The sequence below is a fragment of the Perca flavescens genome, chromosome 12 (genome assembly GCF_004354835.1).
Source record: "Perca flavescens isolate YP-PL-M2 chromosome 12, PFLA_1.0, whole genome shotgun sequence".
Taxonomy (NCBI): domain Eukaryota; kingdom Metazoa; phylum Chordata; class Actinopteri; order Perciformes; family Percidae; genus Perca; species Perca flavescens.
Window position 1 is genome coordinate 31,352,125 of NC_041342.1, and position 54,840 is coordinate 31,406,964.

A 54,840-nucleotide genomic window follows, 5' to 3' on the forward strand; every position below is an offset into this window, starting at 1 on the left:
TTTTTGTACATCCTGAATTTTAGCTCATCACTGATATCGCAATTGGATAGGGCTGCACGATAGGAGGAAAATATGCGATAACGTTGAATATCGCGATACTGATATTACTTGTGATAAATAGATATTAAAGTGTGCTCAGTTCTGCCTTTCTGCTGCTTTCAGTATTCTGCTAAATTTCAACGTATTGCTTGTTGAATGAAAGGAAATAATTTCCAACAACTTTTATTGAACATTAAATTGAACATAAAAGGCAACAAAAAAAAAAAAAAAAAAAAGTTACATTTTAAAGTAAGTTTTCTGCTGATATTTTCTTTCAACTAACACTAATCTCTGAGCATCTTTAGCGATGTGTTTATCACGCTGGTGATAAAAACAATATATTGTGCAACCCTTCTGTTGGACATATGGTAAAAGAAGTAGGCCTATTTAGATCTTTTGCTTAACTAAAAGTAGCAGTACTACAGAGTATAAATACTCAGTTACAAGGGAAATAAACGTATGTGTACAAAAGTAACCTCATCAAAATGAAAATAGTCATTATGCAGCAGAGTATGTATTGTCAGACTATAATTATTGATGCATTAATCCAGTGATTCCCAACCAGGGGTACATGTACCCCAGGAGTACTTCTGCTGTTGATAGGGGGTATGTGGAACGATCGTAAAGCTCAACTTTAAAAAAAATTATGATTTGATTGGAAGAATATATCCACATATTACCATTAAATCAACTTTTACACGTGAACACTATATGTTGCAGTTATGTAAGAGAAAACGAGTTAGCAAGCACAGTAGTTGCTACAAGTACTGAATAAATGGAAGAAATAACTAGCTCAAAGTAATGACTAAAGAGACATGGTTAAAATAGCTAAAAGTTAAAATAGGTTAAAATAGGGTTAGCTAAGAGTTGAAATAGTTGGCTAAAAGTAATGGCTTAAAGTAACAATAATGGATAAATGGTTCACTCCAAGTACTAGCAGCCTAGAAAGCTTGTAGTAGTATAATTGCTGACCAAACCAACCTTAATATTGACAATTCAATTGTATAAAATAGTTAATATCCACTTTTATACAGTGAATAGTGTTATATATATTTGGAACACATTGTGAATTGATGAAGAGGTACGTGAGTTCATCTGTGGGGGTTCCTCGGACCAAAAAAGTTGGGAACCACTGCATTGATGTACGTTTCGTGCAGCTGGTTAATGTGGAGCTCGTTTTAAATACTGCTGGGTAACTTAATCTCTAATCAATTTATAAGTTGATTCATATTTTTGTATTTATCCGTTTCTGCAAAGTAACTACAGTTGTCAAATTAATATAGTGGAGTAGAAAGAACAATATTCCCCCTCTGAGATGTAGTGGAGTAGAAGTATGAAATGGAAAAACTCCAGTAAATACTTTCTTACATTTCACCACTGGGCAGACTATGTACATGCATATCTAATTAAATAAATATTTGCTTCACAGAAATGCCAAATATGTTTTGGATTATCAACTGTGGGTGGTGATGGCGCAGTGGATAGGACAGATGCTTTTGGTGTTGGAGATCAGGGTTCAATTCCCACTGCGAAACATCAACCAATGTGTCCCTGAGCAAGGCACTTAACCTCTAGTTGCTCCAGAAGTTCAGCTAAATGACGTGTAACGCAACTGTCGCAATTACTTTAGTTTGTCCACCAGAGAACACGGATACGTTTATTTTTAACAAATGCACCAGTTAGTGCACAGCTTAGTGTGAATATGAGTTATGCATTTAATTTTCTCACATTACAGACAAATAAAATCAATCAAATCATTTGACCCTTTTGTTGTCTTCCCGTCAACCTTGAAAAAAACACAATATTTTTTCACAGTTTGTTTTTGCTTTTTTCAACATTTTAAATTGTTAAATTTTTCTTCTACACATTTTCAGCGCTTAAGGGTTAAATAAGGGTTAGTTAGGGCTTCAACTAAGTTGTCTGTTTGGTCAGTTGTTCAAAAGGGCCAGAAACTACATCAACAACTGGGTTTAAGGTGGACTTTTTCTTCCAGGCTTCATATGTGGGTTAGAGTGTTTTAAATAAAGAAAAAACACTTTGCAGGATTATCTTCGGACATGTCATTTAGGATTAAACTCCTTATCCAGCCTCCGCTGGTCAAAGAGTCAATACATTTATCCAAAACGCAGGACAAAACTGTTTGGAGGCAGACTTCAGCTCCATCATGCAGCATCCAGACAAGTGCCTTCATCATTTGTCACTTTTAATATAAATCTTTTCAGTCTCACACAAATTGCACTTATTTTTTTTTTTGATTTTTTTTTTCTCCTCCAAATGGACACAGTCAGCAGTCGACAACTTACTGGTTGACATCTTCCTTATACAGCGTGAACTGGCTAAAAGAAGGAGAAACAAAAAGAATAAAATAAGAGACATCTAACTTGATCTTACCACCACTTTACTATGGCATGCATAGGTTTCAGACCTTACTCAGAAAGAGACAACAGACACTTTGTCTAAGAAGTTTTCTAAAGGATGCCGTGACTGCTTGTGATCGGAAAAATAAATCAACAAAGAAAATAACCAACAAAAAAAAAATTAAAGTACAGAAAAGCTTGGTCCCACCTGGAAAAAAAACTAGAGGAAAAGATGGATGTCGTGTCTAGCGAAAGACTCGGCGGTCCCGTTTCTCTGCAAGTGGCGAGCACAAACACACAGGCTTCAAACACACAGCTGCGATGTCATCTTCCTAAAATATTTGGTTCTTTATTTTGTAAATGTTGTAGCCACAGTGTTGTTGACAATACTGAATTTTTTTTAAATGTTTTTTCTGGTTTTATTTTTTCTCCGTCAGTGCTTTGAGGACACTGAAACACAAGGGGCCTCGAGGAAAAACCTCGAGACAAAAAGAGGAAGAGGAGGCTCGCCTCTGAGGGATGATGGGTAGAGTGGGAAGGAGCAAATTAAGGGCCTTTCATACCTGAATGCTATTTCAACAGCAGCTTTAGAAAATACTAACGTTAAGACAGCAAAATTCTTCCAGGGAGTGACGCAAAGTCGAGGTTGACTGTGTCAAGTGAAAAACAAAACGAGCAACACATTTCATTTCTGCTAACCCAACATTAAAGTAAACTGAAATAAAAAAATATTTTTCACAAATAAATCACTTCATACATCCCAAGTGTTTGCCTTGAGTACGTATTTGTTCAGACTTTTAATTACCAAAAAGAAGAAATTCAAGTTTTTTTTACTTATTTTTCCTCAATGGCGCCCCCTACATTAGTACATTTTTGGTACCAATTGTTGATGTTGGTACTAGTAAATCGTCTTATACAATATCTGTGTGAGCTGGCCCTTGATGTATTTCATATCATTGCATCAATTCCAACAATAACCGGCAGTTAAAGAGGCCGGGGGTCGACTTTGTTAGCCGTTTTTTTGTCCAGTGGTTCCCGTAGCGGGGACAGAGACACGCTGAGGTACCGTAAGGACCGGCCAAGAGTGCCGCCACATTTATTTTCACTTTGTAAACTGTACTTTTTTTTTTTTTTTTTTTTTTTCATGAAAATGAATAGGTGATGTTTTAATGTTTGGTAACCACTGGCTCAGTTCCATCTGTGATTTGAACACTCCCTAGTCCCTACATAACTCTGTACATTAGTCGCTCTTCGTCGTTATTACAATCTTGCCGTAACGTATATAGCGCTGTGAACGTCATTTAGCATTTTACAGTTTCCACTTCTGGAACTATCATAAAGAGAGACAGCTAACGAGCAAGACGTCTTCCTTTGCCTAAACCCAGGAGCAGAGTGCGGAGGGGGCTGCAGGTGACACGCAAAACCCCCACTGATAATGAAAAGTAACCTTCTAGCGGGAATCAGTGCTAATGTTAGCAAGCTTGCTAGTTTCCACTTTCAGAGTAGACGCTATTTAGCCTAGCTTGCTAGCTTCCAATTTTTCAATTGGAATACAAAAGACTTCGAAAAAAGGAAGAAAAAAAAATAATTAACTTGTATCAACATTTAGGGACTTTAAAGCTACAGGGCTACGATATCTTGCAGTCAGTAGCGCACCACAGAAGTTGACGCTAGCGCGTCGGCTAGCAATGCCGGCGCTCAGTTGTCAGTCAAAAGATGGGAAACGTCACCGTTTCCACATATATATGCATGTCCAAGAATACTTTTATCCTCTTGAAAGAAAAAATAAGAAAAAATGATGCGAACATAGCTGCAGCTTACACGAAAAGTGAGAAAAACTCAAATTTCAGTTTGACTTTAAATCAAACTCGTTTAGAGGCTGCCTTTCTAGCAGCTATGTTTTGCTGTCGCTTGCGTTTCTGGTCCGAGCTGGAGTCTGAAAATCTGTTGCCGTGCCGCTAAAAATAAAATAAAAACACTTGTCCAACTGTAATCGAGGCCCGGGGGTCGGTCGGCTGCTTGGTTAGTTTGGACCTTCCTATTCTAAACAGAGGAGGAAAGGGACATTTTTTGCTCCTGAGTTCTTTGTGGGTTAAGGATTAGCATAGACATCAATACGAAAATAAAGATTAACGTTTGCATCAAACCTGCTGTGCAGCTGGGAGTTTGGGGGGGCGGGGGGGGGGGTCCACAAGTAAAAATAGGGTCATAGATCATCGCAGGGTTCCTACGCAGGGTTACCATTTTTAGAAACTCCAGATGTTGTCCAATAGTGTTTGACGATTCCTTTGCATTAATTGCAAAATTAAGCTGGGCTGTAGTAAAGATTACTTCACGGTAAGTACCACAATATGTGAAATTAAAATTCTAAAAGAAATTAACTCCGTTTCAGGACTTCAGAGCAGTTATGTTTATCGAAATCTTACAGACGTGGAAAAGGGTCAAAACGTATCAGCGTCCCACCTGCGTAGGAACCCCGCAGTCAACAAAACAGGAGGCATAAAATCTTGTACACACTCGGAACAACCAGCATGCTGCAGGAGTCACTGGTGTCGGTACAAAGCATTAAAGGATTTGTTGTCGGTTTTTTTTTTTCTCAATGATTTCCTTTCATTTGATAACTAAATATTTCACTCTATCGATATAATTCCATTTTGTTAAATTCATATATAAACGTTAACATGTACACACGCATCGTCACTGGGAATCCGTGGAATCGGGACCTTTATTATAGTAAGTGGAACTTGCTCTTGCTGGCGCTCAACAAATATACTGTGAATGCAGGTAACAATAATATAATGAGAATAATAATAATAATAATAATAATAATAATAATAATAATAATAATAATAGGCGGCGTCTGCACCATGCCTTGTAAACCTGGAAAAACTAAAAACAAAAGCCAGGTAACCACCTCTCCCCCCCAGTCCCTCCACTTCACCCATGAAAAACACAACACAAAAAAAGTTTTAAAAGAGGGAGCGTTGAGTCGAGACTGTAGTTTCTCTCTGGCTTCTTCTTCAAAAAGTCCAGAGTCCACGTGCGTCACGCAAATCTCCGCCAATGTCCTGACGTGAGTGGAGGGTGGAGGAGGGAGTCAGCGCAGGGGGTGAAGGAGGACGAGGAGGAGTAGGCTATCTCTAACGGAGCGCCGCTGTCGGCCGGAGTTCGAGCACTCGGCGAGCCTCGGTGGAGAGGAGACTTTTTCCCCCGATCCAGTTTTCGGCATCAGCCTGCCTCCGCGTTTGTTAGGAGTGCGCGTGCGCATGTTTTTTGCCCGACGAGCCAGGTTTACAGGGACCACGTTAAAGGGTGGTCGGCAATGGCGGTCACTCGTCTGTTTTCCTTTTTTTTTCTTCTTTTTGTATCTTCTTATTTTTCCATTTCTATTTGACCCAGGGTTGTGTTTTTTTTTTTTTTTTTTTCAGTCTGTCCGTCCCGGTTTGATGCCCCCCCCAGATATACGGGGAGGAGGGGGGCTTGGTATCTGCGGCGAGTCCACGCCAGTTTGAGTATTTTCAAGTCAGCTACTCTTGGTTGGCGCCCACCCATGATGCAGACGCAGCCTCGGACGGCCGGAGGTTAGGGCTTGCGAGGGCAACCAAGGTGGAGGCGTATTTTTCATATTTACGATGGAAAGGGAGGTGGTGCGTGTGTGTGTGTGTGGGTGTGTGAGCAGTCAAAAGATCTGTCCAGAGATGACCCCTGGTCCTCGGCGGTCGTCATGCCGATCAGCAAAAGCTGAACAAGAAGCAAGTGAGGTGGTTAACTACTGCTTGTTGTCGTGCAGAGGAGTCTCCTCAGCCAATAGGAATACACTGAAGGAGGAGGTGGAAGAAGCCATTTCTGGACAGGCCCTCAGTGTGTGTGTGTGTGTGTGTGTGTGTGTGTGTGTGTACAGGGCTAGTGCAGGTAATCGTCCACAGAGGCGAAGGCGCAGGATCCGCTGCCCGTTCGTGCCATGATGGAGAGGCACTGGGCGGCCTGACCCACGGCCTGGGCCAGGGGGGGCTGCTTGGGCAGGTTGTGAGTCTCTGGAGGGGAAAAAGGAAAGGGGGGGGGGGGGCAACAATGTCAGGACTGCAGGATTGATGAGGTGTCCATACAGAACTCACCATTGTTGTAATCACTTCATTGGCTACAGCCTACATCTAGAAGGCTATTTCACCGGGTTCAGTTCATTTAGAAATTAAAAAGAACGTTTATGTCAACTGTCCTGCCTAAAGTTTTCTGTACCATGTACGGTACCAAGTCAGAAGTTTAGAAGCTTTCCCATTCAGTCGAAAAAGTAAACATGTCCAAACTTTTGACTGGTACTGTAGCTCTTCATATCAACTCAGACATGCCCTTACATTTTCAGAGAAGTTAGATGCAGATGCATTCTAAAATAAAGCTCCTTCAGATTGGAATAATCTTCCCATTTCTGAGATCGGTCACACATTACCACTGGTTCAGTACATTTTCTCATGTTAAAACGACCCGCTTTTAATTTGTGTTTACTTACACTCTTTAAACTGCTTCCAATTGCTCTTTATTCTGATGTAATTATTGTATGTAATTATCTTGTGTAACAGCTGGGGGTGTGGGTGAGAGAGGTTGAGCAAGCTGTCTGTACTTGTGCATTTGAAGTGTGTGTTTGTTACGTAACGCTGCTCTGTTTGTATGGGTTGTATAATTTTGCATGTGTTTCTAGGACCCTCTGGAAAATTAAGATGCCACATCTCAAGGGGCTATCCCTATACGTATTCAAACTAAAAAGGTGACAGAGCTACCTTCTATGTGTCTTATGGGCTGATGTTTAAGCATATTTTAATACAGACAGCGTGGACAGCCGACCTACCTAATATTGCACTGTTGAGAGTGGAGCAGACTGGCTCCCTCTGAATGGCGTCCAGTTGGTAGCCGACTGGGCTGCTCCAGGGGTCCGAGTAGGCCAGCAGGCTGAACGCATCCTGCAGCCGGAGACACCAAACAACCACAGATCACAGCACGCCACTTCACTTCCTCTTCTACACTACAAGACCATGTGTACTCTTCTTACACCACTACGAGGCTATCAACCATGTTTGGTTCTGTCAGTTCCTTTAGATACTCTGTCCCCATAGGTTGTCAGGGTTCCAACACATTTCATGGAGGAAAAAAAATAAAAAATAAAATTCAAAACCCTATCATGACTTTAAAAAAAAAAAAAAAAAAAAAAAAAAAAAAAAAAGGGCCCATAATACAACATGGCATCATGACTTTGCGTAAACATACACGCCACTTTCCTAAAGCCAAATGGCGTGTTATCTGTACGCATTTTGAGCTTTCCATGTGCAGGTCTACGCTGTATACAGCGGATGTAAACGTATGTCACACGTAATGTAGGTCAATGGCGGCCGAACGGCGTTGATAGATACGCTAAAAAGCGATTATGCGTCTTCATAACACGCAAAAATGGCATAACAATTGACGTATCATACATACGCCACTTCATGAGATCAGTCTGCATAATATAACTCCCGCGACCATTCTTAAAAAAGGTCCAATGTGGAATTTGGAATTTCTCCCATCTAGCGTTGAGATCATATATCGCAATCAACTCTCTCACGCCACGCAGTTCAATTTACGTATTACAGCTACGGTAGCCTTCACGCTTCAAAAAAACGGTCTCTTGCTCTTTTCAAATCTTTTTCTTTTTCTGGGCGAAGAAGAAGACTCCTGTTCCTGAAATTTGGATTTTGAATACTTGTGGTCCTCCGTGTTTCCTTTTTCAAACTTGCCGGGGCCGGGAAGCTACGATACCCATTAGCAGCATTAGCAGCACCTGGGAGTTTATCATGTGACAGAGAAAACGCGAAAGGTGGAGCAGTATGTCCTGTATGTCCCTTACCGGCTAACGTATTTCAATATGGAGCATTAATATGGAGCGTCTACCCCAGTTCATGCAAACGCAAATGTAAAATTTCAAGCCAAAAGGAATACTTGGAATTGATGGTGGTGGTAAATATTCATGAAAAAGTACAAGTTTGGGAACGGGCAACACAGATTTTGATAACGAACAACTAAACACGTTACACACCGGACCTTTTAACGATAGTTACCTTGAGCATCTTCTTGTTGGCGGAGTTCTTGCCACACTCGCGCCGGAGGTGTTCGCTCATGCTCTGGAGCTCCCTGCCGAAGTGGATCATTCTCTCGATGGCCGCCTGGCTCCCGCCGCACAGCTGCCGCTTGGACTGAGCGGACTCCACCTCTGCAGAGCCACGGCGCGTTCGCCGTGCAAAACGGAGCATGTCTTAATGTAGTGACGGTACATTCACAGCACAGGTATTTTGCAGGAGTGTTTACCCAGCAATTTGCAAGGGCAGCGGGGGTTGAATAAGCCTTCAAGCCTCGATTACCACAAAGTGTTTAAAAAAAAAACAAAAAAAAAAAAAACAGGACATTTCATTCAGAAGGAATGATACCGTCTTCAGAGAAAAAGCAGGGCAGAAAACTTTCGGTAACACTTTAGTTGAAGGTATCTACATAAGAGACACATGAACCCAAACCATAACCATAACTTGTCATGACAAAAACCGAATGACAAACTAAAAGAAGCGTTCCGTCATAAACGTTTAGGACTTGTTTATAATGTTTACGACACGTTCATGACAGTGTTAGGTCACTCTTATGTAGATACCTTCAAGTAAAGTGTAACCAAACTTTCTCACGAGTGGTTCATCACAGAATTCGAGACGTAACTCCTACATACATTAACTTCAAAGTAGGGCTGCACGATGTGAGGAAAATATCTAATTGCGATTATTTTGAGGGAATGATCATTTTTGTCTCATTGAAAAATATTAAAATGAAAATGATTATAGAGTGATTTTTGCAAGGATCTGTACCAAAAGTTTTTGGGGGGGCTTTACCCTTTATTCGATAGTGACAGTGGATAGACAGGAAAGGAGGGTGTGAGAGAGAGATGGGGGATGACTCGCAGCAAAGGGCTGCAGGTCGGATTCGAACCTGGGTTGCGGCAAAGAACTCTGGCTACATGGGGCGCACGCTCTCACTGGGTGGGCTAGAGGCCTCACAAAGATTGTTGTCTGTAGTCTGTAGGGTAGGATTTGTAGGCCGGGGACGTCTCTGCAGCACCACAATACTTAAGTCAGAATGGTTTGACCCATGTTTTGCCTTTAACAAATATTGCGCTCCCCTGCGATTTGGATATTGCACTAGTCCATATTGTGATTTTGATAAAATTGCCATTAATTGTGCAGCCCTACTTCAAAAAAGGCAACCAGCGGTCTGTTGCCATGCTGATGAAGGATTAAATTGAGGGACTAATGCCTCGACACATGCACTATACTCACCCATGTCTGCGTCACAGTCTTCGGGCTCGGGGGCGTGTTTGGAGCTGCCGTTGAGGAAACCATTGGAGGACGACTCTGTCACCCCGTTGGTGAAGTGGTCCTCCTCCATATCCACATCGCTACGGAGGCAGGACACGAGGAGATAGTAAGATGATGCAAATTTCCTGGACAAGATATCTAATTAACTCACCTTGCAGCGAAATGATGCATTACGGTTGCAAGAGTTGGTTTGAGATTTTCACAGTATAACCGTCACAGTTTCACAATATTATTATTATCATCATCAGTTACAATGACCCTTAAAGGGAACAATAACGAAGGGTTTTTTGGTTGAACTAACACATAATTTAAACTTGTTTTTTTTGTAATAAATGGAAGTACATGTAGAAACTTTTTCTGAAAAAAACAAAAAATTTAAATGTTTTATTATTATTATATATATATATATATATATATATATATATATATATATATATATATATATATATATATATATATATATATATATATATATATATATATATATATATAGCCAATTTTACGCTAATCTTGATCGCTATAAATATGAGAGTACTTTCGATTGAAAAAACTCCAACCTGAATCGGTCCTAGCAAACTGGAGTTGCTGCAGCTACCTCTACCAAAAAAATTGGCCGGAATTGTCCTTTAAAGAGTGTTGTGTAGAAGTAGTTTAAGGTCAGCAGTGTGCTCCGTCGCACCTTTCACCACACCCAACAGTGATGTTGCAGTGTACCAACACACACTGGAGTACACTTCTACATCACTGTGGTAAGGTGGAGATGTTAAACCGCTGGAGGAGACTGCTTTATATGTTAAGCTTACACTTTGAAGGAAATGTATGCTATTAAATACAGTTAAGTATGCAGAATATAGTTTCATCATAGGAGTAAATACAACAATTATAATATCTGCAGAGAAATAAAGTAACAGGGAACTTTGGGGTTTGTTGAGTCATGTTTTTTCCCAGCTTTTGGAGTTCAGCTATTGAAGGTGGAGTTCCTACGAGGAGCGCCAATCACAGCCAGTTTGGAAGCATACATTTAGCTTTATGAGCAGATCAAATTAAAACGCTCGTGTGCCAGCGCGGCTCTGCTCAGTACCTGGTTATGGGCTGTTGGCTGCGGCTCCCGTTGAGGCTGACATCAGACGCTGGGGGGGTGGAGCCAGAGCCGGGGGGGCAGGGCTTGTGACTGTGAGGGGAGGAGCTGTGGCTCTTATTGGTCGTCACACCATTACAGCAGTTGCTGTCGGTCCCTAAAAAAAAAAAAAAAAAAAAAAAAAAAAACAACAGAGTGAAAGATGGACAAGTTCTTATCCATTAACACATGCCTTTACCTAATATACAGTAAAGAAGGCTCTGCTAAACACTGAGGAGTCCTCTTAAACTAACGATTTCCCATTTAAAAAAAGTGTGCTAGCTCGTTTTTTTGCAGCAAAGCCAGAACTGGTCAAAGCGATTACAAACTCAAACTCACTGGTAATCTGATGCCAAACCTTGAAACAGAGCAAAGATGTGGACTTTAAAATAAGAAGATTATATTTGTGGCTCAACGTGATTCTTAAAATGGTGCTTAAAAAAATAAATAAAAACATACTTGTATTTTGGTTGCAGCTTGCAATTAGGGATTGATGTGTGTCACTAACATTAACTCTTCAGGGCTCCCTGAAGATACATTTTTAAATAAATTCAGTGAAGTGCACAGTTGCGGTTTGTCTTTCTGACTAAATTAAAAAGGGGCGCTATGCAGTTTTGGCCATTTCTTCGCCGTTTTCTCGCTTTTTGCTTGCAGGTTTCTCTATAGAGCTCCTCCTACAGCTTCAGAATAGGTATTTGGCAACACTGTCGTAAAAACTCGTTGGCGACTCTCCCCCCTCCCATCTTCTCCCTCTGGTCATGCGCATTTGTTTTCAATGAAGCAGGCGTCCACTGTGGTTTTTCTCGAAACATTAGGCTCATCTTCTCTCCCGGGTCCGTAACATTATTCTTTTTTCCTACAACGGCCTTAGAGCTCTGTCAGAGCAGAAGCAACTGGCGTTTGCCAACATCAAGCGAACAGGAAAGTCTGTGGCAGATAAAGTCTCTGATCAAAAGATAATTACAAGTGCAACAGCAAGAATGCCAGGTCAGCATCGGATTTGCTGGCTTCGGTTTGTCTCAGTTCTCGGCATTCTGAAACCGCAGGTCTGATATTTTCTCGTGTCTGACTCCTCTGTCAGTCTGCAGTTTCCTCTCTCTGTCTGTGATCAGAACATTGATGTATAATATTAACTAGATACAGGATCCTAAAATGGCACCCATTTAGTTCTATGGCATTAATTGTCTGGTGTATACACCAAAAAAAAAAGTTTCTAAGCTTCTTGGTTCATTTTCGTGATATGCCGCCCACTGAATATGCGCAGTAGTGTTCCTCCTGCACGTGCCAGTTCCCGCCCTGCCTATGGACTTTATATTTTGGCGGTATATATTTTTGAAGTGCTTTTCTCAGCTCTAGGGAAGTTTTTCAAATATAAAACCGAAAGAATAATCAACCTTGTTTGCTGTCCGAGGTGTCAGCGGCATGACTTTTACAGACTTTTCTTGTTACAATGGAAGCCTATGGAAAATCTTTTTTCTGAACAGCAGGGGGATTTCTCGCTGCAATACCGTGAGAGGCCAAAATTAGCTGCAAGGCTGAGCGCACTTCTTGGGGGCCTGGATAACACTGAGCACATTTACGTGAACAGATACTGGGCTCTACAAAAAAGGTAACTGCGGTCACTGGGTGTAAAACCGTAAACTTATTTATAAATCCGTTTGTAATCTCCAGATGTGAATGCACCGAGCCCAGCTGGACTGTACCTGGGAGGTAGGGCTGGGAGCTGCTGGCTTTGTGGCTGGGGCTGCTGAAAGTCCGGGGGGAGCCGGTGTAACTGTCCTGAGACTTTGGGCTGCGACCTCCCAGACACCTCACCTCGCTGTCCGTCCCGTTCACCATCTCTATGAACTGTCTCACCCTGAGGACGCACGGGAAGGAAGGAGGAAGGGAAGAGCAAGAAGGGAATGAAAAGAGGGAAGAGATACAGACAAAATGAGGCAAAGGTGATATATAAGGTGGGGGAGCAACAGAAACTACACACTATAGCTTCAGTGTTTCCCACACAGACTAATGTGTGGCGGCGTGCCTCACTATCAACACCGGCCGCTGCACATTGCATTTCATTTTCCGCCACAAATTGCTTTCTAATCTGTGGGAAACACTGAGCTTTTAAGTATAATTTCGCATTCACGACATGATTATCAGCTTAAAAAGATTCAAAGATCGGATCAGCTTTTTGCACCGAAAGCAGCAGGATTTGCTTGAAATATTGTCTTTACTGTGGCACTTTTAAGTAACGGGAGGCTTTCAAATCGGCAAATAATGCAAATTCAAATGCAGCCTTGGGCTTACTTGAGCATGAAGAGAAGGTCTGGGTTCCTCTCCAGGAGGTTGGGGTAGAGCTGCTGGGTGGTCTCGATGGCCTCGCCCATTCTACCCGACAAGACCAGCTTCTGGATCTCTGCAAACCGACAGGGAACACGTTTACATGAGGTAATGCTCACACCATGTTTTGCCACGGTGATGTCGTCTTGAGCGCTGTCCTGGCACCGAAATAAGTTTGAGATTTTGAGTAATATTTCCACAGAGGTGAACACTTTCACTCGGCAATATATGATAAAAAAAATAAAAACATTGCATGTTTGCATTCCTAGTGTTTAAAGAAATTAAATATTAAGCTTCTTAGGAGATTAGTCGCACCTCATAATAAAGTAAGATTTGTTCAGTTAGTGCATTTGTAAGCCTGGCGCCAGCATTATTTAGGAACACGCAAACACAGAAGGGCTCTTACTCTGTCGGTTTTTGATGGAGGCCAGCTCCTCGTGCACAGCCTGGTCTGTGGATTTGGCGAAGGCTTCGGCCGTGGCACAATAGCTGTGGTGCACCAGGTAGGAAGCCACCATCCTGACGAGACAAAAACGCAAATCAGTGGTTAGAAGCAGCGGGAGAAATCAAACTTAGGGCCCTACCTTGCACAGCACAAAGCCTGACGCAAGTCTCTTTGCTAGTTTAAGACAGAGACACACACCCCTTTAGAACCATGCTCCCGGCGCATGGACCCTTTCAAGGGACACCCATCATCAAACTAGCAAAAGTGAATTTGGACACGCCCTAAACACACCTTTGCCAGGCGCTTCACAGCATGCGCTTAGATCGTTAAAATAGGGCCCTTTATCTCCACACACACACACACACACACACACACACACACACACACACACACACACACACACACACACACACACACACACACACACACACACACACACACACACACACACACACACACACACACACACACACACACACACACACACACACACACACACACACACACACACACACAGAACTGTGGTCTTTCATTTAATCTTATGAACAGGAACATGGTTAATAATAATGTATGTGCATTTCTTGAATGGGGAGGTCTTTGGGTCAATATAAACTAGCAGACTTCCAGATTATCTAAACCCTTTGATACAGAGATAAAAACCCAAAGTGAGCACACCTGAAAGGTCACCAATAATTCACTCACTGTACAGGTAAAGTCTGCACACAACTAGGTCAGAGTTGGACCAGGAAGTTGGCTTGTAAACTGTTTTACAATGGGCAGTTTGGGTAATAATTGTACAGGATGCTTTTGTTTTAATGTCCGTGGCTGAACGGTTGGCTTGTTTTCAGTCTCTTGTCGTCTCGACCACTCTTCATTGTTCCCAAATCCTGAGAAACTCATTTTGACGACTAAAAAAACGACAAAAATAAGACCAAAGTTGTAATAAACTAGGTGCAAAGATCAATTGATTAGTTGATCAACTATTTTGATAAGCGATAAAATCGGGTTTGAGTCATTCTTTTTATAAAAAAAATAAATAAAAATGGCTCTGATTGTAGCTTGTTAAATGTGAATCTGTTCTAGTTTCTTCTCTCCTCTGTGACAGGAAACGGAATATTTTTGAGTTGAGAAAACAAGACATTTGAGGACATCATCTTGGGCTTTTTGGAAACACCGATCGGCTATTTTTTGAACCATTATCTGACATTTCATAAACCAAACAGTCGATTGATCGAGAAAGTAATCGACAGCTTAAATGACGGCGAAACTAATGGTAAATTGAAGCCCTATAATAAACCAGTTATACCCTTGAAGAATGTGTGTGAGATAACGGACGGTGTAATGTGTGTGCAGGTGTGTTTGAGTCTTTATTGGCAGATGAAAAGGGCGGTGGGAAGCTACGCCGCTATCAGCGCTACGATGACCCACAATGCAACAGTGTTTTCCAAGGATGAATCCTCCTCTTATTATTTGCACACAGCCAGATCTAAAAATGAACTCCGATGACACCGGCAGCAGGGAGATTTATGACCAGAGGCCGACTGGTCGTCACGGTACCGCTGCTCTGCAAAAAGACAATAAAAACACTTCACATCCAGCAATCGTCACGCCGCCACAGAAACTTCCTGTTTATCAATTTCACGCAGCAAGGAAACTTGTGGCCGACCACTCCACCCCACCCCTCAACCCCCAATCCCCATCAAATGGAGATTAAATCCATTCAGGACACGTAATCATAGCAACAGAGAGCTAATCCCGTCAGGACATGGCATGCAGAGAAACCGAGTCCCGCGGCTTTAACTTGTGGATCAGGGCTCCTGCTCTCTGATGGGGAAGTGGTCCATCTGGGCCTTGATCCTCGTTATGTCAGCAGTATTATCCGGTCACCGGAAATACACTAATACTCCCATTTTACTATCAGTCGAGTGGAGAGTATTTGATAAAAGGTTGAATTACAAAAATAGATTTCTAAGTTTGGTTCAGACTGAGCCTGAAGTTGGTGTGGCTGAATTCAATTAACGTGTTGAACGGGTCTTCAATTAACTTGTGTAAATTTCATCAACAAAAATCTATTTGTTGCCCACCTTTTTCCACCCAAAAAAAAAAAAAAAAAAAAAAAAAACTGACAAACTGTGGCCGGGTTGGTTCAGTGGGTAGAGCAGGCGCACATGTAATGAGGTTTATGCCTCGACGCAGAGGTCCAGGGATCGAATCCGACCTGTGACAATTTCCTGCATGTCTTCCCCCCGCTTTCTCACCTAGCTGTCCTATCAAAAATGAAGGCAGAAAAAGCCCCCCTAAAAAATTAACTAAATAGTAACGTGAAAGACTGACTGCTGAACACGGCTGTACCCGATTCAGATTTGATGAAGAATTAACTGTTTTTTTTTTTTTTTTTTTTTTTTTTTTTTTTTAAAAGAAAGAAAAAGAAAGACTTCCAGTGATGATTTATATAGGATACTGTATTTTTACACTTCAACGGGTGGCGGTTCACACAGTCCGCCCAGGGGAGGATCCCCCCCCCTTTTATAGGCTTTTAAAATTTGTAAAAAAACGGTATCTTCCATCACCCAAAAATTCTTATTCAGAAGTTGATTTAACTAACTGCTAATCTTGTGGCACATGTAACCATATTAACTTTACACATCGAAGAGGATGAAACGGCGTAAAAATGACTAAAATTCTACGGACGAACACAAGACTAAAATATTTTAGTTTTTTGTTTACTAAAACAAATAATGATCAAATGACTGAAATTAAAATGTATTCCTGTCAATTAAAAATCGGTTTGTTTTGTCACCCAAACCCGATCAATCCACTGTGAACTCACTTCTGGATCATGGACTGCCACTCGCCCTCGCGCTCTCCGATGGGGCAGCGGTCGATCTGGGCCTGGATCTTTGTCCTCCACTCGCGCATGTAGTCCTCGATGTCAAACACAAACGGGTGCTGGCCGAAGTTTGCGTCTACCACCTCCCCTGGAGTCTGAAGGCCCACGGTCGGGTACAAGTTAGGCTGCAGAGAGAGAGGCGGAGAGCGAGAGAGAGAGAGAGCGAGCGATAAGAATTAGGATGATAATAGGAAATGCTCTTTGGGAATGTAATCTGGGCAACACATCATAACAGGAAACAATAAGAGGGACAAACAGGAAAACAGAAAATCTCAGGAAACGTGCTTTTGTCTACAATTAGCCCTTAAAACTCGATTGTACGAGCGGACAAAGATTCTAGCAGGCTGACACTTACTTACAGGGCATCTGTTCACAGGAGAGGGACATTAAAGTGGCAGTAAGTAAGACCTCTATGGCACAGATTGGACATAATGCACCGATCAAGCAGATTCTTAAAAACCAATGACGCAGTGATTATATTGCCGAGAGCTGAGATTTTCTGACTCTCTGGCTCGTTTTCTCATCTGCGCTGTTCAGAGCACTCAACTTCCCAATCTTCATGGAAGTCACGCCAACATCCAGATAAAGGTTTATTTCAGGGATAAATACTGAATCAATAGGACCTCCAGTTAGGTTAACCGTTTTACCGGGAGAGATGAGTAATCCCAAGGCCGGCTACACACTGCCTGCGTGGCGTGTCCGTTTTTATTTCGGCTCCCATGTGAACAGGTTAGAGCTTACGCACGTCTCCGGCGCGGCTCGAGCCACGCCAAAAACGCGTGCATGCTAGAAATAGGACCGACAGACATAGAAAAATCCACGCAACAGATACGCCACACTCACGGGATGCAGCCAGTGTGTAGCCGGCCTAACTAGCATTGAGAATTGTATAAAGGTAGCTTTAAATATACAGTAAAGAGCACACAATGACTTTGTTCCATCTTGTTCTAGCAGACATTGCTCACCCAGGAGGAAATTGGGCATTTGTTGAGGTCTACTTTCACCCGAGGACTTAACGCATATGTGGTGCTGTAGTATGAATTTTTGGCACTAAAAGGGAGAACGTTAACACGACAAATCAGACTGAATTATCACTCAGTCTAATGTTGTGTTTCCCTGGCTAATCTGTCAGCCTGCGTTCATTTCAGTGAACACAGAAGCAGTTGGCCATTACTAGGAGCAGTTCAATTATCGTTTGTCCTGTCAGTCAACCAAATATGCCAAATTACGAGTTATTTCTCCAACTCGACCTACACATACCTTTACAGTTTCTATTTTTGTAGCTGAACTGATGAGTTTTTAAAAGTTTTTGGACAACAGTGGAGATCTATGACACAAAGGAATAAGATATAGCAGTCTTTTAAAAAGGCTGACAAAATCCAAAACAAAGTTTAGCTAAACAGTAGCCAGGCTCTTCGTAATAACACAACAGAACAAAGACCTTCAAGACTTTCAAATCTGGGCAGTGAGTGAAAAAAAAAAAAAAAAAAAAAGGGGCAGTCTACACCCGAACATTACGTTTCTGATAAGCCTTTGCTAGGTACATATTATTTTAGGATTTGCTTCCTCGTATTAAGAGGATAAGTACATTAGTACAGCAGGGATGTGACTTGTTTTAAGTTTTCTCTGTGCTGTTACAGTGCAAGTAGTTGACACGTTGCATGCCGATGACAAAGGGTTAAGTACGTGTCTAGGTCTTGTTCCTGGGAACAGCAGTCCTGCTGACATCTGTGATGACGGGATGAGGAGATAAACAGAAATATGGAGGTGAGGAGGTTTGTATGGTTACATTCTTCTACCATCCTACCAATCTAATCACAGCCTTGATTTAATCAGGAGGAGGTGATGACTGACAACAGGCTAGATAGAATGTTCTCAGATTGGTACAAGTGTCCTGAAAGTATCCCAACATCAAGTGCAAGTATATAGCAGAGGTGTTTATATCTTGATTATTTTTTTTGCGACAATGTTAAAAATCTTTTCCCCAGAATGGATTTTTCTTTTTTGTTAACCAACGCTTCACCTAAATATCTTCGTTACCGTTTCTACGGTATCGCTACCGACGACTACATCATATCTGTTTCCAGCTAAATTGAACGGAAGCATAAAATCCATGTTATGTTCTTCTCTACACATGAAATTAACTTGACTTGTGATGTGCGCTCTTCTTAGAAAACAATCAGTTTTTAGAAATGTATGCATTGTTGCTAGGGGCCCTATTTTAACGATCTGAAACGCAAGTATCAAAACGCCAAACGCAAGTAGCTTTGTGGGCGGATCTCGGGCGCGGTTGCCATTATACCGGCGGGATAAATGACTCTTGCGGCCGACGCAAATCTTAAATGGGTTGGTCAGAAGTAGCTACAGTACATTACTCATAGGTGTGGTTTGGGCGTAACGTGCAATAAACCAATCAGAGCGTTATCTCACATTCCCTTTAAAAGCAGGCACGCTTGTTCCATGGCGGATTGCTATTATAACGGCGGATTTGCTAGGCGCACGCTCTTAATACATCCATGGGCGCACGCCAGGAGCAGTTCACAGCCGAGGAGACCGACGTTTGCCATCGATTGTTCTTTTTGACAAAATGCAAATAAAGAAATGTCACAAAAACATACTTTCCGATGTTTTGGGCTCACTCTCACTGAATCACGAGGTTATGAATGCATGGGGATATTTCTGCAATAGTAGTCTAACATTACACCAGGATGACCTCACTATAGACAATGCAGCTCTTCTGTCTCCCCTCTCCCGTGCTGCTGCTGCTGCTGCTGCTGGGGCATTTGGGTAAAGTGGCATCGGTACATGCAGTTCAACATCACGTCTCCTGAAGTCCTCTAATACTTCCTCATTTGTGTCATAAACACTTCCATGACTCATGGAAATTTTGTGTAAAACAAGGTCATATTTTTCCTTGTATTTGCAAAAATGGGAACTGCAGAGTCCGTGTAGATGAGAAGCAGAGTGTATGCGCGGTGCACATGCTACATTATGGCCAAGCATGCGCCCTGAAAACAGCATCTGAATAACGCGCCACTGACTTTAGACCAGGTTTTTCCTGGTCTGTGGCGGAATTGTTTTCTGAAACTGCAAAATAGCACTAGGGAACGTTTGCGCCTGAACACGCCTCCTCTTTTTGCAGAACCGCAAGTTCATTCCCTAATTTACCGACGCGAGTCTGTGGAGGGAAAAGTCCTCTGTGCGTCGGGTGCAAAATAGGAATGATACATGCGTCTGTGTACAAAGTCAAATGCGCTGGGTGCAAGATAGGGCCCTAGAAGTGTATTGATCAACTTTTGTTTTCGTTAAAGAAGGAATACTCAATACTATTGAATCGCAATAAATGAAAATCGTCAATACAAAATCGGCACCCATGTATCGTGAAAGGATCAAAACTAAAGCATATCGTCCCAGCCCTAGTATGGGGTTATGCAAGAAAGTTGATTGTAAGACATAGTAGGGTAAGATTAAGGGTAGGAGTCTTAAAAAAGAATAAGGAGGTCTAGTCTTAGAGTAAATGTACCGTGTATGTTACAGGGTAAAGGAACTGGTTTAAATTAGAGTTAGAAGAAGTTAGAGAATAAATACAGTAGATTAAAGTCCCCATAAGAACAGTAGTACAAAAGGTGTGTGTGTGTGTCTCTTAGAGTTGCCTTTGTCATGGCCCAATAACCACAAAGGTCAGCTGTGCTGAGGTGACGCACTTCACTGCACAACTCTGGAGGAACATGAATGTCTGGCACACAGACGAGCCTTTTTTACAGCTCAATGGATTATTGTTGGGGCTAAGGCTCTTAATTTCTTCTCCCTGGAAAAACAGGCAGCCCTGTTTTCAGTTGCTACCGAGCAAGAAGGGGAAGAAAACCAGTGTCTCCCCTCACATCTCGATGAGGTGAATACATGCATGAATCCCATTAGAATTAATGTCCCTTTGGTGTGGGAGTTGTTCACATAATGAAGCAGGGGGGCCGATGGGAGCAAGACTTGCTTGGCGATGAGCCACAACACCACAAGTGATGTCCTGTTCAGGCACAACGGTCGTCAACTCAGTCGTTGATAACTTGGGGGTAGCGAAAAAGGAGCATGACTCTGACTCTGCTAACGTGGAATAATATCAGTTTCCCCTATAATTAAACAGGCCAATGGGAGCCCCCCCCCACCGTCTTTTTGGGGAATTGACTGGATAGTCTCGCTATCTTTAGCAGAGTGAAGAGCCGATTCACGCACGCTTCTGGGACGCGCCCTGGCGGCTGGTGGAATATCAAGCATTGACTTGAATGGCAGCGAATGCTCACGACGCACCCGCAACGCAGACGCGCCTGGTGGAAAATAGGTGTTAAAAAAAAAAAAAGGGTTAAGGTAATGAACGACACCCTAACATGCTTACAAATTCAATGTTGCGTTTTTAGCTGAGCTGAGGCAATATTTGGTTAAAAACAGTTGGATGATGCCATTTTGCCCTCATTGTTCGCCGTTCGGTTTGCTAGAAGTAAGTAACTCTGCTTAAAAACAAAAAACAAAAAAAAACCATGGCCTTTTAAATACTACATTGATTCGTAGGACTTAATGGGAGTAACAGGAGAACCAGCTTCAAAAGTGACATATTTCCTTTTGAAATTAGTGCTGTGCAGTGGAGCCAATTCATGCTGATATGATTATGAAGAGTGGTTCATTTGGATTTGAAACATTTTAAAGTTTTAAATTGAGAATGGAATTTGGGCTGGTGGTGACAGATCCATGAATGTTCTACTTCGGACACAGACAGTACAACTAACTCTGTTCGCTGAGTTCTTCAGCTACAGGGCATAACCAAATGTTGTCACCGCATGCTGAACATAACCCTCCAATTCATGTCATTTAGCCTATTATACTACTTTACAATGTCTTAATTCCAGGTGTGTGAAATGTGTCCAGACTTGTTTCTCGCCCATGTGTTCATTTTTTCCATCCAAAAGAACGCCAACCCCCGATCATTAACATATAAACCACCTCACAGGTTTTCGAGCCACCAATTCATTTTACACAGCGGAAACATCTTGACTACAGTGGAAATTCGGCAGGAAATCTAACAATTCATTTCTATAAACAGCCTCATGTCATGATTAATAACACTGATGTGAACATAATGTGGGTACTTACTGGTAGGTCTGTGAAGGCAATGCCTGCAGACGAAGAGAAAGAAAGGGTCAGCATGAAGACACACACACACCCCTAAGTCAGTGTGTTTACACATACTGAGGTAATCTGGTTACTACATCTTTCTGCAGTAACCCATTTTTTTTTTTTTTTTTTTTTTTTTTTTAAATGTCATGTAAACCACAATCAGTTTTCATTGCAGCAAAAAAAAAAAAAAAAACACATTTAGTCATCCATTTAGCACAAAAAAATAACATGTTTTTAAATTTATGGTAAAAAAACAATGTTGCAGTGAAATGCGAGTGCCTGTGTTTGATTGACAGCCGCCTGCGGGCTGAGTGTTGGGAGCGACAGAAAAAGTAAACAAAATTGCACTGTAACTTTAAGCCAGCGGCGGTATTGAAGAGTAAAAAAGGACCACAACAGCATCTAACGTGACAAAGTGACATTTGCAGGTACGTTTACGTGACAGCAGACGTTAGCCGCCCCCCCGGTGAATGCTCCTTTTGGCGGCTCCTTCAATAAGCTAAGGTGCAGAACGAGAGACGTGGGTTCATGTTTGTGGTTCATGTTAGATTAGAAAGAGACTCAAGCAGGAAATGTGGGTCGTTGTGGTGGCTCTTGTGTTGCGTAACTGCTGTCTGGCTCAGTGGGTCCGCCTGCTCTGCCAATGACAACTCTGACGTTACTGCTGTACAAAGGTGTTGAAATTAATCAAATAATCGATGCATCGAATAGTGGACACGGACTATGCTGCATCGATAATCGGAAGGCTCATAATCAATTATTTCGGTTTACAATTTAATGTAGGCCTAACAACATTTCTGTTTACATATTCTGTTATGTTTTCACCAAAATACAACAAACCACGTTCCAGCCAATCACCGACGACATGGTTGGGGGAGGGGGGAGAGAGAGAGAGCGAGAGAGACAGTGAGCACTAACCCCCACCCCCCAACCATCTTGTCTGTGATTGGCTGGAGTGGTTTGTTGTATATTGGTGCACAGCCCCTAAGCGTTTGACGTTTACGACCCCTGTGTTGTCTCCCCAGACCGGGCTGTTCCACGGTGTGTTCAGGGGGTGGGGGGCAGGCAGCTAGCGGATCAAGGAGAGAGGTCTACGATTTGAGACAAAAATGTAATCGCACTGAAACCATGCAGGAACTCACAGAGCACCTTTAAAAGTTTTTTACATTATATTACTTCTACCAATTGGCTCCAAATGTCGTTCTCTCTGATGCACCTGTCACACATTCAGGCGTACAGAGTTTTAGTACCAATATATAATAAAATATATTACCATTTACTGACAATACTTTTCCACAGGGTGATAAAGGGGCACATGCGATGGAATATAAGCACCGTTATGCATTTGGCGTCTGTGCTTCTTACCTAGGCTGTGGCCATTCTTTGTGTAGAAGCAGGTGTTGTTGATGAGGTTAACACAGCAGCCAATCACGTCACCCGTTGTAAACGTGGGTCCATAGGGTTGCCCGGTGCCAGACGAGCAGAAGGAGTGGCCGTCATCTCCGTGGTAACCGTACGAGTGCTTGTCCCAACCTGAGGGATGTCAAATGTCAGAATAAGAGCGCTGTGCAGGCAGTGAGAAGGCGTTTAAAAAAAATATATATATAAATAAAAAACCACAACAGATGGTTAATTGTTAGACTACACCGAAAACAGAACAGACACACACACACTAACAAAAATGCAGTGAAACCACAACTGAAACCAAACAATGCAGACCGAGGCAAAGAAATATAATAAAATAATATATACTGGTTATATATGGTTTTACTGAAACCCAAGCTATCCAATTCCATGATTCCCCATTCTAACCATATTTTGCTGAAAAATATGAAATGGTGAAAAAAAGAGAGACCTTCGAAATTCATAATTTTTTTTTTTTTTTTTTTTTTTTTTTTTTTTTTTAAACTTGGCGTCAGTCCAATGTAGCCAGTCCAAAATGCTTTGTCATTGTACCAAAGCCTCGGGAAATACTGGTGCGTTTTGGGTAATAAAAAAGACCTGCAACGAGAAGCGGTCGCTCATACAGAAGGGGCTGGGAAGCAGACACGCCTTGCTCAAGGACACTCTAGCGCAGCAGGACACATGGCTGACTACTGATGGGGACTTTGTGAGAACTGAACAGAGGAAGTCAGTCTTTTCAATCACTAGGACAGGTTGTTGTTTTTCAGCGTGACTGCAAAAGGACCGGGTTTTCCAAAAAAGATGGAGATCCACACACAATTAGCAGATTTTTGTTCGGCATTGTGTGTATTTCCTTATTTGGCTGTTTTCAGCACCTACAGACTGCTGAACTTGTGTCGAGTCCTCACTAAAACCAAGAAAGTGGATCACATCACTCCAGTACTGAAGTCTCTACACTGGCTTCCAGTGCCTCAAAGAATTGATTTCAAAATACTTTTACTGGTTTATAAATCATTACACGGTTTAGGGCCAAAATACATTTCTGATCTGCTACTACATTATGACCCACCCAGACCTCTCAGGTGGTCTGGGACAGGTCTACGTGTTGTCCCCAGAGTCAGAACTAAACAGGGGGAAGCAGCGTTCAGTTTTTATGCTCCACATATCTGGAACAAACTCCCAGAAACCTGTAGGTCCGCTGCAACTCTGTTCTTTTAAATCTAAGCTAAAGACCTATCTTTTTGAGGTTACTTTTCTTTAAATAATCTATTTTAATTAACTTTAATTTCTTATACTGCACTGTAACTTTTATTCGTATACTGCACTATCAATTTTATTTTTGTCTTTTAATGTTTTTAATTATTTTATTATTGTTTTTTAATTGTTTTCTAACTGCTCTTTAATGTTTTATGTAAAGCACTTTGAATTGCCCTGTTGCTGAAATGTGCTATATAAATAAAGCTGCCTTGCCTTGTATCTCTACTCTATGCTTAACCTGAGTAAATACTAATTGTTGTGAGCATGAAATAGAAATTTGACTGTTGACCAAAGCTACACATTTCAAAAAGAATGTTTGGTTACACTTTACTTAAAAAAGGTACCTACATAAGAGTGTCATGACACTGTTATAAATGTGTCATAAACATAAACCAGTCAAACGTTTATGACATAAAGCTTCTTTTAGTATGGGTCATTCGGTTTTTGTCACGACAAGTTAGGGCTGGGCGATATGGAGAAAATCAAACATCACGATATTTTTGACCAAATATCTCAATATCGATACAGAGACTATATTGTAGTGTTGACTATTGGTGCTTTCACAAAATATTTACACAATGAGACTTTTGATAAATCATCATCAGTAATGTGATTATAATGAGTAAGTGGGTAAAGGCAAATAATAGAACAGTTACAACAGTCTGGTAAGTTCAGAAAATTACATCACTTTACTGTAATGCAGCCTTTAAAACCAGGAAAAGACACTTATGCCGATATTACGACATCCAAAATCTAAGACGATATCTAGTCTCATATCACGATCTCGATATAATATTGATATATTGCCCAGCTCTACGACAAGTTATGGTTAGGGTGAGAGTTAGGGTTCATGTATTATGACTGTCATGTGTTCATGACAGTGTCATGTCACGCTTACGTAGATATCTTCAAGTAAAGTGTTACCGAATGTTCAAATCCTGTCTTTGTCTCTGACACCTATTTATGTACTTTTTAAATTTGGATATTAAAAGCTCCAATGTACTAGGTGTGTCAAATTTCAAGAAAACCACAACTGCAATGTCAATGTTATGCATGTGTAGGAGAGGGGATGAAGAAGCAGCCTGTGCTGCAGCGCGGTCGGCCTCAGGGCTGTTTTAACTTTAGAAACCGAGGGGCAGGATCCTGTGAGTAACTGCTGAGCTGCAGAGTTAATCCTGCAATTGCCACATTCATCACCGGGGGGGAAAGCGCTCAACGCTGGAGCAGTTTGGCATCAGCTCCTCACAATTAGTGAGTTTTCATTAGCTGGGACTCGGCAGTTTGCTCTGGGTCGTCGGTTATCTTTGTACGAAAAGGGAACTAGAGCTCCTGGGCGGGTCCACTTCTCAGACTAGTGATGGGGCTGCCGGGGCTCCTGTGTGGCCTGATAACCTCCGTGGTGCGCAGAGCTGACGTCTACTAAGGCTGTCTTAACAGTACTACGTCATCAGAAAAGAGAACAAGCAGCAGCAACGTAGCTGCAGAAATCTTTTACATATTGACAACATGTTTAGCAGTATGAAAACTGTCTTTTTTACTGTGGTAGAGGATTGTCTTTGCCATCTTTTTTGCCTTCTTAAAAGCAACTAAACACCACATTTATTTAATAAAAGTACTAACAATCTGGAAGAAAATCTGTTTCCTCATTAAAGTAATTAAAGCCTGACCTATGCTGGATTTTAGGGGCCAATACTGAAAAAAAATACTGGCCAATATATTGTTACCAGTCACTTCAGGGTATCTCTGCTGGTAGCCAGGCAACTGGTACTATCCAGGAAATAGTTGCGCATTATAACCCCCCTGTAAAACTGGCCATTTGTTGTTTCATCTTAAAATTTGACCCGTTTCTACACTGTGCACACATCCTTAGAAGTGCAGAAGACTGTAAAATGTTCTCTCGGGTGAATGCATCAGGAAAAAATGAGAGCACAGACTGTATAAAAAGGATGGACGCCTCTCCACTTCCTCCCAGTGCACAAAAAAGTGAAGCCTGTCAAGAGTCAGAGTCACGCATTTGCAGAACAGCCACCATCTTTGACAGCTAACTACGAGCTAGCTACAGCAACACCGCTTGGACAAACCACATAGCTACCGACCTATGCGAAAAACTCCATATGTGTGTATACATACATGTTGATTGCAATTGGCAATTGCAATTTTTATGGCCAGTCGTTTGTTGTGTTTAGCTGCTACAGAGCTTCGTGATGCCGGCTACAGAACTCATTGGAATCAGCGGCCGTTGGTAGTTGTGTTAAGCCGCCAATAGGTGACTGTGAGCCCCCTTTCAGGGACTGGGACAGTTCAGATTAGGCACCAAAAAAAACCAACTAGTTAAGTTTAAGAGATCGCGGCTTGGATTTAAACACTACCGAGGAATAAACACGCTTTTCCTGGGTGAAAGTATTTTAGTTTCGTACTTCGTCTGAGTGGCATAGCCGTAGCTAGCTGTCAAAGATGGCGGTGAACTGCACATGCGACTCACATTGTGTAGGGGACTCACATAGTGTCTGGACAAAGCCAAAATATCCCAGGCACTGCAATCTTGTAATTTTGGAGCCAGAGTCTGGGCATTAGTGATCAGGAGGTAGAGCCCCAGTATCAAAGTTCCACCCATACAACAGCCTGACCAATCGCAAGTCAAGATTTTATAGTGTCAAATAACTATTAAAAAAACTGAAAAATGAACACTTGAATAAACAGTGAGATCAGAACTACCTAAACTGACAGAAACCATCTTTAGGAAAAATTTGACATGTACTTTTAACCAGATGTTTTGCTTTCACTTATACAGTCTATGCATCAGCCCATGGTTTAATACAGTCATTAAGGCTGATTTATGGTGGTATGCAGTCTCTACGCAGAGCCTACGTTAAGTGGCTTACGTGAGGTTTCATACTTGAGCACTTGTGTGTCTGCGTTGGGTTGTTGCATCGTGTCACATCGCTGCGTTGTTCTAGTGTACCTCTTTGAGAATAATAGAGCCCCTTTCTGACCACGGTCAAAAAAGTTAACCCTCTCATTGGCCATATTGTTCACGGAGAAGGAGAACAGAGGTTCCTCTGTTGCTTTTGTAGTGGCAGCCCGCCATGGCAAAACTTCTGCCGCCACGGTATCAGAAATACAAGTAGAACTCTTCAGAGGTTATTGGGCCCGTCCAGTTTAACTCCACATGCTGTTGTGTTGATCGAGTTTAATGTCAAAACGTTCGCTTTCTTCCGAGTCGATTAAACGAACAGCTCCACCAAAAACGTCACCGCGGTCGGTTCTAATTGGACAACGTTCAACTGGTCAGCACTGTCAGCTCATCGTCCTGATATTCTGTTTCATACGTAAAACATTTGGCGGCGGGGTGCGGTGGGGAGGTTGTTGTCCGGACAGACCTGCCACCATTGCTAAAAAGCCACGACCAAGCAGACCAATCACAGTATGCGTTGCCACCACGTGTGGTTACATTTCTGCAGGTGCACATCAGGCTATGGCAATTATTAGTACCATTGCATTTATGGCTATGACGGTGCACTAACTTTACTAAAATCAAGGCATTGCAATTGTATAAATTAATATTAAAGTTTAATTAAAAAAATATCTAAAAAAATTTTGGTGGCCGAATATTCAGTGCATCCCTAATATGCAATCAGATAACTCATTGAAATGAATAGTTTCTCTTACATTCACGCCCAATCTCTACCAGACAATATGACACCCACACAAAACAGTTAAGAAAGGATCTCCGGTATAATATACAGTAGAAACAGACGGTGACACGTGCAAACAAATTCTCCTCACCACACCCAAAAGCAGTGGCAATGAACACAGAGACAAAAGAAAACGCACACAAAGTGTCATCTTACCGGGGAGTCTGTTCATGTTTACACCCTGAGCTGAGAGGCCGATGCCCATGTACCTGTGGAAACAGAAAGTTGAGTTTATTTGGACATGTTAAAAAAAAAAAGAGATGAAAGAGTAAGACCAGCCACCAATCATAACTTCTTGATAAATATCTTCAATATATTCCATAGTTATAATTCAGTCAAGAATCGTCAACAGTTACAGCTTCAATACCAAAAAAAGTTGGAAGGATGAAAAACAAGGGAGGTACAACTTTGCTATTCCTACATCATTATGAGGGGTGCTAACAGCTGGCATTTTAGCAAGTAGGGGTGTTGAAATTAATCATTGCATCGATGAGTCGCAAAACGGACATAGACGATTCTGCACCAATGCAGTGACAGACCATAATTGATTATTGCCTACTGATGTCACTTGATGTTTTTCCAAGGAATTGTCTTTTTCAAGAGCAGATAAAATAAAAAGCAGAGTTCATACATAACTGACTGCTTGGATTTGTGGATGAAAACCCATTTGGAGCAATAAATAATAATAATAATAATAATATTGAGGAGGTGACGCATCGGGATATCGAATCGCTGACAGGATAATGGTAATGGAATCGTGAGACCAGTGAAGATCCACACCCCTAATGGTAAGGTTTGTGATGTAATATTTAGCATGCCAAATTTAGCATATTATCTGCCCAGTTATGCTTGACACAACACCCTAGAGGGAAAGGCGCACGTTATTGCGATAATCATATATACTGTCTAGAGCAGTATCGATTCCTTGTCAACTATGAAATTAAATCGCCAACAATTTTGATAACCTGTTAATCAGTTTGAGTTTCTTTACTCCTCTGTGACAGCAAACTGAATATCTTTTGAGTTGAGGACAAAACAAGACATTTGAGGAAACGGTGATCTATGTTTTTCACTATTTTAAATGGACTAAAAAACTAATCCATTAACCGAGAAAACAAATCGACAGATTGAGCGAAAATAAAAAAAGAATCGTTAGCTGCAGTCCTGCAGCACTTCTATACCAGATCCAAGACACAGAAGGTACAAGATATTGGGCTTTACAGTATAAGATAAAGACATTATGACTTGCTGTAGATGCTAAATGAAAAGTCAAGTGATCACCAGTTATTAGGATTCATCTTCTGGAGGAAGCTCAATGTGTGTACAAAAGTTTCAAGAAAATCCATCCATAAATTGTAGAGACGTGTCTCTGGGTTAAGTTGGACTGACCCTCGAGCCAAGCAGCTAGTGTGGCTGAAAATGTGTAAATATTTAATTAAACCACCCACCCACCCACACACGATGACTGAAGTATCAATTTAGCATTATAAAGTTACCCCTGGCCCTATGAAGATTTTAATCATGCTTTCACCTTATTAGATTATGCAGCCTCCTGATTTGAATTTCTGAAAACCATATTTGCTATACAGGGCATGTATTGAATAAACATGACCAACGCATAACCAAACAATTCATTAGGGTTATCAGATAGCAAAGTGTTACTTTAAATTAAATCAGCATTCATACTGTACTCAATATGGCCAATAACCTACTTACATTAGATTAGATATTGACAACAACACATACTCTCCCGTGAGCCATCATCTTTCTATTTTTTTTTTAGCTGATAACTGATCTACCAGATTAAAAAGAACTCCGGCTTCCTGTAGATGACAAACTCAACTTTAGCGGCATGCTACCAGCCAGTACGCTGCGCGGTGTCCGTTTTTTCCCCTTTTGGACATGCGCAAAAAGGCAGGGGTGGAGAAAGAGAAAAAAACAAAAAATAAGAAACACTGGGGAATTCGCAGATCCTGCTTTTGATTGCTAGTCGAGTTTCGATTTTAAAATCAAAACCACAACACCCCTATGTGTAGCATGTCAGAATTACCACATCAGCAGATGAGCATACAGTGAGCATGTTGTAACATTTTAAGTTAAAGTTCATTTTTGAGACCGACACTGCCATCCCTTGATAACAACGCTGACGCAAGCAAAATAAAAAAAAAGGAGTTGTAAACCAACTTGCTGTGGAAACCCTTTTGCTTTGCTCTGTGTCCTTACCCATCTCGGCCTTTGCTGATGATCTTCACCTCGAAGTAGTAGACCCCGCAGGCTGCTGGGATTGGGTGGGTGGCCCGTACTGACGCTGCATCTTTAGGGGTTTTGCCGTGACCTTAAGGGGAGGGTAAAAACAGAGGACACTAGATATGGATACCATATCATTGTATAAATCACAGAAAGGGACAGAAAGGAGTATGAAGGACAGACCGAAGCTTTTCTGCAGCTACTAAAAAAGGTGCCCTGCCACACAAAACCGTTTTTACTTGCATTTTTTGTAATATGTTAGGTCCATATGCTTTTGTGTTATGTTGTGAATGTGAAAATTAACTGCTACCTCCTCTGTCAGCTCTAGCCACTGAAAAGAAATAAGCAGAGAAATCAGGCCAATTACAAAAGCTGGTCAGTCTGACATCATGTTGCCTGAGTTCATTACTATTCATGAGCTCGCCCAGTTGCGCTGGGTAAAGGATGCCAATAGCCAGGCTCTCATTGGCTAGCTGTTTGCCAATCAGAGTCAAACAGTTTAGCTTGTTGGATATTAATGAGAACTGGCAGAAATCGAGCCGAGTCTTCCTGCAGGCTTTCTGTACCACGCTAGAATGGCTTGAAACAAGGTAACCAAGGCAAAATCTCAATTGGAATATTTGGTCCAAAAGTAGTTTTCCCTCACACTGTTCAACCCTTAAGGGGCATTTCTTATTTCATAAGATGTTTATAAATGACAGCTGGTTAACCATATTGTTTAGGGATACCTACCACACTTTCCAATCTGGAACTGATGTAGATAAACTAAAAAAAATAAAAATAAATAAAAGTTTCACCCCCATTTTACATGCGTTTTGGTGACAAAATAGTTGCCACATGAATTTCACGATTCAGGTGAAGCAAAACACAACAACCCACAGAGAGCCTGGACTCAAAACTAAGGTTGTAACATTATTATTTTCAGTGTCAATTAAAAATGACTTTCATTGGTTAGTTTTTACTTTAAAAATCTACAAAATTGTAAATAAAGATATTCAGCTTACAAAGAAACCAAGAAAAGGAGCAAATCCTACACAATGACCCCCACAGAGCAAAAACTAAAGTAACATTAATGAAGGTTTCATTGTAACATTATTATTTTAAATTTTTTTCTTTTAATCTACAAAAAGTCAGAAAGTTGTGAAAAACGCCTATGATACACAAACAGCCCATGATAACATCTACATTTAAAAAAATATGTTGATTAACCAACATCCAAAACCTAAAGATATTCAAACCAAGAAAGCAGCAAATTCTCACTTATAAAATCTGGAATTTTTTGCTTGATAAAACACTCAAATTAATTGACTAATTGTCTTGAGCTTTAAAACAAAAAGATCCTTATAGTCATCATCGTGACGATTACCAATTACCTGCAAGAAGAGGTGCGGATTAATCAACCAATCATCGAAGCTCTAGTCCTCACAGTATGATTGTATTACACATTTTTTGGTATTTAAACATAAGTGGCATTTAGTTTTTGTAATAATAACTAAAGGAAGATCCGGTTGCTGGGTTTTAGATAACAAGGTCTTTACAGATTTATAATTATAGATAATAGGCCTAGATTTTCTGTACTGTGAGTCTATTTATGTAAATAAGATTCAGATTCCATCCAATGGGTGCCAATATAATAGGACAATTGACATAAAATCACCTCAGTCTTAAAAAAAAAAAAAAAAAAAAAAAAAAAAAAAAAAGGACTGTGTTATAATCGATTCTCCAACTAAAAATTATCTTTGTTTGAGTGATCCGACATTGATCAGAAATCGAACTTTTAATATAGGCCTTTTCACGTTCATCTGTGTTTTAAGCCCCCCCAGCACTAGAATTAGGCAATGGTTAGGGTTAAGGTTAGGTGCCTTGAAGTCAACGGTTGCAGCGCTGCCTTGAAGTCGATTAGGCGATGGTTAGAGTTGGGGTAAAACACAACGCCCGGGATGGGCGCTGGAGGGGCACAGGTTAGGGTTAGGTGCCTTGAAGTCAACGGTAGCAGCGCTGCCTGGAAGGAGACATTGGGGGCTTAAAACACCATCGAGCTAGCCTGGATGCCAGCCGAACTTAGCCCCGCCCACAAAATTCGAGGTTGGGAAGTTCGGTCTGGAGTTGCTCCGTTGAGAAGCAATTACTGCCCGAACAGGATCTGTTCGGACCAATCAGATTGTCGGACAGATGATCAACAGTAACATAATCAACCATGTCACCAAAGAACGCTTGGGTTGAATTTGTTGAGGTGTGTAGATTCCACCATCAAGTCTGTTACAGACGATATCGACAGCGCATTCATTTTAAAATCCTCAGCGGAGGAGCCTCAACAACTGCCCGAAAGCACAGTAGCGTTATATGGTGGAGCGAGATAGAGAAAGACTGAAGAGAGAGAGCGTTATATGGTGGAGACTAGGGCTGGGCGATAAAACGATAACGATATGTATCGCGATAGACACATAATCAATATCAATAGAAAATGCGGTCGATAAAACGTTCGATAACTTGTTTTTCTTCATCAGAAGAAACCAGAGGTTGTGAATCAAGGTTGTGAATGGTTGCATGAACAAAGGCACTCGCTCTCTGGTAACCTAGCAACGTGGGGAGTGACACTCTAACAGCCAATCATGTAACAGTATCAAGTTTGGTTGCGCCACATCGCTGTCTCGTGTTCTTCAATAACAGAACCGGCGTGAAGTGGAAAGTGAGTGCCGCAGCGAGCGAGGAAATTGTTGATAAAACAGGAAAAGTCAGTGTGGCAGTTTTGGGGATTTTATAAGCCTGACCGTAGACAGACCAATGTCGTCAGACCGTCGTCCCCACCAACACTGGTACGACCACAAACTAGTTTTACCACCTTAGCCGCGCTCACACTTTGGAGCACAGCCGTATTCGCCATCAACGTCCAACAACATCTGCAGCTGCAACACGGCACAAGCAGCAGACCGCCATGGAGCGGTACTCTGCATCAGCACCTTACTAAACACTACAAGCAGCAGACCACCATGGAGCGGTACTCTGCATCAGCACCTTACTAAACACTACAAGCAGCAGACCGCCATGGAGAGCTACTCTGCATCAGCGCCTTACTAAACGCTACAAAGAAATAAAGGAGGCAGACATGCTGAGCACCATCCAGAAGCCAGGTTACCAACCTAGCACTAAACCTGCAGAAAATAGTTCCTTCTCAGGTTTCTTATATTTAGCTAACACTTTGCACTATTTTATGACACTTTATGAAGCATTTCTTACTTATTCTTTAATTTTGCACCTTAAAGTTAAGAGATAATTGTTAAGTGTTCATTGTGATTTTAGACCTGTTTACATTTTAATTATTTGAGTGTTTTCCATGGTTGTGTTGACATTTCTGCTTTTATAACTGAGGGGATTATAATCAGAGCAGGGTTAAGTTTAAAATAAAAATGTTTAAATTTAATATATTTTTCTCCTGGTCCTTATTTTATAAAGGTCATAAAAAATATCAATAATTATCGATATCGACCGATGTGAAAAACTTATATCGTGATACAGTTTTCAACCATATCGCCCAGTCCTAGTGGAGAGAGATAGAGAAAGACTGAAGAGAGGGACGGCCGGCGCTAGAACAAAGCCGTGAATCAGAGAAATAAAACGCGTTTTCGCCGATCCATCTCTAGAAATGCAACTGTAGCGAGCATGTCACTATCACTAACGTTATCCACATTTATATTTACAAGTAACAAATGATATATCCAGCTTCAAAAAAAGTCTAAAAGTCCGAAGTTAGAACGAATGCATTGTGCAAAGAGTGGTTGCTATGGAGACAATACACCGTGTTTAGTTCCGTTGCTCTGATTGGTTGGAGGTCTATCCAATGAATGCAGAGGCATTTCTTTTCCTGGTTCGGTTGGAACACGCCCCATAATCACAGCCCAATGGAGCGGTTTCAGACTCACATTCTGACTACAATCTGAGTAGCACCACGTCAGGCTACCATCGAGCCCTTTTCACCGGATGTATAAGTAAAAAAGGTCCCATATGGTGACGCTTAAACATATACATATACCGTTTATGAGTCTATGAAATACTAATATAATAGCATTACCAGAATTTTATTTTTTTTTTTTTTTTTAAATGCTCCCTCTTAGTCGATTAATCGGTCGTTTTGGAATTAGTCAACTTAGATTTCTTTAGTCCATTAGTCATGTTTGATGCTCTTTTCATGCTGAATGACTTATTTCCAAGAAACGTACGAGAACAGCTCTGGTAAACACAAGAATTAAAGTGGTGCTTTTGCATGATTCTTTGCGGAGAAACTCAGATTTACAGATCTGTTGATTAAATCAACTAATCGATTAGTCGATACAATTGAATGAGTGTTAGTCCACTAAGAATTTCTGCAATCGAGCACAGCCCTAATCGGGACCTTGTGAATCAGAATAAAATCTATTCGAAAAAACTATTGCCGATAACAGATTTCCAGCTTAAAACTGCTGTGAAAATTGTGTACACATGTAAAAGTGTACACTGTTAAAATGTCACAACCTCTGCATACCTGCTGTGAGACATCCAGGTGAATTTGTTGTACAGAGAGAGAATATTCTAGTTCTAACAAGGAAGAGTGTGCGTACTCAGAGACCAGTCAGACCCAGAATAGTAGAACACACCCAGGAAGCACAGTTTTGTTTTTTTTACACTCTAGCCTTTTCATGTAGGCCGGCACAAAAAAACCCTTGACAGCTTTGCTAAGCAACTAGCTAACCTGAATGTCACTTTGATATTAAACCCTCGGCAGCAAAGAACTACCTATGCCTGTCAGGTCATTAATAACTGCTTCACTGGAAGCGTATCAATCCTTCTGAGTAACAGACTAAGCAGGATATTCAACACTGTGTATTCACTGTCACTTGATTACCTAATCATGCTACATTTGCTAACTGCCCTTTTTTGGAGGGCCTATTCTGTGTTGGTTGCCTCAGTAGAGCAGCCAAAATACTGAAAGATCCACCTTGGACACCATTTGTTTTGACCCCTCTGGTTGATGCTTCAGACTGTTAATCAAAAATCTGTACAGACAGACACAAAAACAGTTTTCACCCCCAGAGAGAGAAGATAACCGGACACTGTCAAACTAACTGTTTACTAGGGCTGTGCAATTAATCACATTTTGTTTGGGATTTTGATTTTGGCTTCTAAGGATCACAAAAACAACGCAGTTGAGAAAAACTATTTGAACATTACGTTTTGCAAGTAAACTCCTGTTTTCTCAATGACAGGCGCACTTTCGCTCCTCACTCAGCCAACATTTGAATATAGGTTTTATATTATTTATTTCAAGGTCAATTTAAAAAAAAAAAGTTGAAACTGGAAAAAGTATTATTGGAAGTTTCACAGTTCAAGGTGTTTTCAATGTTTATTTCTTTCAGTTTCACTGTTTTTTGTTTAACTTCAATAAATGCAACATCTTTGCAAAAGTCAGTAATAGTGCTAAATAATCGTAATTTTAATACGGACCAAAATAATTGTGATTATGATACCCCCTCCCCCATAAAAGGGCAGTCCTAGTGTTTACACTGATTTCATCCGCACTACATTACCTAAATTATATTACATAGCTACCTTGTACATATTTATTCCCAACAGTATTACCTGTGTGTAAAGCCACTACAACGCAGAAATATGCAATATCTCATCTATATGCCGTTTTTGTCACAGAAAATGCACATTTTCTTATCTATAAACATATAATTATGTTTTACCCCCCTTTATGTCAAATTCTGGTTTATGTGCGTGTATATGCATCGTCCGGATTGGTACTTAGCAATGACAATAAAAGAATTATATTATATTAGCTTAGCAGCAAGGACTGTCTGGCTCATGTCCATTTTGGCTAACGTTAAACGGTATGTGACTCACATCGAAGCTAACCAGCCTGACATGTACTTTATTGTTCATGGGTGGTTCCACATCTAGACATCATTTGTTAGATTTCAAAAGATAGCATGACGGATTATCCACCGTGAAAGCTATGTGGTGACAGATCATTTTGCTGCTAAAAACAGCAGGAAAGCTAACATGCTAGTAGGTCAATTTTGTCTGTGCATACACCAGCTGGTCGGGTTGCAAGATGTCCTCTGCCTTGTTGTTGATGAAGCCACTAGCCTACTTTGTTTTTAGCAACAACGGCAGCTGGCTTTGGATCCGCTAACCGTCAAAGCTAAGCTAACCATAGGCAATAAAGTGCTATATAAACTTGAGTGTGTCTTCGTGTCATACCTTTATAGTGCACACGGAGATTGTTCTGAGAAAGCCCAATGTAGCTGAACTTGTCCTTCGGGCTCCAGGACCGGGGCAGCGCAGTCTCGCTTTCATTAACGGCTGGATAGAGCCGTCGGAGCCGTTGGTTGAGCTCCTTTTCCTGCTCGTTCAAAGCCGAGTCTCCGTGGACAACAACCGACATTAGAAACCCACAGCCCGATGACTGTCCAGACATGGCTACGACACGAGTTTTGGTGAATTGGCTTGTCAGCAACAAGCCAGAGCCACTTGTGTCAGTCAGTGTCAAGTTTTAAAGGGAGGTTTAGCACAGCTAGCTAGCAAGCGAAGCAGCTAACTGGCTTCGCTCGTCGTAGAGAACCAGCCAGAGCTGGTTAGCCGAGGAGCTAACCTGGCTAACGCGTTTTTAGCTTGGCCAGCAAAGGCAAAGCTGTTTGCTGAAATGGCTCAGGTTGACATTAGCTGACACAAAGCCACAAATATAGATACTAGAAGGAGACTGCCTGCCGTGCAGGACCTGAAGAAAGTAATTAAAAGACAGAGGAGCAGCTCGTCGTAGGGAGCAAAGTAAGAACCAACGTTAGCGTAGACGGATCGACAAAAGTATAATGAGCTCAGCTAGCCCCGATCTTTTGTTTGTTGTCGGAGCGACATCCGCAAATGTGATTGGCTGAGAGCAGCTCCACTCACTTCCTATAGGAACGTGAAATACATACACAGAATGAACAGATATTATTAGTATTAATAATAATATTAATACGCATATCATCATTAATAATATTAATAATTCGTTTATTTAGTATAGCACATTTACAGTACAATGTTACAAAGGGCTTCACAATAGTAAAATTGTTAAAAAAAAAAAAGAAGAACATGTAATAAAAAACACATCTAGCATGCAGCATAGAACACTTAAAATTAAAATTGGCACACCTACCTGGGTACCTAGGTACCAATCTGATACAACGAACAGACAGCACAAAACACAATATTTTTCCAAGATTATCAGAAACCAACCCTGCCTCATATAAATGATACTAAGGTGCTGCCCAGAATAAGTATTTTATCATAAAAATAAGAAAACACTCTGGCTCCTTATGCACATATCTGTTTTTATTCTGATGACGTTTCGGCCTTCTGGCCTTCTTCAAATAAACAATGTTTTTTTTTATAAGGTTTTATAATGTTTTTTTTTTATCAATTTGATATTTATCAAACGGCAAGCAGGTATGAATGGTGTCCAAGCCCCCAGGCGCAGGTCTCGCCCTGCGGCCCGCATATTCGATGTGAGTCGGACCTGCGTGCCCACGGACGGGATGCGTGTTGCAAGAAGAGTAGTTTTTGAAAATATTTTAGCAATTTTCATGATTTTGCAACAAAAGCGCTACCTATAGCGCCTCCGGAAATTTTTAAGAAACAGCTTCACCTAGTTAGCCTGGTCCTACCAGACTCTGGTACACTAGCCTGGTCCTACCAGACTCTGGTCCATTAGCCTGGTCCTACCAGACTCTGGTACACTAGCCTGGTCCTACCAGACTCTGGTACAGAGAGTCTGGCCACTCTCCATTAACAAGTGTTAACTTCCTTGAAGGCGGGTACTCTGTTGAAGTTTAAAACTATTGGATCTGCCCATAGCCACTCTGGATCTGCCAGAACCAATCGCTAACGTTTGGCCGTGACGTATCGTAGCATCGCTAGCGCTCGCCTTAGCCAACTCCTTCACCACTAATGGAGCGAGCTGGAAAATCAAACTGTTCCCGAACCCCGTGGGGAGGAGGGCCACAACATCATGGCCACCAACACAACTCAGCAAAGATTGGTCTTTCTCGGGCTTTAACTTCTGGATATTCGGCAGTGTTGCCATAACGGACCGAATGGCTTCGCTCGCAGCTTTCTCCGCCGCCATTACGGAACTACAACTCAAACTACCGCACAACCTCAACGTCATTGTTCTCAGCCACTTGGTGCACTTGCTGATTTCATTTGTTTTGCTTACAGCATCCGCTCGTAGCAGCTGGAGCATGACTCATGTTTTTTTTATGGTTATGTTTAGGCGCTTAAATCAGTTGGTTAAAGGAGAAATCGGCGCAAAATGAACCTAAGGGTTAATAACACATTTGTACCGAGTCGACCGTTCTCTGGGATATGTTTTCATGCTAATCAAATGTGACCAGTTTTAGCACAAACCGCTAATTAGCTCATAACGCTAGTTGTCAGGGCAGGAAAGTAAAAAGAAATCGCTTTTTCTATACCACTGACAAGGCTCAATATAGCACCACACTTCCACGGTAGCATAATGAGGGTCCCTACATGTAAACCGAAGCATTGAGAACTTTGTAAGTGTACAGATAGTTTATTAAAAAGATAGTTTATAAAGACAGTACCGTTCACATATACAGGACAAACGCCGTGTAACCACTAACCAGTAACATAGCTCAAGCACAGCGTTCGTCGTTCGACTGGTCGTGGCTGTTTTCCCAAGATAGCGCCTGCCTGTACTTACAAAGTTCTCAATGCTTCGGTTTACATGTAGGGACCCTCATTATGCTACAGAGGAAGTGTGGTGCTATTTTGAGCCTTGTTAGTGGTATAGAAATAGCGATTTCTTTTAACTTTACCAGTGCCTCGACAACTTGCCTTGTTTTGTCCATATTCATGTTTTATTTGTCTGTTAGAAATCACTACACACAGGCCTGAAATACACACAGACATGCTCAGGACCTATTCATGCACAAATGGAGAGATATCAGAGTGAGTGGGCTGCCAGTGCTGCCAGCGCCCTGAGCAGTTGGGGGGTTACGGTGCCTTGCTCAAGAGCACCTGGCAGTGCCCAGGAGGTGAACTGGCATCTCTCCAGCTACCAATCCACACTCTGTACTTTGGTCCGTACTGGGACTTGAACCAGCGACCCTCCAGTTCCCAACCCAAGTCCTTATGGACCTTTTCCCCCATGTGCCGAAATTGTGTTCAACGTTCTATGTTGCTGCAGAACAGGAACCTGCTGGAAACCAGTTTTTAAACTGAGTCAGGCCCGTTTATATTGTAACTTAATTGTTGCTTTTAACTTTCCTGTATAATGAATGAAATTAAATGAACTAGCGTTATAAGATAATTAGCAGTTTGCGCTAAAACTGGTCACATTCGATTAGCATGAAAACAGATCCCAGAGAACAGTCGACTCGGTACCTATGTGTTATTAACCCCTAGGTTCATTTTGCGCCAGATTTCTCCTTTAAGGTTAGGGAAAGATCATGGTTAATAATTGAAAAAGGTAACAGTGAATATAACTCGAGACACTAAGTGTTCTCTTCACTTAACAGAAATCAAGATCTGTGCGGCAGAAGAAGACAACCCACGGGACACAGAATGCAAACCAAAACTTCTTTGCATCGTACGTCCACGATCCACCCCGACCACATACCTACGTCTGTGAGGTACTGTAAAAAAACGTAGCACTTCCTTCCCTGGAATGATTTCCTTCAAACGTTAACTTGCAAATACATTTGTAGTTAATAAATGTTATTTCTAGGACACAGTAATCAATACTTCTGTCCTTTGCTGGAATACCTGTCCCCAAGTTTGTTGCATGTCATCATCCGCTACTTTATTGTAATTCGATTAAACACAAATCTATCCAGAGATATGCTATATTTCAGCATATGTCAACTGAAATTGAAAAGGTAGACTAGCAGTTCAGTTTGACACATTGTGCTGTACGGCATAGTACCGTACACCAAGGGTGGAGCAAGGAGGGGGGGGGCAAAGGTTTTCTCAAAAGCCCCAAATCTTTGAGGGTTTGACAATAACTTCAACTATGTGTCATTTCCCCTCAGCCTCTGACTGGCCCGGCTTATTGATGAAGCAAAAGTTGTGTTATACTGGGGAAATACCACCATTTATTCTGTGAACTCTACTAAACATAGGTTTCAAGATTAGTATTACTGTTTACGCCAAATTCCTAACCTACCATACATTATTAAATATGTGACATCAGACAGTTTTTTTGTCCCTTTTTCGGTGGCAGAAGTGAAAATGAGTCATCCTCAGCATCTGTTGTGCTCTGGTTTCAGAATGATGAACAGTTGGAGAACAATTACATAGAAAATATATGTCGGCTCTACAGGAGTCTTTCCCTTGGCAAATATGTTTTTCCCAAAAGATTTTTAGGCTTTCTATTATCACATGGCTTTAAAAATAATAATGCATAAAGCTACTGTAAATAGAGCTTTCCCCTGGACCCCCCTAGATTTGGGCTGAGCACCGAATGTTTCCAGCCTGAGTGTATTTACAGTAATTGTAGGTGCTATGAAACTATGTTGTCTTTCTGCACCTGCTATTCTCACACAACATTCAAAACAAAATTGTTACATTTCAAGCACTTTCACCTGTTCTGATTAAGTTCTAAGAAATAAGCACCAATAATGATCAAAAATCTTGTTTATATTTCTTTTACCATTTTTATAATTGAATTTCCTTTTCTCACAAAAAAACCCGAAAATGGTCATATGACCAGAAATGTGATCTGACAGGGGTAAATGGCAAATATGAACCAAAATGATGTATATATCATTGGTAATTGAGGTAAAGTAAACATCTGTTAAGTATTTTTACATAAATTGTCATGGCTGTATTGATTTAAAAGCCTAATAATGTGGTGGGTCCACCAGACCAAGGAACGATGGCCATGTAACAAAAATATGAACACCTTACAGGGGTTAAATGACCCCAAACTACTTAACACACTCTGAATTTAGGGCCTTTGGGGCCCTTGAGGGTCTACGGCCACGGGACAGTTGCCTTGTTAGTCATCCAGCCTTACAACACGCCAGCAAAACACACTAAAACAACTAATATCCAACCTTTAAAGTGCCATTTCATAGATGGTTGGCAGTAATATAATATTTATGATTGCCAGTCAATGAACTTAGGACGAAACATCCCCTAAACATCACGTTTTGTCATGTTGTTTTTTGTTTCCGACTGCTTGGACCAGAGTTATGAGGTCACAGGCTAAAGGGAGGCTTTTTTTTTCAGTTTGGCTCGCACAGTCTGTGAAAATCCCTCACACCCACATGTGGGAATGTTCATTGCATCAGTAAAAAGGAATCTGAAATGATGTTACGGTCCGTGTAGGGCAGCACTTGCTCAGACTCAGATCCAGAGTCCCCTGGAAAACTCAAACGTTGGACGGCCCGGGCTGTTTATGTTTGTCGTCCGCAAGACGTGTGTTGTACAGAGGCAGAGCAGGGACAAACTGTTCTGGGAAAATGTCTTCACTGTTTGTTTTAAAATCCTGCTCGGGCAACTGGCCGGGTGAAGTTTAACCGCATAATCACAGTGATGGATTCTTAAAAACATGCAGATAATATCACTGCAGCACAAGGGGAAATCCTGGATTCAACGCGCAGTAGTGGAAAGAACAGTCACTCAAGTACTCCAGGACAATTTTGAAATTTGTATTTTGTGCAACTTTATATTTATTTTATTCAAAAACATAAAAAAAAAACCTGCTTTGCAAATATTTCATGAGGAAGGAAATGCAGTCAACACATTTGCAAGAACTCAAAGATACACACAATGTGCTTTGAATGTAAACATAACTGTAGTTTGTTTACAAGAAAACTACACAGGGTAGTATTATTATTACTTTTGTATTGAATACTGCAATGTCACAGACCGTATAAGGATTTGTAAATGTGTTGGAGACACTGGAGTGCAGTGGACTATTTCACATTTTTTTCCCTCCAGATTATTGAATTGTCAGGAGCTTGTCGTGGCCTGTTTATTCTGTAATCTTTTTGATTATGGTGTAAGTTGTAATATTTGCCTTGTCACTATGCAAAGTCTGTTTTGTGGACCTCGGGAAGAACAGCTGCTGGAATGCCACAGCCAGTTAAACTAAACACGGGTCACCTTTAAGGTGCATCTGCATTATTATGTCATCTTTAGGAAAACGTTCCTGTGTGTTGTCTTCCATTCGACCATGTACTTGTCGTCCTGAAAATCGACACCTTTTCTGACGTTTTCGGCACTTTTATCGCCACTTTTGTCTCTTTTGTTCAATATTTTTGCCTCTTTTTTTACGTTTAACGCTTCTTTTCACTACCATTTACTGTATGAACACCACTAACGCCAACTTATTACCAGTTTTACACTCGTTTTTGGAATTCATGGTCAGTTCACCTCATATATACGAAATTATACCTAATTCCTGAGTTAAAAAATCAGAAATTATGATTTATTTACGCTCATGTTAAAGGAAGGATAATTACAGAAGGGTAAATGTCAATGTTCAGTCTGGTTTTGAAACATTTCTTTTTCAAATGGAATTTCTTTTAATATAAAACACCCCAAAGTCAATGAAAGTAGAGATCCTATCTTTTGTTGTACTTGTGAAGCGCGATGTATGGAATAATCCAAATTAGGATGTTCAAAAGAAACCCATATTTCTGATATAGACATTTAGAAAAAACGGGTCAAATTTGACCTGAAGACAACACAAGGGTTAAAGCCTTTTTTATTTCAGTTTATTTTGTAATTACATGGTGAATATTTCTGCATTCATTTGCGCTTAATTGAGTTACCACCAAGTAATTACTAATTAACAAATGACACATATACAATGCACAGAGAGAGGGAGAACCGCACAGAGAGAGGGAGAACCTCAAAGAGAGAGGGAGAACCTCACACAGAGAGAGGGAGAACCGCACAGAGAGAGGGAGAACCTCACACAGAGAGAGGGAGAACCACACAGAGAGAGGGAGAACCACACAGAGAGAGGGAGAACCTCACAGAGAGAGGGAGAACCTCACACAGAGAGAGGGAGAACCGCACAGAGAGAGGGAGAACCTCACACAGAGAGAGGGAGAACCACACAGAGAGAGGGAGAACCGCACAGAGAGAGGGAGAACCTCACACAGAGAGAGGGAGAACCACACAGAGAGAGGGAGAACCGCACAGAGAGAGGGAGAACCGCACAGAGAGAGGGAGAACCTCACACAGAGAGAGGGAGAACCTCACAGAGAGAGGGAGAACCACACAGAGAGAGGGAGAACCGCACAGAGAGAGGGAGAACCACACAGAGAGAGGGAGAACTGCACAGAGAGAGGGAGAACCACACAGAGAGAGGGAGAACCTCACACAGAGAGAGGGAGAACTGCACAGAGAGAGGGAGAACCACACAGAGAGAGGGAGAACTGCACAGAGAGAGGGAGAACTGCACAGAGAAAGGGAGAACCTCACACAGAGAGAGGGAGAACCTCACAGAGAGAGGGAGAACCACACAGAGAGAGAGAGAACCTCACAGAGAGAGGGAGAACCAAACAGAGAGAGGGAGAACCTCACACAGAGAGAGGGAGAACCTCACACAGAGAGAGGGAGAACCTCACAGAGAGAGGGAGAACCACACAGAGAGAGAGAGAACCTCACAGAGAGAGGGAGAACCACACAGAGAGAGGGAGAACCTCACAGAGAGAGGGAGAACCGCACAGAGAGAGGGAGAACCTCACACAGAGAGAGGGAGAACCACACAGAGAGAGGGAGAACTGCACAGAGAGAGGGAAAACCTCACACAGAGAGAGGGAGAACCTCACAGAGAGAGGGAGAACCACACAGAGAGAGAACCTCACAGAGAGAGGGAGAACCACACAGAGAGAGGGAGAACCACAGAGAGAGAGGGAGAACCGCACAGAGAGAGAGGGAGAACCTCACAGAGAGAGAGGGAGAACCTCACAGAGAGAGAGAGGGAGAACCACACAGAGAGAGAGAGGGAGAACCACACAGAGAGAGAGAGGGAGAACCTCACAGTGAGAGGGAGAACCAAAGAGAGAGAGGGAGACCCTCACAGAGAGAGGGAGAACCACAGAGAGAGAGGGAGAACCGCACAGAGAGAGAGGGAGAACCTCACAGAGAGAGAGGGAGACCCTCACAGAGAGAGGGAGAACCTCACAGAGAGAGGGAGAACCTCACAGAGAGAGAGGGAGAACCCCACAGCAAATGTTTGTCCCCGGCCCCACAGACAGTTTTCTGGCCCTGGCTTTTGCAGTTCAGAGAGTTTGAAATAAGTTGTAATAACAGCATGACAGTTGGATTGGACTTTCCAATCCTCTGTGTAAACATCCCTCCTCCTTCGCACCATCCTTTGACTCAACAATCTGAGTTTGATTTGAAGCAGAGGGGATTCTGTCAGACATGCAAAAGCCACCAGTTCTGGTTTTCTGGAGCGTTGCCGAAACAGATTTCTTTCCGCCGTTCTCTGTCGGAGGCGTGCAGGGACAGAGAGAGAATCTGGTGAAGCGGTGGAGGATCATCAGACATTGTGTGTGTGTGTGTGTGTGTGTGTGTGTGTGTCACCAGAGGGGAGGCGAGAGCTGTCACAGCCCCCTCTGGTGGTTCAGGCTCGAACCTCACCGCAGAGAATGAGTAATACACTGCAGTGTGTGGACTGAACTGAACATAATCGAGAATTTGCATTCACACTGACCCTCCTTTTACATCTAGAAAAGGTTCTGAAGGCACTTTCAAATTTCTTACAGTAATGAATTAAGTTGCAATTACAGATACATATTGCCATGTAAATTTTTAATTTTGTGTTCCTTGGATTGTGTGCCTCGGATTGTTTTTGAAAGAGACTTGCATTTAATACTTTTTTTGAGACCATATTGCACCCATAATGAGCCCTTCACAAGATCAAATTTCTATTGAATAGATTTATTTCAGCTGCCAGACTTAAACATACTAGACACCTGATTATAAGGTGTCTAGAGAAAGGTCCCTGGGACCGAAAAGTCGACAAATAAAACCAAACGCAGAGGTGAAAATTGTGCGTGGGAATTTTGATTGTCTTGCTTTTTGAATAAAAAGTTCACACGTCACAACTGTAAGGCTGTGACGCAATCTAAAACAAACGACATCCATGTGGCAGATACAGTTATTATTACCACCTTAAATACCTTTTATTTTATCATGAATTCCACCATAATTGGCATTAAAGTTTGAACTAAATCTGACACCCTGAGCTCTATCAGGTAATTAGTTTGCTACCAAGCTAATAAACAAAGCACAAATGAACATGTATAATGATGAAAAGTTCCATTTGTAATGTACATAATGTTCTTGCTCTCTCCTTCGGTAAAGAAAAGGAGCATTATTTCTTCTACTGAAGAGTCTACGTGGTCAGTTACACAGTACGTCCCCCCGTTAGTGAATTCTGGAGATCCATTGTCAAGAATATTCAAAGCAAACCGTTGCCCGTTCATGTCCCGGTCCCGTTACGGGGGCATGCAGTCCCACAGCTCGTGGCAGATGCACTGGCAGAAGCCGTAGACCATGATCAGGACCAGGCTGGCGGGAACCAGGCTCACCAGCAGCATGCCGAGCGTCGTCCTCTGCATGATGAGCAGGTAGACGCCCATGGGCAGCGAGCTGAAGTACAGCAGGCCCAGCACCCACACCAGCGCCCGCGCCGACGTCTGGCACAGGAGGGACGCGCAGTTCCACACCGTCCACCGCTGCGTGATGGACGCCATGGAGTCCGGGCTGGACGAGCGGAAGCTCCGGTTCGACGCGCGGGCTCCGCGTAGCGCGTCCTGGCGACGGAGGTCTGGCGCGGACGCGGGCCTCGGCGGAGGCTCCATGATGGTGATGAGCACAAAGTTCGGGGAGCCCCGGATGGAGGAGTAGGCGTTGGAGGAAGAGGAAGCAGACGAAGAGGAGGAAGGGGACGTGACGGGCGGGTTGCTGCTCAGCAGCGAGCTCAGGCCTCTGGGGCTGAGGAGCAGCTCCGCGCTCGCTTCCTGGTGGTGGAAGTGGAGGTTCCTGTGGTTCCTGCTTCGGAAGGCCAGCGCCGCCACCAGGTTGCAGTCGTCCGGCAGGCTGCTCGCCGCCGGCCCCGGCAGTCTGGTGACGTAGCGGCAGAACGGGCACACCAGGGCGTTGGGAGGCGACTCACCCAGGTCCAGGATCTTCGCGAGGCACTTGGCGCACAGGCGGTGGCAGCACTCGAGCACCTTGGGCCTGCGACTCCCCAGGTTGTACGCGCAGTAGCAAATCTTACACTCCAGCTCCTCGGTGCTCAGTATGTCCACGTGGCCGCCACCGCCGCCGCCGCCGCCGCCGCCGTCCTCAGTGCCGTGCAGCTCAATCATCATCCTACAGCTTAAGATTCGTATCTATCTTGAGGTCAACAGAAAGATCCAACCAAAAGCTCCGGTCCAGGCACAGCAACGAGGGCCACGGCAAGTTTCCCATAGATGGAGAGGGTGACAATGGTCCACTCCACTGAAGGTCTGGGCTTCATTGTGGCTGTCCAACAGCCTCCTGCAGTGTACAGTACGTGTGTGTGTGTGTGTGTGTGTGTGTGTGTGTGTGAGAGAGAGAGGTTTGGGAGTTGATGAGGGAAGTCCCTCGTGAGTTCTGGCCTCTGGCGTTCGCCTGTCTCCCGAGCAGTTGGGGTAACGGCGCTTCATTTGGGGGCAAAAAAGCCTTTCATGGGCTGCATGAGAAAAAAGAGAGAGAGAGAGAGAGAGAGAGAGAAAGTGAGAGAAATTGAAAGAAAGACATCAGAGAGAAAGAGAGAGAGCGATAGAGAGGGTGAGAGATAACTGTTAACACAGCATTAGAAGAGAACAAACAGAGGCGAAGGGACAACAAAGCAAAGCCTGTACAAACCGGAGCTGGAATTTTCGAGCCTGATCTTTTGTTGCTCAGTGAATTTCAGTCCAATTAGTGGCTGACAGACACACACACACGCACACACGCACGCACACACACACACACACACACACACACACACACACACACACACAAACTTGTGCACAACTTGTGCTTGCAATAAATGACAGTACATTTGCGTCTGTGTGTGTGTGAGCTTCGCTGTGTGTGAATGCACAACATAATGAATAAATAGCTGTGACAGTTTGTGTGTTCTCTGTGTTTCAAATCAGTGTTATGAAGATCTTCCTGCAGATAAATGATTTCATGATCCCTATTTTCTTGTACATTTTTGAACTGTGACTTCTTGTAGAAGTCTCAAGTTTTACAGTAGTTGTGTAATTAGAATTGCAACCTTTCGATATAAAATTCAAACTTTGCCATCACATCTGCTAAAGAACCCTAAATCTGTAACATAAAGGCAACATTTGTCGTGTAAATTGCATTATTCGTGTCGTTGCATCGACGTTGTATGTAATTGCGCCACATGGAAAATTGAACACACCATTATGGTGGACGGATCAAAGTCGTTATTATACGATAACATACAAATTCAATGCAAATTTGGCCAGAACGCGATGGCGTTTGATTTTCCGACATATTTGTGACTTCCACAACAGGTACCGAGCAGCAATAGTGATTATTTCGGCCATTATGACGGAAAGAAATGGCGAAAAAAGAACTGTTGTTATCTACGTGGGGCCTTTCCTCCTCTCCAATCCTAGCCCTAGAGCTTGCATGTCAGCGGAACCAGAGCAGACCCATTACCGTGGCAACTGAGAAAACTTCTGTGTGATACGGCTGAAAGAGAGTAAGTGGGCCTTGAGTAAATGATTGTTTTGTCAAACTTCAAACTTGCCTTGAGAACGGGGAGAAGGAGTGGCAGCAAAAACTGTCCTGTCCTGTTAGCAGTGTCCTGAAGAGTGTCCCGGGACAGTCAGACACTGTCCCCTCCCTGACACAGGACAGTGTCTGGGAGTCACACCACAGTGTCTGGGAGTCACACCACAGAGTCACAGGACAGTGTCTGGGAGTCCAAGGACAGTGTCTGACTGTCCCGGGACAGTCATGGGAGTCACAGGACAGTGTCTGGGATTCACAGGACAGTGTCTGGGAGTCACAGGACAGTGTCTGACTGTCCCCGGACAGTGTTCCGGACACTCCTCAGGATACTACTAACAGGACAGGACAGTTTTTGCTGCCACTGCTAGCTGGAACGGGCCTGTAAATGTGAGATTATGTGGGAGAAAAGTGTGGCGGAGTGAAGGAGTGGCCCCGGCAGTAGGCATTTGCCGGTTACCGGTTTCAAGGTATACTGCTGTTTTTGGTTTTGGGTTGTGACGGGGCAGTGGATATGACACATGCCTTTGGTGTGAGAGATCAGGGTTCAATTCCCACTGGGATACATCAACCAATGTGTCCCTGAGCAAGACACTTCACCCATAGATGCTCCAGAGGCATGCAACCTCTATATATATATGTATATATATAGCAATTGTAATTTGCTTTAGATAAAAGCAACAGCTAAATGACATGTAATGTAAAAAAGTCACGTTTTTTTTTCTGTCATACCGTTCCTAAGGTATTACCTGTTTTGATGAGTCTTCAAAGACAGACAGCGCACTTTAGTTTTCCGTCTACCTGCCAGTGTGCAGCAGTGTGTTTAAAAATAAAATACATTGTGTTCAATGGAAAAAAATTTATGCTTTTTTTTTTTTTTTTTTTGTACCCAGACATTTCAAAAATCAAACATTTTAAAGCTGTAATTGCAATAACCGCAATACCGTATAACCGTGACATTTTTGCTGAAGGTTATCATACCGTCAGAATCTGGTAGCGGCCCGTGCCTGCCCGGCAGGGGAGAGCTGAGCAGGCCATTGCTGGAGATCATGGTTTGGCACTGAGCTCTGATCTTGATTCGGGTCCAGAACTGTGCAGGCGGCAGTGTAAAATGGGTCACCCGTTACTCCCCGAGACGAGCTCATTCTGACTCGGTCATGTGTGGCAGGTGGCCCAGTCTGCTGTCGGTCACACGGCGTACTTTTTCTCTTTCGCTGTGCGATGAATCAGGAACAAACCGACACTTTTTGGCTCCAACTAGCCGATTATTGTGGTAACAGAATGATATCAGGTCTCTCACAGCCAACTTTGAGGTAATAAGCTGCATAACAAAGGAAGAAATTATTTGTTGGGTAGCACCATGAGGTAGCCCACACCATGAGGATTTCATATGAAGCTGCAATTAGATACTGTAGATGTCTACTTTATTCCCTTATTATGCCCATATGTAATGCTGTCTTTTTATCCTTGCACTGCTATAGTTTTTATATTACTATGTCTACATTATTCTCTTATATTGTCCATATTTAATGCTGGTCTCTAGACTTTATCCTTGCACTATTGGACTTATTTGCACAACCACCATGATGCACCCTCTCATAGAGCACCTTACCATGCAGACTGAACCACAGGGTCAGTCCCTGCCCTGGCACTACTTATACATCCCTTAGTACAGGGCTGTCAAACTCAATTTCACTAAAGGCCACACTTGAAAATAAGAGCCACATCAAGGGCCAGATATGTTTAGTTTATTGATATACTTTTATTTTATCAAAAAAGTCAAATATCTTTGACTGTATTATTGCATGTGTCATATAGTCTTCTCACTCAGTTTGGTCGACATAAAGTCCTAAATAAGTCAGTAAAAGTTCCTCAGCCATCATAGAAAAAAAGCGCCCAAAAATGTCGGAAAAAAAGTGGCAAAAATGTTGGAAAAAGTTACAAATCGTCAAAAAAAAAAATAATGACAACAACGTCAGAAAAAGAGACAAAAACTAGGTGGGCCAAAATGTATTGGGAACCTAAATTAATATACGGGCCGGCTCATAATGTGCGAGGGGCCGGATTTGGCATGCAGGCCTTGAGTTTGACACATGTGCCTTAGTACATTTATGTGGATTTTTTGATTTAGTATCTTTTCTATTATTTGTTATGTTATCATCCTGTTTATGATGTATGTTGTGTGTGATGTCTTTAAGCTACTGCGACCTGGAATTTCCCCTTGGGGATCAATAAAGTATCTATCTATCTATCTATCTATCTATCTATCTATCTATCTATCTATCTATCTATCTATCTATCTATCCAATTAAGCTACCAAAGGCACAGATATTGTGCGGATCTAAACAGACTACTTGATAAAAACCATCACAACAGCAGTGGTTTGGTAACTGGAAGCCCTCTTACAATACATACAGCATGCAGAAAATACACTTAAACCAACAACAATAAAAACGTATTATGAGGTCAGTAATGCCAAACAACGACAAGTGGAATCATTAGCTCTGCTATAGCTGAAATAGGCCGAGCGTGGTCAAATAGTTTTCTTTGTTTTACTCTGATTTGTCTTCTTCTGTGGGCCTTTATTAAGTGCTATGCAACTATGCATTTATCAGTAATATACAATTTGTGTATATATGAATGCATCATTACTGTATTATTGGGCTTTAAAGCTTACGTAAAGCTGCAGTAGGTCATTTCTCGACCAAAAGGGGGCAGAATAACAACCCAACTCAAATTTACAACTTCCAGCAAAAGGTTTTAATTCCGTTTTAAATATCAGAAATCTTCATTAATGCACACAAAAACACACTCAAACGCACACTCAAACACACACACACACACACACACACACACACACACACACACACACACACACACACACACACACACACACTGACTGACGTCAATGACCTGACTGAACCACAACAAAAACAAGCAGCAGATCAAGTCCTGGAGCTGCTTCAAGTCAGACAGACTCAGACAGGAAGTATGGCGAGTTTGTCTTTAACAATAAGAGTGCGTTAAATGAAAAGTCACTGAAAATGAAATGCAATGAAATTACAGCAGGTATTATTTACCTTTGGGTGTATACTTCACTTCCACGTGTGAAAACTGGACATCACGGAAGAGGCTTTTAGCTGCATCTGAAGTCACATTCACCAAATATAATACCTCAGTCATGATGCAGACATACTAATCACATCCATGTTTCAGGCCTACCTCAGAATTTCCAGATGGTGAAGTGATTTAGAGGCAACGCTCATGCCCCACACATCTAAAAATAGACATTTTGCTTCTTGTTAATAATGCAGTCAGTCTTATTAACAAGGCCCCGGACCAACCTTAGACACTCTGCATTAACCCTATCCATCCTGGACTATGTACCTGCCCATTGCACACACTCTATACTGTATCCTAAACATTTTGCTCAGTAATTCAGGTGTTCTGGAAACAAAGGTAATGAGTGATATTAAATATATAACTTGACATTACAGTTCCACTCCCACCTGGATGTCTTTTGGGAATTAATACAAACCTCATAATCAATTCTAGGGAAAGATACATATTTAAAATGCTCAGCTTAACGGCACTGAAGCGAGTGACCAGGCTTTGGAAAAAAGCTAAATCCCCAGATCTTCAAGCACGGTACAAGACAATAGAACAAACACTGGAAATGGAAAAAAAACTCACTCTAACAATCAGAAATCAAATAGAAAAATGGAATAAATTGTATCCATAGCAGATAGTTATAGAAGATTAATTAAACTTTCTAATAAGTGCATACTAAGTGCAATATAGGTCATCTGCCATCCCTGCCCATGTCACAGCACATATTTGTTTAATTTATTTAAGTATAGTGTACATTTATGCTCTTATCTATTTATTATTTTTGTGCGATTGTATATGTGTTGGCTACCTGTTTTGAACCAAAATGCCCCTTGGGGACATTAAAGCCATTTCAACTTCAACTCAACTTAAATAATGTAGATGGATATGCACGCATGCACAAGCACACACACACACACACACACACAGTGGAGCTGCCCCCTCTTTTGTTGTGCGTTTTGTTGCTGTCTTTGCTGTGTTTTTTATTATTTCTCTTCCCTGTTGTGTGATGTGTTCCCCCTGGTCCCCCCCTGGTGTTTCTACTGAATGCTAATATGGGGAAAAAAAGTAGTACGATAAAGAATGTAATGATTTTTGCACTTGACATTAAGAAAAGTGCTACAATCAAGTAATAAAAAAAACTTTTTACACACCCCTCAACACTTTTGCACATTCTGCACCTAACAAGTATCTTTTTTCTTAAAGTTAAAAATCTGTATTGTTTCTGCATGTATTGTTTATTTCATATTAATGTTGAATATGTTTATTTAGGGACGCCTGGGTAGCTCACCTGGTAGAGCGTGCGCCCCATGTACAGAGGATCGGTCCTCGCCGCAGCGGCCACGGAGTTCAATTCTGACCTGCAACCCTTTGCTGCATGTCATTACCCGTCAAAATGCTCAAAAAATTATCTTAAAAAAATTTATGTTGCCTACCATCAAGACCAATTCCTTGTGTTAAGCACTTAGCAATACATTCTATTCTGATTCTAATGCAAGTACAAAACATATTTTTTCACACAATCACATAGGCCTGAGATTGGCATTTACTGTATATTTCTTTCAGGTGACAACCCTGAAAAGGTTCAAACTATTTAGTATTTCAATAGAGACAACTAAACATAATTTTGTGTAGAAGAAATATGTTTTTTGCATTCCCTCCTATCCTATGAATCCTTTAGTAACCCCCCAAATTTATTTTGTGTTTCAGGAGAACCACTTCTCCAATGCTGCTTTTCAACGCTTAAAGTGCTTCCATCTTTAACCCTCGTATTGTCTTCTTGTCCACCCTGCAACTTTTTGTTTATCTGGGTCAATCTTTTGAATTAAATTAAAAATCATTTTTCAACTCTTTGGTCAACTTTATCGACACATTTTGGTAATCTTTTTTAACAATTTTTTGTTTCATTTTTTCCAACAGTTTTTAAAGCGTATTTTTTTCTAAGATTGTCACTTTTTTTAGGCAAGGCAAGGCAAGGCAGCTTTATTTATATAGCACATTTCAGCAACAGGGCAATTCAAAGTGCTTTACATAAAACATTAAAGAGCAGTTAGAAAACAATTAAAAAACAATAATAAACAAATTAAAAACATTAAAAGACAAGAATAAAATTGATAGTGCAGTATAAGAATAAAAGTTACAGTGCAGTATAAGAAATTAAAGTTAATAAAATAGATTATTTAAAGAAAAGTAACATCAAAAAGATAGGTCTTTAGCTTAGATTTAAAAGAACTGAGAGTTGCAGCGGACCTACAGGTTTCAGGGAGTTTGTTCCAGATATGTGGAGCATAAAAACTGAACGCTGCTTCCCCCTGTTTAGTTCTGACTCTGGGGACAACAAGTAGACCTGTCCCAGACGACCTGAGAGGTCTGGGTGGGTCATAATGTAGTAGCAGATCAGAAATGTATTTTGGCCCTAAACCATTTAGTGATTTATAAACCAGTAAAAGTATTTTGAAATCAATTCTTTGAGGCACTGGAAGCCAGTGTAGAGACTTCAGTACTGGAGTGATGTGATCCACTTTCTTGGTTTTAGTGAGGACTCGAGCAGCAGCGTTTTGAATCAGCTGCAGCTGTCTGATTGATTTTTTAGGGAGACCTGTAAAGACACCGTTACAGTAGTCAAGTCTACTGAAGATAAAAGCATGGACAAGTTTTTCCAGATCCTGCTGAGACATAAGCCCTTTAACCCTTGATATATTTTTAAGGTGATAATAGGCTGATTTTTTAATTATGTTAATGTGGCTTTTAAAATTTAGGTCTGAGTCCATGACTACACCAAGATTTCTTGCTTTGTCTGTTGTTTTTAACAATGTCATTTGAAGCTGAGCGCTGACTTTCAATCGTTCCTCTTTTGCTCCAAAAACAACCACCTCCGTTTTTTCTTCATTTAATTTAAGAAAGTTCTGGCACATCCAATCATTAATCTGTTCAATGCACATCTTTAATTGTTGTATTGGGCTATAGTTCCCTGGCGATAAGGTTATGTAAATTTGTGTGTCATCCGCATAACTATGGTAACTTATTTTGTTGTTTTCCATAATCTGAGCCAGTGGAAGCATGTAGATGTTGAACAGAAGAGGCCCTAGAAATGAGCCTTGGGGAACTCCGCACATCATATTTGTATGCTCAGATGTATAATTACCTATAGACACAAAGTAGTCCCTATTCTTTAAATAGGATTCAAACCATTTTAGTACTGAGCCAGAAAGACCAACAAAGTTTTCCAATCGGTCAAGCAATATGTCATGGTCTACCGTATCAAATGCAGCACTGAGATCAAGTAATACTAAGACTGAAATTTTGCCACTATCTGTGTTTAAGTGGATGTCATTAAAGACTTTAACAAGAGCCGTCTCAGTGCTGTGGTGTGGTCGAAAACCTGACTGGAAGGCATCAAAACTGTTGTTTAGCGATAAGAAAAGGTTGAGTTGTTGAAAAAACACTTTTTCTATGATTTTACTTAAAAATGGAAGGTTTGATATTGGCCTATAGTTGCTCATTAGTGTTGTGTCTAGATTGTTCTTTTTTAGGAGTGGCTTGATGACTGCAGTTTTCAGGGCCTGTGGGAAGATACCTGAGAGCAGAGATGTGTTTACAATCTGTAGAAGATCAGAAGCCAAA

The 54,840-nt window shown here is 41.8% G+C and overlaps 2 protein-coding genes across 2 annotated transcripts; both read right to left on the reverse strand.

The window, feature by feature from the left end:
- Positions 1–2,419: 2,419 nt before the first annotated feature.
- ranbp9 (RAN binding protein 9) lies at positions 2,420–37,219 on the reverse strand. Its single transcript, XM_028593265.1, has 14 exons — positions 36,559–37,219; positions 30,295–30,406; positions 28,228–28,280; positions 23,081–23,248; positions 21,692–21,714; positions 16,493–16,677; positions 13,624–13,736; positions 13,185–13,293; positions 12,596–12,750; positions 10,857–11,010; positions 9,737–9,855; positions 8,480–8,631; positions 7,237–7,348; positions 2,420–6,430 (listed from the first exon to the last, which is right to left on the reverse strand). Exons 1-14 carry the CDS (start codon positions 36,773–36,775, stop codon positions 6,300–6,302), a joined length of 1,803 nt encoding a protein of 600 aa, XP_028449066.1. The 5' UTR covers positions 36,776–37,219; the 3' UTR covers positions 2,420–6,299.
- Positions 37,220–45,827: 8,608 nt separating this feature from the next.
- On the reverse strand, positions 45,828–46,703 carry rnf182 (ring finger protein 182). The gene has a single exon (XM_028594370.1). The coding sequence runs from the start codon at positions 46,701–46,703 to the stop codon at positions 45,828–45,830; it is 876 nt and encodes a 291-aa protein (XP_028450171.1).
- Positions 46,704–54,840: the final 8,137 nt, after the last annotated feature.

What these genes read in the sequence shown, in the direction of transcription:
- ranbp9 (XM_028593265.1), bottom strand. Translation starts at nt 36,775, where the DNA reads ATGTCTGGACAGTCATCGGGCTGTGGGTTTCTAATGTCGGTTGTTGTC. An exon ending in TCTCCGTGTGCACTATAAAG is followed by an intron (nt 30,407 to 36,558) that starts GTATGACACGAA and finishes CCTCCCCTTAAG; the next exon opens with GTCACGGCAAAACCCCTAAA. An exon ending in AGCCAACAGCCCATAACCAG is followed by an intron (nt 9,856 to 10,856) that starts GTACTGAGCAGA and finishes CTGCCTCCGTAG; the next exon opens with CGATGTGGATATGGAGGAGG.
- rnf182 (XM_028594370.1), bottom strand. Translation starts at nt 46,703, where the DNA reads ATGATTGAGCTGCACGGCACTGAGGACGGCGGCGGCGGCGGCGGCGGC.